At 41.1% G+C, this 71,930-nt stretch overlaps 2 protein-coding genes across 6 annotated transcripts in view; one reads left to right on the top strand and one right to left on the bottom strand.

Annotated features, from left to right (window-relative positions):
- Window positions 1–25,861: 25,861 nt before the first annotated feature.
- On the top strand, window positions 25,862–60,963 carry C9orf72 (C9orf72-SMCR8 complex subunit). 5 transcript variants are annotated; one of them, XM_080637000.1, is made up of 14 exons: window positions 25,862–25,917; window positions 27,151–27,636; window positions 30,644–30,703; window positions 31,584–31,679; window positions 32,630–32,694; window positions 34,840–34,912; window positions 38,199–38,315; window positions 39,032–39,267; window positions 39,767–39,824; window positions 40,331–40,440; window positions 44,107–44,282; window positions 54,167–54,294; window positions 59,468–59,518; window positions 60,865–60,963. In XM_080637000.1, exons 2-12 carry the CDS (start codon window positions 27,193–27,195, stop codon window positions 54,214–54,216), a joined length of 1,485 nt encoding a protein of 494 aa, XP_080493126.1. In that variant the 5' UTR covers window positions 25,862–25,917; window positions 27,151–27,192; the 3' UTR covers window positions 54,217–54,294; window positions 59,468–59,518; window positions 60,865–60,963. The 5 variants fall into 5 exon arrangements, with proteins under 5 accessions (XP_080493126.1, XP_080493127.1, XP_080493128.1 ...); XM_080637001.1 differs by lacking the exons at window positions 59,468–59,518; window positions 60,865–60,963 and adding an exon at window positions 55,611–55,639; XM_080637002.1 differs by lacking the exons at window positions 44,107–44,282; window positions 54,167–54,294; window positions 59,468–59,518; window positions 60,865–60,963 and adding an exon at window positions 40,523–42,980.
- Window positions 60,964–71,912: 10,949 nt separating this feature from the next.
- LOC308232253 (interferon tau-2-like) overlaps window positions 71,913–71,930 on the bottom strand; it is a gene marked incomplete at both ends in the record, with an annotated part of 567 nt that continues 549 nt past the window's right edge. The window contains 1 exon segment of the mRNA XM_080638329.1: window positions 71,913–71,930. This exon segment is cut by the window's right edge and continues 210 nt beyond it. Within this exon segment, the coding sequence (XP_080494455.1) occupies window positions 71,913–71,930 (18 nt within the window).

Raw genomic sequence — 71,930 nt, 5'->3', positions numbered from 1 at the left:
TAGGAAAAAAAATCTGTTCCTTTCAAAAAGTCTGACAGACTGTTATCAAATCCAGCACTTTAGAAGCCATTCCTTTCTTCCACTATTTGGTGATGTATTTTCATCTTCAAACCTCTCCCTTGCACTTCTGTAATTTGTATTAACCCCTCCTGAGCTTGGTGATGGAGAACTAACTTTATGCAACAGGACTGAAGAAGTTCAGCTTGTTTCAACCAGCAGAAAAGGGCTTCAAGCAAGGATGTGATTCTGTCTGAATACAGCAGAGTAAACACTGGGGAAGGATAAGGACTATTTACACTAATGGATAATGTTAAGAGCTACTACAGCAGTCTGTTTGCAGACTTCTGGAAAAACATCCATATAGTTCTTCATACTCCCTTCACTTTTAGAAAGATCTCTTTGTCAGCATGGGTTTAGAAATCATCCTTTCTCCTTTTATTTCTCTCCTCTATATTTCAGTCCTCTATACAGCTTTGCAGCAGGTGGGCAATGCAGAAAATGGAACAACTGTGGAATTAAGAGAATGATTACACCAAGTATTCTGTAAATTAGATGTGAAGATCTTTTTAACCCATGAAATTTTGCTACACACTTTCATGGCCAGTGCGTAGGATCCTACCGCTGTCATGCCTCAGGGAAGCCATACTGACCTTGTGCTTCATATCAAAATCTTTGTATGACATTGTGCTACAGGCTGTGTGCTGTAGCTTCCAGAAGGAAGTGAACTCCAGAATAACTCACGGGCAGGAGGCAACGGCTGTTTGTGATGGCTCTCATCACTCCACTGTGATACATCACTGAGTGGAGCACACATTGACTCTGAAGTGAGCAGGGTCTGACTGCACCGGTGGCCCAATTCGTCCACCTTTCCCTGGTGGTCATGGGTGAAGGTTGCTCAGCTGCCCTGCTGCCAGCAGAGTTCCCCTTTCATATGTGATGTTACAGGAAGGGCACCACATCCCTCCCTAGAAATTTAGAGTGTTTAGAAAAGGCTGTGTTATTAATATAACTTCCTACTACCAGTATCATACAAGCCTATCATAGATCTTTCCAATGTACTCATGCACAGTAGGATTGCAAGATGAATAGTGCTTCATTTATAGCTGAACTGAGCAGCAGCCCTCACAGCAATGTTGCCATACACAGTAACTCTGGTTCTGGCTGACTGCTGGTGCTACCAAGTGGTCCCTCATTCTACAGGGTGGTTTGTCCAGCACTATATCAAAGCAGAGCCATGAGCAGAGCAGTTCCTAGCTCCCTGAAGGGTTGGTAGCATCATGCCACATTCACTGCTTTCTGTGGTGATGGTAAGGGTGGCTCCTGTGTAACGGTACTATGCACAACAGACAACATTAAGAACACAACTACAGATTCACACAATAGTGCACAATATGTGCCTCAAAGGAAAAAAATGGCACTCTCCTGCTAAGTACTGAAAAATAAACCACTTAACTGCTAACAATCTCATAGGAACAGTCCTTAAAGCAAATCGAATCTACCACCTCCATCAACATCTAATTTTTGGACAAGAACATGTCTTCTTTTTGTACTGTTTCTCTGCAAATGTCCCTTGTCCTTACCTCCTTGCTGATTCTTGCTACAGATAATACACTACTACCTAATTTACATATAGATTAAAAATTACCTTGAAGCTGATTCAGAGAAATCTCCAGGAACTTATTTATCCCTTGATGAGGAAAGGCATCAAGGAGTGGAACACCAGATATACAGGCTCCATTAAACCCATGTTGGATTAAATATTAGAACTAAATTTTTGGGGTTCAGTTTCACTGGATCAATATAAAAAAAATGGACTTTGGAAAACTGCTGGGTTTATAGTAGTTCAGGTAGAAAGTATTATTCTGCATACACTAATAGCCACTGCTGAACTGTTGCTATTTACTTCAGAATTTAAAAATCATTATGCTCGTCCTGGCTACCAAAAAGTACTCGGTTTGTTCTTGTGCCTCGTTTCATCAGCCTCAACGCATATTATGAAATTTTCATATATTCATATGAAAATTGCCCTCCCTCTCCCTGTTTCTCTCTCAGCTTTGTCTCCCAACACCAGTTTCTGTATCAGGACACTTCAGGTTGATCCCCAGGGGACATTAGTCACTGAGGAAAGCTGCAAAAGCCTGCCACAGCCAGTCTCTCAGTGTAATTCAGTAACAACAGCAAATGCTTTTTTCCAAAGACATGCATCTGGCTGAACACACAGCTATCACCATGTCTTCAGTAATCCTCTGCATAATAAACAAGAACTCGAGGTGGAAAAATAACATGCAACAGTGTAAATTAATAAAATCTTCTGAAATTATTAAACTTTTCTGTATTAATTTACTGAGATCTTCATTTCTTCTACCATGCATTAAGCTTCTGTATTACAAAACATTATGGATCTTTTATCATCTCTGACTGCTTGTTTTCAGTTTAGCAAGAATAATAAAGGGAGGAATCGCTGAGAATAAGACAGGCATTCCTAAGCTTAGTAATTTTCTTTATGTTCTACGTATTATTGCAACTTCACAGTAAGCTAAAATATGTCTTCATTAATATTTTTCCATCCTTCCTCAGAAAAAAGATGGTGCATATGTTCCCTTCCTGAAGAACCTTGCAAGTGGAGCATGTGCTTAGTCTTTGTAAATACATTTCAGGTTTTGAAAAGACTACCAACATACTGCTGCACAGTGGCTCTGCCAGAAAGGGAGCTCAAGGCCCCAACTGAGGCATGTGCCAGCAACCTTCTCCTGAAAAGAGCCAGCCTTGCTGTCCCTAGGCACAGGCATCTGCACCATTTTATGGCTGATATTTAGTGACACTAAGAATATGGGTTATGCTCAGTTTTAGTACACAGGCGAGGTGCATGCCTGTGAACTTTAGTCATTTTCACTCCCTGTAACTTTAGGTCTAGGCTGTGATGACTAGTGAAAGAAGGATATTCATAATCTTCACAAAACCAAAAACTCAGGTTGGAGACTTGTATATCATTGCACAGAACTATAACTATGGTTGAGCACCCACAGCTCAACACATAATCCAGTATTCACTCTTTTAATGAAATGATACCTCCTTCACTGCTAGATTAGGTGCAGGACATTGGGTTAAAAAGAAAAAAAAAAAAAAAAAAAAAAGAATTTTATGAGAAAAGATGCAGTGCTAACCTAAGTGCTCATTATTTTGTTAAAAAGGAGACCTAACCTAAAGCTTCAGGACAAATCAGTTTTAACAATTGGTACATGTGTCTTGACAAGAATGCCTTTTAGGAGGGTAATATAATAGGTACTCTAGCATGTTTCAAAAGGGAAGTTTCGAGCATCTTTAAACCCCAAGGCATTGACTGAGTCTGTAAGCTTGAAGCCCTTGTGCTGGTGCTCACTTGAAGGAGTTCACCTCCAATGGCGTCATTTGAAACCACTGGAATAAATCAAATAAGAAGAAAGAGGATGTGAAAAGGCACATCATCATCATGAAATGACTGTGTAGAGGACTCTCCAATCGCCCAGAGTGGCTGCACTCAGAGCTCATGCAGTACCACTGGGGTGCCTGAAGTAGGGTGAATTTTCTGGGAAGCAGGAGCAATGGCAGCATAGTGCCATCCCTTCCCAGCCCTGAAGACACATGCGTGTGGAGCAGCTCTTGTTCATGCTCTCTTCCCTGCTTCTCAGTCAGCAATAACCTTCTTTCCTGGTTTGTTTTCACCCTACCACAGCCCATCCAGGCCTCTGAAATACGGCATCATGTTTGCTGCCACAGAACTAGAGGCACCACAGTGGAGAGAAGGAGAGAGTTATCAAACAGCTTTCATTTAATAAAAAAATTGCTGCTCCCTGTTGTTATGCTTCACAAACTTTGCTGAAAAAAAGGGCAAATATCTAACACAGAGGACAGGTGCCCAGAAGGGCTGGGTTGGCTGCACCACATAATTTTTTCTTCCTTCTCCATAAAATGGAAGGTATAATAAAAAAAATTGCACCTTGCCCCTCCAACACAGTGTTGAAACCTGAAGTTGTGTCAAAAAGATAAGTGCAAAGCTGTCATGGATGGAGTGGCACACTTCACTTGTAACAGAGAAGCAGCAATGTTTCATGATGCAAAATAGTGAATTAACAAGGTCAGTGATAAATGAAACAGTGGTTTAACAAGATTCAGTGACAAGGTACACTTGATTATTTACTACACAGGCATGTTCAGACCAAATTGTCAGGAAGACCCTCCTGTTGACTTACGAGATTCAGAAAGGACCCCCTTGCACTTTAAACTCCTTCTCAGAGAGGAGTCTAGGTGCAGCTGGATACACTCATAGTCCCAGACTTGGTCAGTGGTTTATGTCTAAATGTTTAGATGTGCACAATCAATCCTTTATACTTCTTGGCTAAAATGTCAAAGTTGCAGCATGCTTATTCCCAATTCACTTGCCAAGCATCTGATGTGATAAGAAATCTCCCAATCTTGAGGAGCAACCTTGAGAGCTGTACCTGCTAAAGGAGCAATCCTGGCATGCAGCCAACTGCCATGCAGGAGAGCTCAGCGGGCCCTGGGCTGTTCACTGTTTCTGGAGTAAGATAGTTGACTTATAGTCATATGTGCATACTGACTACAGAAGTTAGTTTTCTCCAAATATGGCTTCAGTTGGACCTTGACCACCAGCACTATGCTTAGGGAGGCACGTGTTGCTCAAATCAGCCCTCGGTTACTGGGTTTTTACCTGCCTCCCCTGAAGCCACTGTGAGTCGGATGCAGCCATCACAATCAAATGCAGCCATTTCAACCATCACTAGTGGCTATCACTTCAGCAGAGTAATGTGTCTGGTTGGCCATGGGGTGAAGCATGCCATCCTAAAGGGAAAATTACTAGTTTCATTAAAATCCTTCCACAGGATAGCCTTTTAAAAAAAATTAATACAGCCCCCTCACCATTATCTCTTAAGTCCTGTGTTCATTTTGACATACATGATTTAATTTTTTAAGACTGTTCACCATGGATTCGCTGTGAGAGAGATAAAGCACAGATTCCTTGTAAAATCACCATTTTCTGCTGCAGTATTTTTTCTCAGTTCTCTGATCTCTTCGAAAGAAAGGCCACTGACTTTAATTTTTGCTAAGTTTCTCTTTACAGTGATTGCAGTTTCATTACAGCCTCTTCCTGTGTCTTGCACAATTTGATGGATGTTGTAAGTACAGGAAGGCTATATTGAGTAAAGAAACCAAAACCAAAATGCACAAAAATTAATAAAGTAGATCTTGAGTTAGATTTTTTCATAAAGAAACCTCCAAATGCTTATGTTGCAAAATGATTCCTTGTTGTTATTTCACAACCCTTGCTTTCCTGAGCTAAATTCCTCTCAAGAATTCATGATGACCTTACCTATCCATTCATCCATGATAGCTGGCCGGTGTTTTTCCCATCCTGATAGTCTTGATATAATTCTGAATATTGGTTCAATCCTCTTGTAATCTTTTCCCAGACAAAACCCCTCCTTTCAGCTGGGCTGACATTCTACTTTTCTTTTTTTTTTTTTTTTTTTTATTGTAAGTATCAGCTTTCTTCCCAAATTATATGACCATTCCCATATTTACCCTATAACCACACAGGAAAAAACTGTAATTGGAGGTTAAGTGTGCATCCTATGAAAAAATATGTGTTTTACTCTGTGCATGTATTTGTATACGCCTGTATCTTGGTACATTCCCACTGCACTCATAACACTGTGTCATCCTGATATCCTTTAAGTATTACATGCAGTGCTTTGTTAGGACTCTGACAAGTGTACTTGGAGTTACCCTTACCCTCTGATGGGCCTGTCTTACATAGGGTGATTTGATGCACATTTTTTCTAAACTGTAGATAATTAATACAAATGCTGGTCTTAACCAGAACAAAGTCAGATATTTAAAAGGCCTGTAGAAAAGAACCCCAAACATCTGTGGGCTATATGTAGAAGTAGAATGGATATTGTGTGCCTGGTGGGATGAAAAATATAGAAATGAATCCAGGGATATTGTTTTGCCTTTGTATTTCACGACTGGGTTGCTGCTGTTTACAGCTAGGCACATACCAAATTTAAGAAAAAGGTCAGAGGGGTCAGCAAGCTGAAGGAGCTCCTAACTCATAACCTTTATGTGCAAGCAGTTACGGGATAAGGACTATAAACAAGGAATAACAAGCTTTGAATTCACCTGAACAGCTGCTAGATGGGAATAAAAGAAGCACTCCAATGCTGATCACTTAGAGACAGACTTATTGGCTGACCTGGGTGTCTATTGACTGAGTGGGATAATCCCCTGTGTATTGAACATGCAGCTCTCCAAGCACAACCTTTTTTCCCCAAACCCCTCTGCTTCCCACATGGGTTATTATTGCCTGCTCCATCCTGAAGCCTCTAACTGACAGTGTCATGAAGACAGCACATGTTTCACTACTGATGGTGCATATTTTGTAGATCAGACAATACTGTGATTTTCTTATGCTAGTGTCCCTGTAGCTTTTCCTCTAAATGGGTAACATGATTTTTCCCTCCTCAGAGTAAATTAGGTATTAATTGACAATACAAGACCTCATCTTTTCAAAAGCTGTCTTAGAATTGTTCTGTTTATCTGTACAGCTACTAAGGGATTTGTCCTACAGGAGGGGATGAAGAGAGTTAATACAACAGCTGCAAGAGCCTTTGAAAGGGAGACTTTTGGTGTAACTTGGGCTCTGAACTACTGTTGTCTTGGAAAATGTTTCTTTTAATGACATGATTTGGCATCTGTTTTAATTTTGGTTGAGCTGACACAGCAGAGCGGATTTTGTTTCCCTTCATTATTGTTTTCTCTAAGGAGTTTCCACAGAGTATATATAACAGTCATATCTTTCTCTTACAATACCTGCGAGATGGATAATACTAGCAGCTCCTGCATTCTTTCTACACCTCTAGTCAGAGCTATTAAGAACACCTTTGTTTAGTCTTTGAGAAAAGAAAATATATTTTTTTTACTGCTATCCTGAGGAACTGGTTATTTCTCTGCATCGTGCTGCGATATCGCCTTCAGTCACATCATTCTGGAAAGTGCTCATATGTTTTTTCTCTATTATATTAAGACATAAAAAGATTAAAGTTATCTATTTCATTTAAGGTGATGTTTAATTTTAAATGTTCCTAATCCAGCGCGTTTATTTCCAATTAGATACTCAGGAGGGCTTATTGTTTAAAGTACTTTCAGAAGAGTAATGTTCATTTTTCAGAACTAGCTAAAATAAAAGCCTAAGTCATTGCAAGGCATTTGAACTTTGAATCACAGTCTCCATGACTGGAAGATTCCAGATGTACAAGAACTGACTTATCCTTCAGGGCTTTCTGAAAGGAAGGGATGTGCATTTTGTACCTATATATGTCTGCATCAAAACCAGTCTGAAGTATAGAGGTGGTACCAGATGGCACTAGCATTCAGTGCCATGCCTTTGGTCTAAATATATCCAAATAAATAAGCCATGCATCCAGATCCTGCCTAAATTAAGCACACAACTGGTGCAATTGCATAATAACAGTGTGGTCTCAGCTGGACTTTTCTCCATGTAAGGCAGGATCTTAAAACAATATCTAAGGATGACTGAGTTGCAACGAATCCTAATACCTTTTAAAAAATACAAAATTTCACCCACACTTCCTTTTTTTTTTTCTCCTTTCATTCTCTTCACTGTTCTGGGGACTATTGATCTGAACTTAGATGCATGTGTGTATAGCTTTTGTGTCCTCTTTCAGATGTCTGTCTTCCTCACGTATTTCAGTCATATCAAGGGCTGAACATATGAGAACAATGCTATACTTTTAGTCCCCATTGCCTTGCTTCAACAAGACTCTCTCTCATCATGAACAAAACCAGGATCTGGTCTCAAGGCAGGCACTAAAACCCCCTGGATTCCAAAATACCATTTCAAGAGCATTGCCTTTTATCCCTGCTTCCTCCTGTAGCATAAGCATGAGGTAAAGTTATCTTCCCTTACACCCAAATGGATGGGCGTGTTGATTACCCCTGTCTCAGAGAACGATTAAGCTCATTGTTGTCAAAGCAGAGATTTGTGACACCTAGAAACTGAGAGTGCACTACTTAGGGTCTAACTAACATTAGCTTGCCTTGAACCCAATATAAGCGTATTAAAAACTGTAAGCAATAGCAGCATGTAAGTATTTTGTGCTATTGTAATAGCATAGCCATAAACAATGCATAAGCGTTTTACATACATGTCTGAGTAATGTGACCACCAACAGGGTAAACAAGTGTTCATATACCTTCACACAGGAAGCATCCAACCAAGAAGTTGCCAAAGGACATGATAAACACAAAAGACTGCAGTAGGCAGGACATCTTGCTGCATACAAATGAAGGATGACTGACAAAACCAGACCAGAGGTATGACGTAAGAGAAACAGATAAGATCCCTCTTTCAGAGGTGGGCAAGTTGCATATACATCAGGCAGGGAGGGGAAAGACAGAGAAGGAAGAGTACAGGCCCATTTATTATCAGACTCACTTGTCAAAGAGCTCTCAAGCCTGATCACTTCCAGCTCCATGACCAAGGCCACCAAGGACTCAGCCATCAGCCCTGACTTCATGGCATAAGATTTGTGGTGCCACATACACAGAGGTGATTTAGGATATCGGTGTTAAGAAAGAATGTTTTACATATCTAGTGGAGATGATTAATATTGTGCAAGTACTAACCATTAGCACAAAATGAGTTGTTAATGAATGAATTTAATAAAGGCTTTTGAGTTTAAAATTGGTCTACTTTATCAGTCTGCTAAAAAATCCAATCCCAATGATCTCTAATTCCCTATATGTAAACATACAATCTTGGATAGTTGCAAGATTACCCTCTTTTTAGCATTAATGATCACAAATTAAAAATGTGAACAATTATCTTTTACAGGTGCCAAGGTCCTTCATTATAAAGTTTAACTCATCCTTGCTGTGAGGGTAGTGTCTGAATCCTGCCAGGACATGTGCTTCTTCCTCAGTGAAAAGAGTTAAACAGAAGCAATTCATATAGCAGTGGGAGCAGAAAGTGCCAAACTGACTGAAGTTTGTGCTAAAAGCTTCTACTACAGATAAGTAAACATATTACTTTTCACTGTAATCTGACTGCAGAAATGTTGTTTGCAGGACATCCTTCTTTGGTGTAAATTGGCCAAGCTCCATGACAGTCCATCAAACCCAGCTGAAATACTGGTGCTTACTATCCACAAAAGCTAATGCTTTGCAATTCAGTCATCTCTCAAATACCTGCTAGTAAAACATACTTGCTGAAAACTTTAGCAACTAATCTTCTGCCTGTCTGCGTAACTTTTAAGGTGTCACTGATTATGCATCTAGTATGGAATCTCCTGCTGCTGTCAACACATGCTCTGTGTGATTTTTAATCACCTCGAAGTTTGCAAAAGCACATTCTTCAACTACTGTATAGTTTCACCGGAAATGTGTGCATCTTGCTGTCCTTCACTTCACAAAGATATAACTAAAAAATCACCTCTTCTTCCCACTCCACTGTCATTTTTCTGAAGACTATTTTATCCTCTGTTCATAAACTTCAAACAGAAATAGTAGTGACCAATCACAGCAGCTTTGTGTTTTAATCAGCAGTGCTGCCCATTTGCCCAAAGCATTTGGTTTGCATATTCTCTAGCTATATGCCGCATCTTCTTCAGCTTGGTATCAGGATATAAACTTGCTAGATATTGTTACTACATCTCTGCAGCTAATGCTGTAACTGAAAGCTCCTTTTTTCTGAATGCTGTGCTTACAATTTTTATCTAAAACATTGCTCAAGCATGCCTTTAACACTGCATACAACTGATGGGTTTTGTCATTTTCATTTTAAAACATATACAAAATAAAATTATACTCCACTAGGTATTAGGAAGCTGATAATATCTTAAAATATTTAATAACGCACTCAAAGTTCAATGAAAAGTACCCCTGTAACTTTGCAGGCTAAAATACAACAGTCCTACAAAGGATCCCAAAATTAGGCTTCTGTGTACTTCACAGAGAGATTAGAACCAGTTACGCAACACTAGGAAAGAGAGTTCATTTGAGTTTTTAAGCTGATTACACTGCTCCCTTGCTCTGACTAAAGTGCTTTGGTTGTCCCATTTCAGGCTCCACTGATATGGCAGACAATTTTCAGTTCCTAAAATACATATTAGTATATATAATGTCATTAGGAACACACTTCTCTGAGCATGAATTAATCATAATTTCTGCAAGCTTTGGCAGGTGCTTGTGGATCTTACAAACTTGTGAGACCCATGACATTTTGTCTTGTCTTTGGTACCACTGGGAGTTAGGGGCAGGATAGGATTCCTCCCTACTGCCTTGGTAAAGCTTCTTCTGCTCTTTCCTACAATTCTGACCTCACTTGGAGTATTGTGTACAGTTCTGGTGTCCTCAACATAAAAAGGACATGGAACTGTTGGAACAAGTCCAGAGGAGGGCCACGAGGATGATCAGGGGACTGGAGCACCTCCTGTATGAAGACAGGCTGAGGAAGTTGGGGCTGTTCAGCCTGGAGAAGAGAAGGCTGTGTGGAGACCTCATAGCAGCCTTCCAGTATCTGAAGGGGGCCTACAAGGATGCTGGGGAGGGACTCTTCGTCAGGGACTGTAGTGATAGGACGAGGGGTAATGGGTTAAAACTTAAACAGGGGAAGTTTAGATTGGCTATAAGGAAGAAGTTCTTTACTGAGAGGGTGGTGAGGCACTGGAATGGGTTGCCCAGGGAGGTTGTGAATGCTCCATCCTTGGCGGTGTTCAAGGCCAGGTTGGATGAGGCCTTGGGTGGCATGGTTTAGTTTGAGGTGTCCCTGCCTATGGCAGGGGTTTGGAACTAGATGATCTTAAGGTCCTTTCCAACCCTATTCTATGATTCTATGATTCTATACTGTACAAGAGAAAGCCTAGGCAATAACAGTAATTCATTTAAATCCCTGAGGATTCACATATGCTCTTTCATATCTCATCATATGTCAGAGCAGCCAACTGAGTCCCTACAAGGTACCTCCTTTCCTGATCCCAGGGACAGCAGATCTCACACCAGCCTGTTTCGTTACCAACTACGTTTTCTGAGGCTTATACATACTGACAAGATGGCTCCATTTTTTCAGTTTACAGATTTACCACACCACTCTCCCATATATTGTTAAGCAGCTAATTTAAAATCACCCTTAAAACAAGCCAGCTTGAAGTGAAAGCCAATGTGACGTCATAACTGTTAACACAGCATCATTACAAATGTTCTTAATAAAGTAACAAGTGAAGCTGGGGCAGGTGGCTGTTGGAGAAGATACTATGTTTGCATAATGATCATACTTAGATTTCTTATGTTTCAGTCTGCATGTGTTAGAGAAAGCTTCCTGAGGGAAGATCTTTCTGCTTACAGCCAGTTCTATTAGTTTCTTTGGGAAGTGTTCTGTGATTGGACCACAACACCTCCACTCTGTCTGTTTACGCAACTTTTTGTCTCCTTGACGTCATGTAAAACTTCTTCCTCCTACCTGGGTGACTAAGAGTGCTGCTTTTGCAGAGTGAGGTGTCTTCATCTGTTGAGCATAATGTTTAACATCACTTGCACACTGACAGAATGCTCAACAGAAATGTCTGAATGGGAAAAGGCAAGTGGCTCATTACCAGCTCTTGACTGAGATTAGACATGACCGTAATTAATCACTGCAGGATGACATTAAGCTTCATGTGGCTGACCTCCTCCATAATCTTTGAGAAAGCATAACAATTACAAAATGTAGGTAACAACACAGTGGGCTTCCTGTCTCACTCATTCGTGTTCTGCACTTTTAGCGTTGTTTACGATTTCATATTGTTTCTTCTATCAACAAAATAGCTGGCTTTTATGCATCCTGTTTGTACAAGGCATTTTTTCCTCAGATATGTATCTCAAGACTGGATCCATGCTTTTCATGAAAATACCTGGAAAACATCTAATTAATATGGCTGTAGAACTTACGGAGCAAGGGTTGTCAGAGTCAGGATGGTCAAGGATAAAATCAGAGGATATGCCACCTCTCACCAGGAGAGATCAAATACAGCAATCTTCGGATCTATAGCGCACAAAACTCAATTACATCTGAAGCTGTAAGTGGCAATCAAAGAATTGGTGAGTTTGCACCATCCACAAAGACATTGTTAACAGACTGCAGCTGTAACACTCCAGAAACAGGCCAAGAGGGACCTATCTCACTTTATTCAATAACTATCTAAAGGTTATTACATTGCAGGAATTCTTGGATTTCTGAAGGAACTGAAATAACTCTGTCTATTCCCTTCAGGTATGTGGAAATCCAGTAATCTGGGGGGCTGGGGGTGGAGGGAAGGGATTGTTGAAAGATGCTCTGGAAACTGAACTTTTACTTTCAGAAGAGGTTTAGCAATAAGCGTGTCTCAAAGTTGTTTGAAATGTCATCTCAGAGTGAAAGCACATAGCTTGGCCAGAGTAACGCATCTTCAGGTTGTCGGCAGTGTCCTCCAGTGGCCATGGATGCTGGTGGTTGACAACTAGCCATTGGAAAACCATGCTAGGCCACAAGCTAGGTCACCAAACCTGCTTCACTGACACCACCAAAGAAGCAGATGAGAGCAAATGAAACACTCCTGATCTTTTTGATGAGAGCCCTTAAGGTTGGTGGCACTCCTCCTACTCCACTGGAGACTGGAAATCTTCTCTACACATCAAATTAGTGATCCTTGTACTGAGAACCTGGCACTGGCATCCTGAACTGTAAAGAGGATATCAAATGAAACCACTGTGTTTCTTCTAAATGACCTTCTTGCCATAGACAGTTCAAACATATGAGAGCTGCTAAAGTACAAGTGCACTTCATTTAATGACATCAGCGTGTCCAAAGCATTTGGCTCACAGATGAACTTCCGTGACAGAGATGCTAGTTCTCTCCTGTCTCGTTCTGCTGTTTATAAGCTTCCATGGCATCTGCACAGTAATTACAGACACAAACAACTGATAGTGCCAATGTTACTGAACATATCTTTGACCAGATAAGCATCTAAATATCTGTGTATTCAAAAAGGGCAACATAATTAAAAACTGCCTGCTTATTGTAAGGGACTTCAAGCAGCTAGGCAAGATGTGAGACCTGGAAGCTCTAAGGGGCTTGCTAGCAAAACAAGAATCAAAAAGAACGGGGTTTCTTCTTCCCTAGGTGAATAGAATGCTGCAGTCAACAGGTCAAAACATACTGTTATCTGCTTTTTTGTCTGCACTGCAGCAAGAGTACAAATTTCCCAAGGCTTGAAACAAGACCTTAGGTCTCAGGTACTGTGTGGTGGGTTGACCCTGGCTGGACACCAAAGCTGCCCTACCACTGCTGTCCTGGGTTGGACAGGGATGAGAAAACATAAAGAAAGCCTCATGGGTTGAGGTAAGAACAGGAAGAGACCACTCACCATCAATTACCATCTTGGCCAACAGTCTTGACCTAGGGAAATTAGTTTAATTTATAACTAATCAGATCAGAGTAGGCTAAATAAAACCAAATCTTAAAGAACCTTTCTCCCACCCATCCCTTCTTCCAGGGCTCAACTTCACTCACAATTTTCTCTACTTTCCCTCCCTCCCTCAGCAGCACAGAAGGACAGGAAACAGGGGTTGTGGTCAGTTCATCACGTGTTGTCTCTGCTGCTCCTTCCTCCTCAGGGCAGGACTCCTCACACTCTTTCCTTGCTCTAGTGTGGGGTCCCTCCCACAGGAGACAGTCCTCCATGAACTTCTCCAATGTGAGTCCTTCCCATAGGCTGCAATTCTTCACAAACTGCTCCAGTGTTGGTCCCTTCCACGGGGCACATACTTCAGGAACAGGTTGCTCCAGTGTGCGTCCCTTCCACGGGGTGCATCCTTCAGGAACAGACTGCTCCAGTGTGGGTCCCTGCAGGGTCACAAGTCCTGCAGCAAACCTGCTCCAGTGAGGGCTCCCCTCTCCATGCGGCCACAGCTCCTGCCAGGACCCTGCCCCAGCCTCTGCTGCCCATTGAGGCCACAACCTTCTTCAGGCATCCCCCTGCTCTGGTGTGGTGTCCTCCATGGTCTGCAGGTGGCATCTACTCCACCACGGACCCCCATGGGCTGCAGGGACACAGCTGTCTCACCATGGTCCACATCACGAGCTGCAAGGGAAATTCTGTTCTGGCACCTGCAGCACCTCCTCCCCTCCTTCTGCACTGACCTTGGTGTCTGTAAGGCTGTTCTCTCAGATTCTCACTCCTCTTTCGGCTGCAATTGCTCCAGCACAGTAACTTTTCCCCTTCTTAACATTATCCCAGAGGCACTACCACTATCACTGACGGGCTCAGCCTTGGCCAGCTGCTGGTCCATCTCAGATCTGTTTGGCATTGTCTTTATTGGACATGGGGGAAGGTTTTTGCACCTTCTTACAAAAGCCACCTCTGTAGCCCCTCCGATACGAAATCCTCATTACACAAACCTAATGCAAACTGCCATAAAGAGCTGTCACTTACACATCTCCCTTATGCATCTCAGCAGCACAGCTGCTTTGAACTCGTTAGTGAGAGGCATGTTATTTGCAAAGACTGTTAACTCCTACTATAGATTCTGATCTCAAATATTTATTTTGGTAACAGATGAGCTTGTTCCTTGCCATTTTTGTTACATTTCCTGATAGAACACAGTGAATATAAGAAGAGGTGTCTGTCATAAGTATTTGACTAGCATGAAGAGTGCAGATTTAGACTTGCAGTGTGTTAAGCTTCTTGTAAAGTGCATTATTTGAACAGGACAAAACCCACAATTTTTTCCTGTTCTTGCTTCAGTAGCCATGGCAATTCTCCTGTCCTGCTTCACTAGCCATGATGGCTGATGGATTACTTACATCTGCCTGTGAAGAGGAAAGTAACTTTCAAGGTATCTTTTTTTTTTTTTTTTCTTTTAGCAGAATTTCTGATCTTACATGCTGACTGATTTTGAGTAACAAGTAGAAATGATGGCCTTTTAATCCTTGCTTCCAGCATCAGTTTACTGCCTCTCTCATTAACAACTCCTCAAAAAAACGAATCAGTGGTAGGGGAAAAAATTGTGTTGCCTTTTCCTCATTAAATTCAACATTTCTTTTAGAATTTTTTGGTGTTATGACAATAAAAATGACTCCATATTCACTTACTATTTCTCTGGAAAGAGTTTATTCATCAGCCTGACGATGAAGCCCAGTTTATTCACCTGAACTTTAACTTCTCATGCTCTAATATATCACATTATTACTATTACTCATTTCTGCCCCGGATACCAGCTACTTTGCTCCACATTTTGGAAACAAAAGAATTCTTAATCTCATCAGTGAGGGTCTACAGGTCTTACACTTTGCTTGAAAATTTTAGAGACATCCTGGACAACTTCCTGTGAATATAAGTGTTGCAGAAATTATAAATTCTTGACCCAAAGTGGCAAAGAAGACTGCTCTTAGATCCATACTGCTAAGCCACCAATGTCATTGCTCCCTGGCTGTATTACTATTTTTAGATATTAATCCATGCTACTTAGTCAGGCAAAACTCCCTTTTGAAGTTCCACCCTTCTACCAAAGCAGAAAGTATGAAGACAGACCTTGGTTTTGAGTCATGTTTGTCTTTGCTTGTGAAGAGGAAACAGACTACCATGGGTTTTTTTGTTGTTTACCTGAATATTTTCTTCCGTTTCTACATATAAGGAGGTCTGCTATTGCTAGCTACAACCTGCATGGGCTTTTTGGAAAATGTAGCAACAGAGAGACTAAACAGAACTGACATACACCAAATCCACCAATGAATAAAAAGACACATGCCATAACGTGAGGCAAACCCCTCAATTAAGAGACAGATCACATGTGTTTCTACATACACAATATTTAGATAGAGAAAAGCAGGTCTGTAAAATTGGAAAAGTCCCTGGAAATGGGGGCAGTTTCTTGGAAATGCACCTAAAATAGCCCAGGGATGCTTGGCGACTTGGCCACTGACACCCAAGATCAGCAACTGCAAGCATCAGAAAAGCACAAAATCAACATTTTTTCCCCAGGTCTCTGGACCACCTGAAATTTCCCCAGTCAAGAAGTCAAGACTGAGTGAATGTGACTTTGGAAATGACAGTCTGTGTGTGCAATTATCAAGCAGGATAACAGTGCGAACACCACCAGTTCTTAAAACCCCAGTATCAAAACACAGTACGCGATGTGAAAATAATGCAGAAATAAAACATCTAATAAAAATGTATTACCTGGGTATGTAGGCAGAAGCTTTTGTAAGACATAAACCTACCATAACCTGCTGCAAGCTTAGCTAGTCAATCAACCACTAAAACAAATACTTCTATGAACCATAACCCATTTTTTTCAGTATCACTTAGAAAGATTCTCTAATATTTTAACATACCAAACAAAATAATCAAGCCTGAAAGATAAGGACAGAGAAAATGACTATTGAAGTCACCAAGCTTTGTATGCAATACTTCGGAGCAGGATCAAATGAAGGAGATGCAGAGCTACTGAATCTTTTCTCCAGTAAAAATAATCATACATGTTACAAGGTAATGTTGAATTGCACCCACATTTTTGTTCTAAGATAAAGCTGTCATTGACTGTTGCAGTAAATAACATCCTGTACTGCCGCAGGCTATGTTCTCCTCTTCTGTAAATCTAAAGGAATACTTTGCCACTGATCCCAGTGGAAGTAAAATCAAATGCAGAGACAAGAAAAAGATACAGCAAAGTAAGAACATCTTCAACCCAGATTAGTTCCTGCAGACCTCACTCATACTCCTGGTTTGCCTGTGTAACATGCCAGCTTTTGGCTTAACTAAAAGAGATAAATGACTATCTGTAACCATTTTAAGTACCACAAAATCCTATTTGCATTTCTAAACTGACATCACGTGCTGATCAGAATTCTTTACATATAAGTTAGAGGACTTGTGAAATACATTTGACATGACTGCTAGCCAGCTGTGTAGTTGCTTGAAGAAACCTAGTCACCTTCAGCAGTCTTCCAATCTATGCAGCCAGCACCCACTTCATCATGTGGGTACATACTTGGCTTGCACCTAACTGTACTGAAAGATAAACTCACATGTGGCTCCCTTCAGCTGATGATAAAGTGCTGAGCTGTATCCAGATTTTAAGTACTTTCCCATATGGAAAGGATATGGGACTTGGCAACTCCTTTGATCCTAAGAAACAATAATATTTCTTTGCTGCCCAGTCCAATTGTCTGTAGAACTGACTGCTGAGTCACATACAGCTCTAGAAGTTTAAAAGTGCAGTATTTGTGCTGGAATTACAGCCAGTGATGGCAGCAAGGTGACAGGAGGACAGGCCAGCTGTATAATGAAGTGTCTATGAGAGCATGCAAACTAGCAGGGAATGCCAAAGGTGCCAGTTACTCACTGTCTTCCTGTCTAGCTGAATATCCAGCTATCCCTCAATACAGAACTACTGACATTTTCTGCTTGGAAATTACTCCAGGGCCTCTGCTTGGAGGTAGGTGCTATATGTCCTGAGGCTCTGCAAAGATTTGGATATGTATTTTTAGTCTGGCTAAGTGGGGTGAAATATATTTCTTTGGCCCTGGATCTGTAGGAAAACAGTTGTAATAATTCTGTTTAGTTCAAGAGAAAGAACAAAGTTTATGCACCTAAGAGTTCACGAGAGTGCTCTGGACAAATTACAGCTGAGGTATCTTCTTCCACACTGGGATGGAAAAGGAGCGGAGAGATAAGCATGCTGCTCCAACAACACATGATTTTTGGGTACCACAGTATTTTCATTGGAAGAAAAAAATCAGATTCTTCAACATCTGTAAATGCCTTAATAATGGCAAAACAGTTGCAATGTGGGGATTAAAATGTCTTGCAGTGAGACAGTGAAACCCACTAAACAGCTTGGTAGACTAGCTCAACATTCATTAACTCCATGAATGTCCAATAACCCTTCAGCTAGTGCCATTTCAGGCACAGAATGCACCAGTATCACTAAGACTTTTTTTGAGTACTTTAGCCAAAGGACTACATGTTCAAAACACTACCACAGCCCCAAAAATACATTATCTAGCTTGTGGGAACTGACACCTAACCCTTTTGAACACAAAGTTCTGACTACAGTTTGTTTTCCTCAAGAATTAGGAGCACTTAAATCAGTGACAGAAACAGACAACCAGGCCCGGCCATCCAGTACGGATAACAGCAAAGCTATCGCAAATTAGTTGTTGGATGTTTAACGTAGAATGCTATGCCACACACCCAGAAGGGAGGAATGATCAGCACTCTTAAGTATGTGTTTGTGTTTATGTGTTTGTGTTTTCTCAAAATCACAGCATGTTTTATCCAAAGTGCATGCCTATCCTAGTTCTAGAGTTCCGCACACTTAAGATTTAAATGCATGGCAAGTTACAAATATGAAAGTAGGCAGGGCAGAATTTGGCTCTTCCAACTTTCCTTTCAGCCACAAAACCATTCTTCTATGGTTAATTCCCTGCTCAGATTTCTGATAGCTGAAATATGAGAGTGATTGTTAAGATGGCTGTCAGGCCTTTCTTCTTGTTAAACAGGTAACAAGGGCAGATCAGATAGGGACATCAGTGTAACAGTGAATAGGATATGCAAAGCTATCTCATTTGTCCAACACTGATAATGCTAAAGATGAAGACTACTATCAGATGGATTAAACAGTAATCAGGCAATTAAGAGAGTCTTTGGGAACAAAGGAGTCAGCCTGAAGCAGTATAAAAGCAGCAGAAACATTTGCAGCAGTGGGGAAGACAGCAGAGTGGAGGGCGACCCCAGGACAACCCCCGAGAGCTGCTGCTGCTGGGCAGGACAGAGCAGCCTTGCAGCAGGGCACCACTGGGCAGCTGCACATCATCCCTGTGAAGGACACAGAGTGGGGAGCCCCCGCTGGCATCTGCCACTGTGACCTTGCAGGAGGCTTCCTCAGTGGCACATGGGCTAGGGTTGCAGGACTGGCAAAGCTGCAGGCACAGCTGGAGCACCCTGTCACACACTGCAGTGCTCAGGAGAGGGGCCATGAGACTATGACCAATATACCAAATCATTCATCTAACTGGGGAGGGAATGGAGCAAACATGGATGTCATAATAACTTTTGGGGATTACAGACAGGTACATAAGAACTTGTAAGTGGCATGGTTTAGTGGGAGGTGTCCCTGCCCATGGCAAGGGGGTTGGAACTAGATGATCTTAAGGTCCTTTCCAATCCTAACTATTCTATGATTCTATGATTAGTGTTTTGCAAGCATTTAGTATCAGTTTATCTATTATATTGCTGACACTGATCCTGAATGCATAGTTCATTGACTGGCTCTTAATTTAATTTCACTAAATACGACAGAACACTTAGATCATGATTTGACAATGGGGATTTGAACATTTCTACAGTTCTGGAGCAGCAGATAATTACAAGTCCAGCAACCTATGCTCAAAAGAGCATTTGGAAATACCTGAACATCAAAATTACTCTTCTAGTGAGGTAAGTCCCACTTGTATTAGTAGGTTTTTCCAACTCTTACGTAAACATCTGCCTTCTGCCACATTCCTACACGCTCCAAACCCCCTGTGGCTCCTCATTTTAATCCTGCTTCATAATGATGAACAAGGAACCTGTCTTGCATTCTCATGGCTGATCAGGTTGGTAAAAAATCTGCCAGGAGCAGCTGTGATATAGGTAATCCTGCCTCTTACCTGCAGCCTTGTTTGATATGTTTCAACTGAAGCTGCACCCCAGGACTCATTATTCCATGAGTGCAGCCATCTTACGTGAAGCACACATCACACTACCAAAAGTTATCACATCACCAAGTTACTACACCAGCTTTGTACCTTGCTTTAGCGTGTTTTGGTACTAAGGAAATATAGATGCAGCCAAGTAACAAGTGAAAAGCAAATGGTTTCTTTTTGTGAAAACATTAAAAAGCAGACGCCTAACACACAGCAATTCAATCAGACTGACTGACTACAGAAAATTGCATACACAGTCAATTTAGCAGGGAGACTTACAATTTGCTTTTAGTGGCAATTGCAACCTTGGCTGACCTCTGAGCAAATTTTAGTACTGGGTCTCAAATTGGACAACACTAAAGAGGAACCTACAGGTTTTCAGTTTGGGTCTGACCTTGGATGACTGCTGAGGAAACCTGCTTGTCCCCAGTGACCTTTAGTTTACATGAAGTCTCACAGAAACTGCTTCTGCTTATGAAGCATTGTCCTTTGGTGACACTGTTACACCAGGTAAAGCTGGGCCAAAACAGTACTAGTATCAGAATAACCCAGCTGCTTTCCCTCAACAGACCTTGACTTCAGAAAGCACCTACCTTTTATCCTGGAGAATCTTGCACCAAACCTATGAGCAGTGACATCAGATGATATTACAGGAGAAAACCTTTCTTACCCATCTTGGGCTTGCTACCCACACCCCAACCAGTTTATGCTGAGTTTTCCATCTCATTCCTACACTGAAATGCTACTTAGCTGCAGGAGTGAAATGCACTGAAATGTTACTGAAATGCACTGAAATGTTACTTAACATGCTACTTGAGGGTTTACCTTAATGCAATGTAAGAGAACATGATGGTAATTTTATAACTTACATCAGAAACAATAAGCACTCCCTACATCTAGCTTGGTATAGCAACACTTCTGAGAGCAGTGACCCCTTTTCAAGAGGAAATTACACTGGAAATAATGAAGTAGAAAATCAGTGGTTTTAAGAATTGTATACTTTAATATGCTGCTAAAAGTGGTAGAAGAAAGATCTTAAAGTACAGAAACACTGTGTCTCAGAAGTTTTTAAGTAAGGGCTCATGAAAATGCTCTGTATCCATGAAAGCAGCTGGGCAAAGTACTGCAAAATGTGTTGATGGTTCAGATTCAAAACTTGAACAAATTGAAGTCTCTATTTGCAGTTTTAGTATGAAAATCATTGGACTGAAAAAAAGAAAAGTCAAAAGGGTCATAAATTGTCTGCAGTCTTTTTCCAATGAACATCTCTTCTCCAATGAATAAAAGTCCTAGTACGTGAACAAACAGGAAGGTACAGAAGTCCTTCAGACCGATGTCCCTCAAGCATCACACTTTGTGACAATCCTGTTCAGCCCTACCTGACTGTGAAGGAAATGCAACTCCTTAGCACCGACTGCTTGGTCATGGCAAGTACCTGGTCTGTTTTGCTATCCAAACTTCACAAGTGGCTTTCATGGCAGCTGGAAGGTCCATGAGAGGACTTTACATTCTTTTGCCCATTAGCAGATAAAGACTAATGGGCAGAAGATTTCATCGAAGATTCACATGGAAGATTTTAAAACAATTCCCAAGCCTCCTTGTCTTATTTACAGTAGTACTGGGCCATTTCCATAAGTCTTGGAGGAAAGGACAAGACTTTCTCTATTTGAAACTCCTTTAAGATGTCTTGATTATTGATAGCAAGCATGACCATGGCAAACTGCAGTAGCTGTCTACAGCTTTTAAAACCAGCATACTGACACAAGTTTTAATCAATACATCTCAAAGTCTTCCCCAGTAAGAGAAATAAAACTTGACCGAAAAGACACTGAGGAAGAAGCTGTTTATGTAATAGTCCTACCAAGAGGTGCTGCTATAGTTTCTCCTGCCTTTCTCATATGTAATATGTGTTGAAGAAAGCTTTCTGTTGCAGTTTCTCTAGCATCTTTCAGACTTGAAAATTTTCCAACATACACAGCTCCTATTTTAATATATGGTCTTACGTTATGACTCGTTTTGTTCTATAAAGCTTAACATGACTCGATACATACTTGCAATATCACTTCCAAAGACAGGTTTGCCTGTCTACCTACCATAAAAATAAAAAAAGACTGTTTTTCAGACAGATGAGCCTGATCTGTTCTACAGCCACGTTGTACCATCACACAAACATTATCTACACACAAGCAGAAAAAGGGAAGTGGGAACACTCATCTGCAGTTGGGAAGAGAGGAGAGACCAGAGCAGACCAGCTGTTTAACAGCTGCATGATTTCAGATTTTACCTGAGTCAGCTGCGTAACTGCACCTGAACACTGCCAGAGTCTCAGAAAGACACTAGACAAATGCAGCCAGCATAGTAACTTGGATCATAGATGGAAACTAGCCTTAGCTAAGCTCAGACATATGAGAAACTTGGTTTTAGAAAGCATATCAGAGACATACACAGATCATAGGACATTATCTGTTATATATTCGAAGTGACATGTCTACCTCCACACTTCAGCTAAACTCTATGTGGATTATTGTATGCTTGCTTTAATATCATTTATTATCTTACTGAGACAGTATCCTTCAGTGGCATTAGAATTAAATGACAGAGCTGGTTATACCTCAGTGGTGAATTCTCCTTGAGTTTTCTAAGTTACTTATTTCTAATTGATCCTACAGCAATATGGTGTGGACTTCACATTCCTACGTTTTTGCCAAAACAAAACTACTCGGGTGCTTATTATAGTAGATCCTGCCATTTTGAGTTTGGAAAAACCACTGGAATCAACAAATAACCCCCACTGGAATCAACAAAAATATCACAGCGCACATGAGCACTGCACCATCATAAATCAAAGAGTATCACCTTTGGATTTTTTTATTCTAAGTATTTCTAATCAACCAATGCTTGCCATTGTATATCCTGCCTCCCACTATTAATTTACATAGAACTTTTGTTGCAATTTTGCATTGTCATGTGGGCTTGAAGAGATAGAATACTTTTCTTTAAAAGATCAAATCACCCTTTCCACGTGTAAAAAGATCATGAAAAAAAAAAAGTCATGAAGGTCCTCTTAGGATAAAATTCCTCAGAGCTCCAAAACTCTGGATCCTTAACTTCCATTTGAAAATTGCTAACTTCCGCAGAATGGCTCTAGAATTGCAGGCTACTTTCTGTCACAGTAATTAATGGGTTTCTACTGACATGTCTGTGCATTTAGGGATCTGTAAAGTATTAACTTGATAATGACAGCAGCGTGGGACAGCACCACTCAGATACAACTGGTGGGATGCAGCTGAATCAATACTAGAAGTTGCGAGAAATCAATTCATATTCACAGGTCAAGCTCAGATTTGCATGGGCTCTAACACCTACTAAAGCCAGTATTTATAAGCAGATAAAACTAGTAACAAGAGACTCCATAAACACGACAGTGACAGTGCAAGCATTACTTCACTGCTTTTGATGGCTTGGCTTCACGAACGAATTTTTGGGAAGGGCATTACCCACACTCACTACAAGCACGATGACTAAGGGCAAGTGGAATAGACAAAACTGATTGGAGAAAAGCTGCATAGGCAATCAGGAAGATTCCGCACGAGACTGTCATCTCCTGGATCAAGCTTGAGCGACCAAAGGCTTGAACCACCCGCAGGCAAGGTTGGACCTGCAGCTTCCAGTGCACTTTGTCACCTGCCGTTTTGACCATTTCACTGCTTAACATGGAGACGACACGTCATGGATGTGACCTTAAAACCATTGACCACATGCACTGTGCAAAGTCCCATCTTTCCACTGTTATAGGAATTAATAGCTGGGAACAGGGGAGAGTGAGCTTTGTTTTTATTAGAGCTGTATCTGCCTTCATGTTGCTTCCATGTGTGTAAAGCATAATCTCAGCACTGATTTCTGCACCACCATCAAGCATTCCTGCTTCTTGCAACCTCAACCAACCCTTCCCATTAGCTCTGTTTTACTCTGCACACTGATTGTGCTGTAATCTAATCTGGCTGGAAAACAGCAATGTTATTACTGTGAGATTAACTTTCTTCAAGATCATCTTTTTGCAGTGATGCAAACTTGTACTGGTCTGAGTGCATGCATGACTTCAGTGCAGTAGTGTAGCTCGGTATTGCCTTTCTCCACCAGGCTGAGCAGTTGAATTTTGTTTCATCCCTTTCCCTTTTTGCCTACGTACTTCCTCATTTTATAGCATGACATCAGTCACAATGATGATTCAGGATGCCACACTAGAAACATAAATAAACCAAACTGAAATGTGGTTTTGCTTGAGCTCAGAGCAAGAGCTCATTTTCATCTTCTCTGCGTTTCACATTCTCCAATTAATTCTTTTGCAGTACTAGGCTTCATAGCCAGATATATTCTCTGTCACAGGAAAAAATCTGCTTACACTGCAGCCTGCCACTAATTCTTTTAATGTGTCCACAAAAGGCACCTGCAGGTATATTGCTGTCTCTTCAAATCATATGCAATGGGATTGTGAAGTGTGAAAAACTGAAGGAAAAAAGAATAGACAACAATCAATATTGCTACAACAGACAGAAGTTTCCCTGTGCCAATAATACCACTATGACACCTACAGACTCACCTATTACTTCAAGAAAAAATAAAGGATTTGTAGTTTGTGCTAGTATTTCCTTGCATATAAAATGGTGATTTGTTTTTAAATGTAGAATTCTCAAAGCAGTTTCTAATAGGAAAATTGATGAAGCAATACCAAGTGACTTATGCAAGGCTACATGACAACTCAGTGACAAAATAAAGATAAAACCTACTTCCCCACGTCTGAAGCCCACCGTTCCTACTCCACCATTACTTATCTAATACCGAAGCACTTTTCTCACCGTAGAGCTTAGTGTCTGTAGCCATATATGAAGCAGTTTATATTCATTTATCTTCACTGTTCAAATGTAAACTAAATGTGCAAAACCTGGTGGGTTTTTTATAAACTGCATAGATTTACATTTAAACAATAAGTAAGTAGTGAAATTCCACTGAGTTTGAAGCCTAACCTTTGAATGCAGCAAATTAAATACCAGCAACTTTTAAAACTAGAGTTTAATTCCACTATTACTCCAAGCTCTTGTATAATTATTACACAGTGGTCATTTACTTTTACTGGAGCTTTGCTTCTGAGAAGCTATAACTACAATCCAATACACAGATACAAGACATTCTATGCTCATTGTTTGCTTTAAAGATCATTAACAAAAACAATCTAAATAGCATATTTGAGCTGGCTGAAGAGTACATTTTTTTTTTTCATGTGAAGCTATTCAACTCCTAACATTAAACGCAGGAGGACAGTGACTTTTGCGGCTAAATTGGGAGAGTCTGACACATAAAAAAGATCACATTTAAGGCATGCTGTGCTGTTAAGCCTTTGTGTATGGGTCAGCTGCTGAGGGTATAGCAGAACTGAGACACTGAAGGACTACAGCAGCCTCCCCACATCCGAAGGGTCTTTTACCTTTAAAGGCTTTAAGTAGAATACCTCTTACATGCAAGTGACTATGGTAATTTTCATCCAGACAGGACTGCAGAAGCAACAGCATGTGAAGGTACTCAGACGGGTGAAACTAAACTAAACTCAAATAACAGCATGTCGCCTGTTCCCCATACAGTATATTTGGATACTAAACTATTTGTTTCAGCACTTCCTTCTTTAAGCCTCAAAGCCCCTCCATAAGATGATGCACCTGGCACAACGCAGTTTTCCCAGCTACCTGCATATAGGGCTTCTCCTGGCTTCCTCCACAAGCTGCTCTTGGCTCCCGTGCCAGCCAGGGGCTGGAGTGGGGTTGCTCCTTACAGCCTACCCTGACGTGCGCTCCCCTCCCAGAGCACACCAGCACCGCCTTCCCTGCGGCGGCGGCACAGGCAGCTCCCGCAGCTCCCCACCGCTGCCAGCCACCATTCTCCCCCCGCCGCCCCTGTGATAACCCCTCAGCCACCACTGCCGTAAGTACGCCTCCTCCCTGCAGGCTCCCGGACAGCACCGGCACCGCCCACTCCCGCCTCCCTGCGCCGCGGGGCGGTACCGCGTCTGCGCGGCAGCGCTGCTGAGGCCCGGTGCTGTGCTGGCAGGGGTCGTGCGCAGGCGCGGGGCGGTGTCTGGTGCGCAGGTGAGGTGGGTGCGGGCCGCGGCGGCGGGGGTCGTGCTGTGCGCCTCGGGGGCTGTCATCGTCCCTTCCTGTGGCGGGAGGGAAAAGCCGCGGCCTCTTGTAGCGCGGCTCCCAGCCCCGTCCCCGGAAGGTGTGTCCTTCCCGAAGTTCAGACCAGACCTGAGGGGTGGGAACGGGCCTGATGGAGGCTGACAGCGGCGGTGGTCGTGTGCAGCTGTCGCGGTTGGCGGCGGGTCGTCAGCCCATGGGCGAGAGGAGGCAGGGTTGGCTGACGCTCGTCGTCGTCCTCCCTGGAAACCGTGGAGTCACACTTACAGGCTCGGACGGCCTCAGCTTCCTGCTCCCGTCCGGGCTGGCACCGGCTCGCGGAGGCAGTCTGGTGTGTTCACCCAGACCCGAGAAGCAGCCGGAGGGAAAGGTGCTTTACCCCGTGCTGTGAGGAAATGCGCCTGGCCCGTGTCACTAGGGACACTCACTAGGGAACAAACAGGTGAAACACAACAGTGCCAGGGTATAGCGAGCTACACCCCTTCAGTAAGGTGGGTGTTAGTGCTCCCTTGGTGCTGGAAAGGGAATGAAGAGGTTCCCCTTTAGTGTGCAGCGCTGCAGGTGGAGAGGAAAGCTCTGGTTGTATGAGGTTTTATCAAGATAAATGCATTTTACGTATTACAGTTTTTCATCCTGTGTTGAATTTGTTCATAAAACTTCATTTAATGTGTTCCTGTGACTCTAGCATAGCTTTTAGGGGAGGTGACACTTCCTGTTATCTTCTGCAGCCCTGTCAAAATGGGAAAGCCGTAGAATTGTTGTAAACTGTCACGGAAAATGTTTTAAGTATTTACAGCTATGCAATTTGAAGAGTTTTCCATCAGTACGTTCAGAAAAGTATTGAGCATTTGTCTTACATTGCAACACCCTGCACATCACCATGCTGTGAAGGATGTATTTATCATATGTCAGTTTTCTTACACAAGTTGAATGTTGTGCAGGCTTGTAGTACTTGTATAGTGAGTAAAGGGTATTTAAGGTCTGACTGACTAGTGTTTGTAAAGCATACCACTTCATTATGTGGAAGGTATGCGTATACATTTCCTTCTTGAATGAAGTGTACAGTGAGATCTCAGCTGCAGAAGTCAGGGTTGTCTCCTGAAGCCTGATTTGGAAACAAAAGATGAGTCAATAATGAGTGCTGCCCTAATATTTTTTTTTTTTTCCATGAAATTCTCTTTGTAGGTAATGTAAGGATTTCAGCTATAAGCAAGAGAGAAAGCAGGCATGTCAGCTCTTTGTCCACCACCATCTCCTGCAGTTGCTAAAACAGAGATCTCTTTGAATGGCGAGTCACCTTTACTAGCTGCCACTTTTGCTTACTGGGACAATATTCTTGGCCCCCGAGTGCGGCATATCTGGGCCCCAAAGACAGAACAGGTACTTCTCAGTGATGGTGAAATAACTTTCCTTGCAAACCACACCCTGAATGGAGAAATACTTCGGAATGCAGAAAGCGGTGCAATAGATGTGAAATTCTTCGTCTTGGCAGAAAAAAGGGTAATCATTGTGTCATTAATCTTTGATGGAAACTGGAATGGAGACAGAAGCACATACGGACTATCAATTATACTTCCACAAAGTGAACTCGGCTTCTACCTGCCACTTCACAGAGTGTGCGTGGATAGGTTAACACATATTATAAGGAAAGGAAGAATATGGATGCATAAGGTAGGTGTATTGTTCATTACTAAAAGCAGTTGTCCAGGTTGTCTTGAGCAAAAACAAAACCTAAGAGGTTGTGCCACCTACTGTATAGCAGTCCAGACACAAAAACTCAAGAGGAGGCTGACCTCTCTACAAGTGTACAATTTTGAAGGCTGAAAGTTACTAACAGGTCAGCAAATTCAAGGCTGGGATTTTTAGCCACCAGTACTTGTCTAGTAAATTATATAACCTGCACCAGGCTGTCGAAGTGAAATAGGCATCCTGTACAGTTTTTCATCTCACTAATTTGTTATAAATTGTTGCTTTTAAGTACGTTAGCATATTTAAACCAGGTTGAATTGTAAATTTACTGTGTTAAAGTGATTGTTTCCAGTGTTGAGGTCCAGAAAAGGGAACTGATGCAGTTAATGTTGTCATTGCTATAGTTCTATTTTTCAAAAAAAAAAAAAAAAAAGAGGGTATCAGCAATCAGTTTGGCAAGATTGTTAAATTGGGTAAAACTAATGGGAGAACCACAAAAATACATCTATTTTAGCCCAAATATTTATACTTTTGAAATTCAGAAAACATGCTAAGTTTTTCTGAAGAATTACAAGTCTTACCTTTAGATACATTATGGATATTTTCTTAAGCGAAAATTATTATGTATTTTTGTTTAAATAATGTTTAGACAATAAAAATTATAATAATAAAATCTGTCATCTTCATGGAGTACAAGTCGTCTTACAGCAGTGCATTGTATGCCAGCTGTAACGTGTATTGTGATACGTGTTTGTCTGGTAAAGTTTTTGTTCCTCTTCTAAGACTTCTAGTCAACATATTTTAAACTTCCTTTCTGAGTACTCTTATCTGAGCTAATTAAGTTTCCAGAAACACTAAACTGGTGTTAATTTTAGTGGTGGTGGTTCCTTTTTGCTACACTAACTCCAGTGATATTTGCTGTCTTCCCTGATGATGGCTGGCAGTGTTTTCCACTACATTGGGTCTTGATACATCTGGGCTTTATTTTTCAGACGAAGGATAAAGTTCATTTTCACTATGGCAGAAACACAAATATGTCATTCTTAATCTAGTCTTCTAAAAGCGTGCTGGATGTTAGTGCTTTTGACTTAAGTAAATTCTATCATGTGTCCTTGATTACGTTGCTTCTCTCTCATTTAGTGTCCTCTGCACTTACTTTTAATGTGAGTAGCAAATAGGAATTGTCCATCATTCTTAATTACAGTAATCTTAGCTCTTTTTGGACATTGACCCATATCAGTATGTTTCTACAGTAGAAGTAGCCTTCAATTAGTGTTGAGAATGACAAATCTTTTCTACTAGTTTCCTCAGAAATCAGTCATTAAGTTCTTCATTCTTTTTCAGATGTTCTTGAGGCAGATAGGTCAACTGGCTTAGCTGAGACAGTGACGCATTCTGAGGTAGATGGTTATTGTCTGTCAGGGGTTTTTTGGGGTTTTTTTTCTGAGGAAGATCAAAGATCCCTGCATACCTCTGCCGTACTGCAGCCTTACATAGGAAAAAGGAAACTGCTTTGAAAATGTAGATTAAAATTTAGGCATGAGTTGTAAGATGATACTGAATTAAATGAGGCTCATTTTGTAGTTTGAGTTTTGGGACAGTTTAGCAACTGTGACTAAACAGAACAAGAAATACTAAAGTTGTATCTGAAAGGAACTATGTATCTCTTCTGGAATTTGTAATGGTTGTGGTTATTGGCTGTCAGGAGTTCTGTGTAGAGCCAGACAAGAGTTCCAGAAGAAACTCTTCTGAACTCAAGAACTAGGAGAAACATGGAACAGTTCAGACTGGCAAAGAAAGACAAGCAACTCCAAGCAGGTCATCTATATGGGAATTAGAAAAGCCTTTTATCTACTTCAGTTTTATTACCAGATGTCTGTCTAATAATTTTGAGCAGTTATATTTCTAAAAAGTAGTGGCTTACACCATTTGTTCAGCCTTACCTTCATAAAGACTGACTTCTTTTAAAACAAAGGATCTTCACTGTCAAGGATGTCTTACTTCACTGATACTGAACTCAAGGATGGAGGTGCCCTGAAGGAATCTGCCTTGTTCCAATATTGTTTTTCGCAGGTGCCTCTTTTAGATGGTTTGACAAGTTGTATTCCTGGTTTAGAGCAAGTTAGTGTAGCTTGTTCCGTGTTCATCCATTCAAAAAAGTTTCCCACTTGAAGCTGTTGAACTCTGAGTAGTTGATCCTTGGGAAACTGAGGAGCGACCAATAAAAATGCAATAACCTGTCAGCATCTAGCAGTAGATATCATTAGTTTTCCCAGCATCTTCCATTTTTTTTTTGCATGTTGTATTGATCTTCTCAGTGATTAATGCCAATTCTTTTTGTGAAGAGCTTTATCCTGTTGTAAGTTGCATTTTGAATGCAGTTTGCTACTCGGCTGCTGCTGAGTCTGTTTTGAGAACTTTGGCCATCTGTTGTACATTGTGTTTTGTGTATTTTGAAATTTCATGCCTCCTGTACTTGGTTATAAAACAATGTTTCGAATACTTTTGTCTCAAGATGTGGAAAAAAAAAGTCCTGTTTTTCCTACCCTTTCCAGACAATTTTATTTTTTTTTATTTTGGAGATCTCATTTTTCTCTTGCTGCATCAGAAACCATCAGTCTGTACCTTATCCATTTAAACATAAAAATCCATACAGAAAGTGGAATTCTGTACGATAATCTGATCATTTGGCATTTGTTGATTGTAATGAAGAATGTTTTGTCATTATCGTCACACCCTCCCTTTCCTGCTGCTTCTGCCCAAGCATCTGAGAGGTTTGGTGGGGGCCAGAGTAGGGAGCATTGATCTGTTTAAAATGACACTGCTTCCCACTAATGTCAACTCTGTAAAAGAAAAAAGGCTTGAACATCAAAATTCGAATCTAAGAAGCATGACTCCACAGGGAAGAAACTGTACCATTTGACTGTTGTGTGCATACGTATATAAACAAATACCAGAGCGTTTATATTTAACTGCTTCTCTTGCTCAGGAGAGGCAAGAACATTTCCAGAAGATTGTCTTGGAAGGCACAGAGAGAATGGAGGATCAGGTAAGGGACCTGGTTGATGGGTATGGTACACCATCACAAAACTATTTGCCTGGATCTGGTGACTGTTGAAATTGGTGCTGCTTCTTATTTTTGGGATCCAAGAAGATACTTTGGAGTGGCTGATGACCTGCCATGCACAGGAGGCAAAGTTTCTGAAGATAGGATGATGGAAGCTGTGAACAAGTTGAAAGAAAATGTATTTCATCATTTTATGGGTAAAGTGGAAATCTATGAAGAATAATTACCTTTCAGAAAAGGAAAATCATTTACTTGAAGCTCTGTAAAGGTAGTAGCTTCCATAGATTCATGCTCACCTCCTATCAAGGATGGTTTTTCACTAGGTCGTTACCTTTTCAAGTTACAGAGATGTGCGGAGTCTGTCACGTTGGAATGTGGTTGAAGACCTCATGGATAAGGCTGTGAAAAGAATTCCATTTCTGAAACTGTGAATATAAAATTGTGGCTTCTCCTTTTTGTGATAGATAAATCAGATAAGAAGTTTTGTATGTTAATAATAAATATGCCTGGGTTTAGTTTCATGTCATTGTTAAAACATCAGACTTGGATCTAAAATGCTTATATTGCATGCAATACAGTATGATGAAATTATCTCACTTTGAATAATTCTTGTCTAGACCAATCAAACTGATTGTGAAAATTACATAGGACCCTGGAAATACATTTTAGAGATATACTGAGTCGCAAAATCTGTTTGCATTTCATAATTATTGATGAGCAAAGCCCAAGAAGTCTATGCATCCATTTTCCAAACAATTGGAAGTTAAAAATGTTTTGCATGTAATATTGCAAGCTCATGTTAGTAGTGACTTCTAATGCTGCACAATGTGCTTTTACTTGAAGCATTTTATTTATTGCACAGGGCCAGAGCATCATTCCAATGCTGACAGGAGAAGTCATTCCTGTAATGGAACTCCTTTCATCTATGAAATCACACAGTGTTCCAGAAGAAATAGATGTAAGTCTTTATGTTCTTTGCATTCTGAATAAAAAAGTGGCTTTGGCACTAAGGTTTAGTACATTCTTTAGCAGACAAAAGCCCACAGCTGTCGTAAGTTCTTATAAACTTTGGTTGGTTTACATCAGGTTCACCTAAGTGGTATGGTTTAACATAACTCTTTCAGTTTGGTAACTGTAATAGTGCTAGCAGTGGCTTTTATGATCAGCAGTTAGCAAAATTGACTGCTTAGAGTGATCAAAGATTATTTGATGCAAAACAAAATGAATTGGATAAATGGTTTTAATGTTGATACCTTATCACCGTGTTCCAGTATTTAAAGGGTGGCTAAAAGAAGATGGAGACTCCCTTTCTTCAAGGAGTCACATGGAAAAGACAAGGTGTAATGGGCACAAGTTACCCCCAGGGAGATTCTGACCAGACAGTGGTTGAAAATATTTCTCAATGAGAGCAATCAGCCATTGGAATAATCTCCCCTGGGAAGTGGTGGCCCCCCCAGTGCTGAAAACACTTAAGATTCAGCTGAGCAGGGTGCTGGAACATCTAGTCTAGGTTATGCTTTGTCTAGAAAGGTTGGACCATATGATCCTTGAGGTAATTTTCAACCTGGTATTCTGTGATTCTATGATTGATTCTATGATACTTGTTTCAGTGTGGTTTAGTGATCTCACAGAAGAAGTAAAAGTGATTTTGCTAAGATTATAGGAAAAAAAAAATCACAAAAAACACTGGGAAGAATCTGACTTGTGATTGGTAAAGAACATTTAATAATTGAGTGACTTTCTCATTTTCAAAATACTTTGGCTGAAATCAGGTCTTTTTAATGTTGTCCTTTTTGGGGCAGTCTTACAACTTAGTTTAAGTAGTTCTCACCTATCATTAAATATCAGTTAACTGGAAGGTGGTGTAGATCCTTATCTAACCTTTGTTTGTATTTACTTGCATTTCAGATAAGTGACACAGTGCTAAATGATGATGACATCGGGGATAGTTGCCATGAAGGCTTTCTTCTCAAGTACGAATTTTAGTTTTGATTTATGCTGTAATAAAATGGTTTAAGCTTGTGTGTGAATACATATGCGTGTACATGTACATATACAATTATCTATATGTGCATGTGAACATGCAGTAGATTAGTTTCCCTTATAGGAGGAGGAGAATGACATGTATTTGGCTTTCTGAATTTTTGTCTATAAAATGCTGCAGAAGTTCCTGTCACTTTAGAAGAATGTCACTGGGCTAATAGCTACATCTCTGTAGACTGTGTTGTCACAGTAATTTGCTTGATAATAGAATTCCTATAAAATACAGTTTTTCTTTGATACGTTCGATTTTATGAGGATATAAGTCAAAGTTTTGCATTTTTATGAAATGCCAAAAAACTTGCATAAACTATGAATAGGAGCCATTAATGGTATGGCATATAGAATGCTTGTTAAATTGTATTATTATTGTATTTCTCTTTTTTTTTCTCCTGTCTTTAATGTATAAGTGAAAGTATTTGCACTTGAGAGCAGTTTGGTTTCGTCCTGTGGGAAAACTTATTTCATATATTTTAGTTTGTTCTGTTACCCTTCAGAACACCTCCGATGTAACTGCATTCATTTATGTAGTGCTTAGTGCCTATTTATAGTGTCTCATACACTTTTCAGTGCTACAGAAAATTAGCTAATTCTTCATAATAAGGTTATGCTTAGTTCTATAGAAAATCTGAAAAATATAGAAGTGAATATCATGGAATGGGTTATTGTAAACAACTAGAGCCCTTGATCCTACAGCAATGAGCTATTCTTATTCCAAATGTAGATTATTGGGCAGGTAGACTATAGGATATGAGTTTTCTCTTTTTGCTGCTGCTTCTCCCTGGAAGTTTTGTTCTGAAATTAAATAATAACTTGGCCATTTGTGTGAAGGGTCCAAATGTCTGCTTTTTACCTTATCTGCAAAGCTGATCAGATCCTTTAGGTTCAGATGTAAAGTCTTAAATATAGTGTTGTACGGATTTATACATGTCATTGAATTAAAATTGGATTAAACCTAAATAAACTGGCATATCAACAACACCAGCCTCTAAAATAAGCTGTCATTTTTTTTTAGTAACTTCTAAATGAAACTGAGTGTCCATTTCTGCCCCAAAGGAAGAATTTTTAAGTATTCAGGTAGCCTTAAATTTTAACTCGTAGAATACACTTGATAAGGTAAATAGTAGCAGGTCCACTAGAGTGCACCTGCAGGATTTTAGAGTCTGAGCATAACTACTATAGTCCTTGTCTTTTAGACGTGTTTAACAGAACTGGTTAATCACACAATGCAGTAAGATAGCATAAATGTTCTTTTGTATAATCACAGGTACTGGAGAGGATTTTTTAATAGTACCTAGATGTTCCAGGATATCTAGACTTTTTGAAGCTGTGGGCCAGGTGTTGTTTTCAGAAAGTGCAGGGGGAAAGGGAGCATGAGGATAAGAAACCTCAACAGAAGTTTGCTAAGGACAAGTTAATAATTGTGGAGGTTAGTCCAGGTATGTTTACTTTAGCCTCCAGACTTAGGATAAACTAAATCAGATCTGTGCTGCTGGCAACTCATAAAACAAGATCATTCAACCGCCAACGTGCCTATGTGTATTCTAAAGGACTCAAGCTTGTGTCATGGTCTTGTCCATTGTGTCATGGTCTTGTCCATGTACTTACCAAGAGTTAGAACAGTTTACCTGCCAAAGCTCCTCAGACTGGTTTCTGATCCACAGTTATTAGAAAATGAGGACAAGCATGAAATACATCTTCTGTCAAGAAGCTTTCAAATCCATCATTATTAATATATTTTTTGGTACTCTAAAGTAATTCTTTTAGATAGATTTTGTAATTGAACTAGATAGTAGCAGTAGATAGTTTTTGTTTGCTGTATAACTGGTGGTGGGAGATTGAGTGACATTCTTCTTATTTATCAAAATGAAAATGCAGGTACTGCCAAACTACTGGATTTCATCAGTGGCCTAGGTGTGTGAGGTCCTATGGGTATGGGACTATAAGTATGAGCCTATATTTATACTAGCAACTTCATTCTTCACATCTTTGCACTTCATTCTTCTTGTGAAGATGGTAATTGTTTTATTTCAAAAGTTTGATTAAATGTATTAACCTATGTTTGGTTTTATTTGCAGTGCAATTAGTTCACACCTGCAGACCTGTGGTTGTTCTGTAGTTGTAGGAAGCAGCGCAGAAAAAGTTAATAAGGTAATGCATTTTCTAATCAACCAAACTGAAATTCTGATCATTAGGAGTGTTAGTGGGTTATTTGGAACAAGGTTTATAAACACACTTGAGGTGAAGGAGGAAAGAATACTGTTGTGTGGTTATCTTACTTCAGCTGATTTGTCTAGCAGTTGGTAATTCTGCCTGAAAATTGCCTTAGCAGTTGTATTCTGGCAACTATAAGAAAAGCAATGTATTTACTTGTTACTGATATAAACAAGTAGCAAAGGAGTCTGAGCTTTTAAAATCAGATTTTTTAGCTAAAATACACAAACTGAAGAGGTCTGAACTGGCTTGCCCAGTTCAGCTATGTCAGTGGCTATTGTCTGTGTACTCTCAAGAAGTGTCTGCATGATTTTTCTTACATGGGTGAATAAATCTGCATCATGAACTGCTTGCGTTTCATGGGACCACAGAGCTGTTGAGTCTGTAGTCACACACATGATGAAACAGGCAAGCTTACTGGGACTTGAAGCCATTCTAGTAATTCCAGAATTTTTTTCTTCATAGCTATACTGGGCTGACTTCATCTTCTGTCTGTTTAAAACTTAATTGGTAAATAAGCATACAGTTTAACTGGAAGATCTTAAATCAGAATTGACTTAGCTTTCCACATGAACCAAAAAGAGGCAAAGTACAGATACTAGTCCCTAAAACTGAGTCCTGTAACAACAAAACACTTAGTGTGTCACACTTGCTGGAGTGCGTCAGTAGGGATGATGTTTGATGTTTAGAAGCTTTCAGTTCTAGAAACAATAAGCAGCATTAGCTGTACCTTTTAATAGAGGAAATTTAAATTTAATAGAGGAAAGAGTGTATACATAATTATGGTCTATTTGGGAGGAAAAAAGATCACTCTTGGAAGCTGCATTTCAGAACAAGAAAATAATTGCATTTTTGTGGTAGACATTTTTTCCCATGCTGTTATTATTCTGAACTCTCTTGTAAGCTTTCCATGAGATATTTAATTTGAACCAATATGAAACTATCACCTGTTTTTCCCCTAACATTTGAGTGTAAATGGAGAGTTTATTGACGCTTATTTTAAGCTTACTCAGTATGTGAAGGAAAAATCAAATGGAGATGTTTTTCTTATTCAGAATTCTCCAACTACTTTTTTGTATACACCTTTCTGATTATATCAAAATGCTAGTTTCAGATAAATTGAAAGATATTCCTGAGATACAGTGTTTACAGCCAATTGAAGTACTTCTTACAGTGTATTTCTGTTTAGTGTAGTGCAATGTATCAGCATTTTGTTGAGAGAATCTTTGACTTCCATTTAATTTGGGTATTACTTTATCCTTTCTAATAAAAACACTGAAGTTAATTTTCTGTATTCTAATTCTAAAATTCAGAGACAAATGATGAAGAAAATGTTGTTTCCTTTGTGAGAAAGTGTATTTCACTAAATCACTTGCCTCTCTTATATTCATGGCTGAGTCCTTTAATAAGCTTCTTTGATTCAGAATATCCTGCAACTGGGAAGGAAAAGAATTATTTCATAAAAATGTGTAGTCCTAGAGCCTTTAAGTATTAGGTGCCACTGCACATGATGAGTGTACCAGTACTGCTGTGAGGGTAAGGTTCATATGTAGTTATGTAGCACTGTGTGTTTTCAGTTGTCCTGAGGCCATGACAAATATCCTGCAGAAGTACATGTGGAGAAGCAGTATAATCGGATAACTTTGTTTTCTGATAGCACATGTTCTGTCTGATTATGTTTGTAAGACTGAAAACTTCCTTTGAGGAAAAACTCATTTTAATTGTGGAAGTTGATGCGCTTTTTGATACATGTATCTGTGTGTATTGCTTCGGTATTAAAGAAAAATTAAGAACAGTGGTCCTGCTGTGAATATATGTTAATTGTAGACTCTTCATCGTATGTATTTTATACATATTATATACATATTATGTATTTTATAGTATGTAGGGCTGCTTGCTGCAGTGAAATATAGTAGTCTTCTTTTTAAAAAAGTCAAGGCAACTTTAGTAAACCAGGTTTGAAATAAGCAGTTTGTGATGCTTTATAAAAATGGGGGGAGGATGACACATTGTTTTGTGTGTATTGGCAGTGATGGTAAAGCACCTATGGTCAAATGAACAGCAAATGCTGGTACTCAAAACTAAAAATAATGATGAGCAAAAGGGGAACCAGAGAAAAGGAAATTCTCAGTTCTTAGTTTAAATCATCTAACTACAGTTAATACGTACTGTTTCAGAGATGTAAGATTTGTGCATGATTAAGTTATCATAATAGAGGAAAAGGCTTAAATGGTTATAAAAAGCTTACAGTTCATAAAATAATTAATTAAAAGTCTTTAATGTCTAATGGTTATGAGTACGTAAGGGAATGTCTTGATAAGCTAGACACTATAGGAAAGAAAAGAGCAGTCTAGAAGAATATGAGTCTCGAGATATATCCAGGGTGCATTTCATAAATTCTGTACCAGTTCTTATCAGCAGTGTGCTCCTTGTGTCACGATGGAACTGTTCTGAAGTAATTGCCTTCTTTATTGTGTATTTTAGCTTTCCTTAAGGTAAAAAAAAAGCACCTATTGCATCTTCCTGAAGAGGCAAAAAGCATTAGTCAGAAACTAAGTTGTCGCTACTTTAGTTACTGCATGAACGCATTGTACAAATACAAAGCCTTCCCAAACAACTTACAGACACAGGTAGGACACTGCAGGTTGAGACTGAAAGATTAGCAGAATGGAATTATCGTTGTGTTTGGAGATGATTACTTGTAGCTCTTGCAGGACAGGAGTTTGAAAATGGCTAATGAAGTACCTTTGTTGTTTTTAATGGAGAATTTGAAATTACTGAGGAAGTAAGCATGGATACTTATTTAGGAAATTGACTGTGTCTGATTGGAGACAAAAGCTGTTAATTCAAGGTGGAATAAATAAAATAAAAGGCTTAAAAGGGAGGAAAAGTAATCAAAGTAACTCATGTTTATATAATAGGAAAAGGTAGCAGAAAGCAAAAGTGAGTTCTTCTACATAATTGGCTAAAACCCAAACTTTGCCAAAAAAGCGTTGGATTTTTTTCTTCATTTGACAAAAAGTTGGAGTAATATGGCTTACAGCTCAATAATGTAAGCATGTCACTATCCTGTGACCTTGGTAAAGTCTTGGCTTTCCTAATAAACATGAGGAACTTTTTTGTTTCTTTGACATGACTAATACATTTTAGTTGGAAATTGCATTTGAAGATCAGTTCATTCCTTACATTCCCACTTTTTTCAAAACTGTTCTTTTTAATGCAGATTGTGAGGACATTATGTCTGTTTCTTACACCGTCAGAGAGGAAGTGCTCCAGACTCTGTAGAAATGAGTCTTCTTTCAAGTATGAGTCAGGACTTTTTGTTCAAGGCTTGCTCAAAGTAAGTATGCTTAGGAAAGTTCTATTCTTCTGTAGTCTAAGAACTTTCTTCAGTGGATGGGTGTGCATATGATTTGTGTGCAAATGATATCTTCAGAGAAATACGTCATCTTCATTTGATTCCTTTCTGGCACCGTAGCTTTCCTTGTAACTATTTGCATGTTAAAATTCCAAGCCAGTCTTTTTTCTGACACATCTGTTTCTTGAGTATTGTCCAGAATTGTTCCTATACTTCGAGGTACAATAATAATACTTTTTTTGCCTACTTGGGGCTGGAATCCCAAAAGGCCCTGAGTTTTTGTGCTTTACCATAAGAAAAAAAAAGAACAGGTCATCAGTCGTACAGTTTCCAAGTATTTTAAATGGGTGCAATCAGTGAAGATTAGTAGAGAAATAATGCTGTTTGCCCTAGCAAGCTGTCTAAACTTACCAGCTAAAAATAATACTGTAATGTAAATGGGGTCACAAACCGGGTGATGCAATACTGTAATATGCAGGTTACCTCAGTACCTGTTTTCACTGTTAATATAAGGGAGTCATCCAATATGAAGGATGTTTTTTACTGGGCTACAACCACCAGTTCTCTCAAACAAAACATCTCTAAATAAATAGGATTTAAAACTTAGGCATGATGCTTTAATATTGTTTTGTTCCAATATGGTTGTTTTGGGGTTTTTTTTAAAGTAACTAGAAGAATAATTTTTTTCACTAAAACAGGATGCAACAGGAAGCTTTGTGTTGCCCTTCCGTCAAGTAATGTATGCCCCATATCCTACTACACATATAGATGTAGATGTCAATACAGTGAAGCAGATGCCCCCTTGTCATGAACACATCTATAACCAACGACGATATATGAGATCCGAGCTGACAGCATTTTGGAGAGCTAATTCAGATGAAGAAATGTCTCAAGATTATATTATCCACACAGATGAGAGTTTCACACCTGATTTGTATGTACTCCTCTCTTGCATCTCTCAGTGTTACTTGATTAGGGACGAGAAATTAAAGTGTACTTTCTAAAGAAGTACATGAGGGTTCTTTGCTTTTAGGAAGCTCCTTGAGCTCTGGTAGTTGCGTTTATTTTGGAGGGATTTACCAGTTCGTCAGTAGTTTTGTTGCAGTAAATATGACTGAAATTCATTTTCAGTGATATTTCTGACCATGTTGTGTTTATTTTGCTGCCTGTTTTAATTAGGGATGTAACAGAGCTAAGTGTATTTGACCAGGTCCAATGGCTTTCCTGGGTTTACTTTATTTCACTCAAAAGTTTTACTGTACAATTCTTTATTAGCTTTAAAATTAGCAGGATAATATTTCACTTAAATTTTGAATTCACTTTCCATTTCTGCCAGATTTTAAACAGTAATGCTACTGCTGTGCACAACTGCTGGGCAGATAGTGTCCCTTCATGGCATTAGCTCACATGTTTCTTTGCTTTCTTTTCAATAGAAATGTCTTTCAAGATATCCTGCATCGAGACACGTTAGTAAAAGCCTTCCTGGATCAGGTAATTGTTGCTTTTTCAGAAAGAACAAGAGCAAAAGTTCAGTACTTTGAGCCCTAGAAACATGAAATTTAACAGGACCAGATAATTGGCTGGCTTGGTAGCTCTTTTTCTTACTAGTGCTGTGATTCTTCTGTGCATAACTAGAGAGAAAAGTACTTCTACTACTTACATATGAAAAACAACACACATTTTCTCTTGCTGTGCAACAGTGTCTAAGTTACAGTATTGAGAAAGCTACCTGACTGGGATTAATTTCAGATAATTTTATGAAGAAAAATAATGCTTTATCCAAACAGAATTGTAAAACAGCTTAATTTATTGTATTAGAGCATCTAGAAAACTACAAAACAATGTTGAGTATATCTACAAATCTGCTGTTCATGTGCCTGATCTGCTGTAATTAAGGATATGTTATATGTGTATGCAATGTTTGTTTATATTCTACATTCTTAAAATTATTCTTGAATTTCCATGTGTACTTAATTTTCTGGTATAATTTTTAACAGATCTTCCATCTGAAGCCTGGCTTGTCTCTAAGGAGTACTTTCCTTGCACAATTTCTGCTAGTCCTTCACAGAAAAGCCTTGACTTTAATAAAATATATAGAGGATGACACGTAAGTGAACAGATAATAGAAAGTAGGCTTTGAGAAAATTGCTCTGTTCTTTTTTACAACACCCTTCTTTATTTTCTTGCAGACAAAGAGGAAAGAAGCCTTTTAGGTCTCTTCGTAGCTTAAAGGTAGATCTTGACTTAACAGCAGAGGGCGATCTTAACATAATAATGGCTCTGGCTGAGAAGATTAAACCAGGTCTACATTCCTTTATCTTTGGGAGGCCGTTCTACACTAGTGTACAAGAACGTGATATGCTCATGACGTTTTAAAGTTCTCCACTGCTAACGTGCAGGATTGCAATCCTGCATGGTGCGAGAAGACATCTGTTAGTGTGACCACCACACATGTGACAATCATTGACTGGATTGGGGATAAAGCATTAGGCAGATACACTACAGACTGTCTGGAGCAGGAGAGGGACATCTTAGAGAGAATATTAGCTTAGCTAGACAAGCATGATTTTAATAAATCCATCTCTTCATGTGTTTTTTTTAACAGTAAATGTTACCAGAGGTTCCTTTGCCATATGGGTTTAGTAGGTAAATTCTAACATATGTACAATAAAGGGAAGCATTTTAATTTTCTTTCCACAGAGACTTTCTTCAAGTGTGTGTCAGTTTTTCTCTGTTCTGCTGTGTCAGTAATTTTAGTGTTTTTGCAGAACACAATGCATACATCCTCTCTGATCATGGAGGCTGTGGAATAGGGGCCTTCTAGGAGTTTCAGAGAGCTTTTTAAAGTGTTTGTTCTTACGTATGTGATACAATCTGAAATAGGACTTCCCTCATCTCCCTTTTTAACATTACTGGCTCCTTCATTCAGAGCATTTAAAGGTGTTTGAGATCTTTAATATACTACAAAGTGCTGTTCTGTGTGCAAACTGTTGACTGTTAGCATCTTAAACAGCAGCACTCTGCACGTGGGAACTGGGTCATTATTTAAGCGGCTTTGTGCATGTAAGTGCCAACCAGGACACTGTGACACCTCCTGCAGTGGAATGTCAGTAATCCAGCATAATTGAGCTCTTCTAAAACGCAAAACAGAAAAACATGTCATTCGGCAGCAGTTGTCAGTCTTTCTCTCTGTAAACTGCTGCTGTTCTTTCTGTTGTCAGTTAGAATAAAGTCCAGATTAAAGTATTAGACCTTCCCAAAGAACACCAAGGTGACAGCCAAATTAAAAGAGAAAACAGTGATTTTTTTTATTTTTTTTTTCCAGTGCCATTAATATATTTAGTAACCCTTAATTTGGAGATGAGCACAGCTACGGACTAATGTTATTAGCATTTTACTACGTGAATGCTAGTCAATAATCTTGCCAGGCTTCTTAGATCATCTTAACACATCTCCAGCTTTGCTTTGCTTGAAAATAAGTCCCCGTTTTCTGTTTGCATGCCTCAACCTCTCTTTCTCAGTAGCAGTTAGAGGGGTATGGTGTAAGGCTAATCCAGACCTATTGTATTGGGTTTTGACACATGGTTGGTGTACGACATTGAAATCAGCGGTACACCCTGTACTGCGTGTTGCTGTATTTCTGCTCTGTTTGGACAAATGCAGGAATATATTTGTGTCATGTTTTAGCATAACCTCATAACTCAGTATTCATTGTGAAAGAGCTTCATGTGTGTTTGAGAAGCCACAGCTGCTTTACTGCTTACATTGTTTGTAACTCTCCTTGGTGATCAAGCTGCTGTTTTTAGTGTCCCTTTCATGCAGAGAGGCAAAGAAGGTAACAAAAGCTAGATTCCCTACTTTTCTTGAAATGCGCAATACTTGGTTTTTAAAAGGAATATTGTCCTTCATTTGGGTGTCCAAAATTCCCTTATGTTTTCTGAAAGATAAAGATTCACAATTAAATATTTAGAGCTTATGAAAGACATGGAATTAAGCACCAGCTGCACACCATTTTTGTGAATGAACATCATCAGTGTTACCTGGTTGAATTAGTAACGTTTTATGGAGCTGTTTTCTTGCTGTGTATGTATGTAGGACTCTCAATAAGCTCAGTGCTTCATCAGGCTTGTCAGAATTGCACTGATGTATGTTACTTGTGCCAAGATTGTGTTTGTGTTCCTACCATGTTATTTCCTTGTGTGTTTTTTATCAATTGATCCATTAGAGAAGAGCCTGATTGTGCTGTTTTTACTCTCATGTCTAAGATTGTGAAAAAAAAAAAGGATGTAATAAACACTGCTGAAACTGCCAGTGTAAAAGTTGTGTTGAAGTCTAAAGAGCTTTAAATGTGCTGCTGAAATTAATCACTTCAGCTTGATAACACTGACTCTGCTAACAGCAAAGCTCTGTTTGTTTACAGAAGATGTCACTTTTTGAAAGTACTAAAAGCTGGGAACTTTATCAGTTGCTATTTTTGTTGCACAACTGTTACAAGTGCAGAATGTATAGTGAAGTAAGTTATTAAATGCATCCGCGTGTTGTCTTGTAAATCTTGATCAGAAAACAAGGTATTTTAATAAAATTCATGCACAATTTTTGACTTCAGTCGCTGCTGATTTTTTTCATAGAATTCCTGTTCTATATCTGATAGAATCATTATCTTCTATCCTTTGAAATGAAGAAGAAACCTTTTTCCTTTTTGTTAAATTAAAAATTATGGCGAGATGGTTAATCACAGACTCGTGGATAGAAAGACATTTGTAACTCCATTTCTGTTATGGACCTGTGCATTTCAAGCTGAGACCAGTGTGACTTGCTATGTCTCTGATGTACTCAGGTAAGAATTTAGTCTCTTTACAAAGTTTTAATTCCATAAGGTAGAGTTCAGAAATGTTTTAAGGAGTTCACTTGTGTCTAGCAGTCAGTAAATACTTTTCCTCAGGATTTTAGTTCCTAACCAGGCATATATAAAGCCAGGATGGAAAGGCATCCACTGGAGTGTTGTATTTGATGGGACTGCAGAGGATACTCCTAGTCTATATATCAGTATGCCGTAATGTCAGTTTTATTTCAGAGCAAAATGGGTGTTTTGGTAGTGTTTTTCTCTCTGAACCACCAATATGATACACTAATACTGAGGGCCCAGGCCTCCCACACTCCACTCTACTGGAAAAATGCATTAGAAAGATTTCTCTTTGTGTTCTTAGATCAGTGAAGACAAAGGGAAGTGGTCCAAAAATTGAGGGGTATCATACCGGCATGTGGGTCCACTCTAGTGTCTAAATGGGAGCCCGAAGATTGTCTTTCCTTCAGTGGTAAAGAGGTGTAAAAACATAAGCATTAGTGTGCAGAATAGAACATGGTTGTGTTTACCTCTGAGCTGACATAGAACTCTGTTAGAGCTCCCACTTGGTCAAACCACCAAGGAAACTCCATGACAGTGTGTCCTTATTTACAAGGTTGTTCATATGAGACTTGGATTAAAGGAAGTAATTATCTTGCTTCTCAAAGCCATGCTGTTCATGCACAAGTCCAGAGGTTTGAAACACAGAGACTTCAATTAAAGTTCAAATGTATGGAAAAAGGATAGTCCTGACAATGACCGTCAAGTAAGTCTGACTTCAGTCTGTCCTGCAAGAACTTTCAACATACCGTAAGGCAGCTTTTCAAAGTAGGAGTTCAGTGGAAAAAGAACTTGCTGCTTAAACAGCATGGAATGGCAACTGGTAATCATTCCCTTCTCTTAAATGTTCCTATCTTTATTGTCATACAGGTGGGGGATGTCCCTGACACCTGGAAAAGAGCCAAAAGCCGATCTGGAGAGCTGCAGATTGACCGGTTTCACTCGGGTACGAGGCAAAATCATGGCATGTGTCCTCCTGGAACCCATGTCTTGCCACATGAGGGAGAGGGTGACAGTGGGAAGCTATCAGCATGGCTTGACCCAGAGTGAGTAATTCTTCACCCACATTGCTTTCTGTGATAAAAGTAGATTTGTGAACAAGTGGAGAACAGGGGTTATCATTCAGGTTGACTACAACAATGCTTGGAGCACTCTTCCACAGTGTCCTTGTAGCCACACTGGATGTTAGGGTCTGGGTGGATGCCTCACCAAGGGAAAAAATGCCTGGCTGGGCACTTGGACACAGAGGTGGTGGCCACTGGGTCATATATCCCTGAAGGCTTGTGCCCTGTAGGGTTCTGCAGGGTCTGCCCTGGGGCTTGTCCTTTTCAGCATCTCTCTCTGTGACCTGAGGAGGTGACCAAGTGCACTGTCATGTTTGCAGGTGCCACCAAAGCAGGGTGGAGCAGCTGATATGCACAGGGGCAAGGGCTGCTGATCAGAGAGACCTAGAGCAGTGAGAGGAAAGGACAGGGCCCCTGTGCGTTTGGGGCAGGAGCAAATGGCAGCCCTGCCCTGGCCAGGCAGAACCATATCAGCCATACTAGTGAGACCAGGAGCAGCTCTCGGGAAAAGGTGCTGTCAGGCAGTGAGCTGGCAGGGCCAAAGAGGCTGGAGATAAGAGAAGGCTTTTTCCCTGTTGAAACAGGGATAGGGAGGTGGTGCCATCTCCCTCCTTGGAGGTTTTCCAGCTCCCACAGGATAACACCATGAGCACTGGTCTGACCCCATGGCTCAGCCTGCTCTGAACAGGCTGGAGACCTACCAAAGTCCAACCTCCTGCTTGGACCCTTTCAACTTCCCATGAATGTTCCCAACATTCTGCATGGCATTTTCTGGTCAGTTCTGAGTATCTCCAGCGGCACATGTTAAGATCAATAGCAGCATATCCTTTATGTGAAACACAAGGGCTAACCAGGACCTCTTGTAGAAATATCTATCTTTAGCAAGGAAGGGAAGACTGCTAGAAGGGAGGAGTGTAGACATTTAAGCAAGGATAATTGGGTAAAATCACTTAAGACACTTTTGGCTGAGTGTCAAAATAAAGGCTTGATGCTGTGAAGCAATGATATCCCCAAGGCAAACATCTGAAGCTTCATCCCTAACCTGTATCTAACAATAAGCCAAAATGTCTGAAAATGTGCAACAGCCAAAAGCTAATTGGTGGAAGCTCAATGGCAGCCAGCTCCTCTTCCATTTAGAAAATTGCCTCATTGCAGTACGACAGAGTGTCTTTTCCAGCTCCAGTTAAACATGACTAACAGCTGCCGGACTTCTGGGCTTCAGTAAATGCAGCAACGTAAGAAATTACAGGTCAGGGAATACTGAAATCCAGTTCTGCAGCCTATATATACAGTAATTCACTATTCCTGCCAAAGAGTTCGGTCGTGTATCTTGACTGATGGAACTACAGCCTTCTGCATTCATCCATAGGGATGCAAAGCAGTTTGTCCTGGGTGAGATTTCCATCTGTCTCAGGCTGCCTCTTCACTGAAGATTAATCCTGCATCACTTTGTCTCCTGCTGGTGTCTTCTGCTCTGCCTCTGTGACTGGAAATGGTTTCTGACAACCCAGATTCTGAAGGAAGGCACTTCTGGCATTTGGGGGCTTTTTCAGCAGCCAAGGGCAGTCACACAGACAAACCACACAGAGCACAAAGGACCTGGAAAATAAGTAATGACAAATTAACTTCATGCCAGCCTTTGGCAGAGAACTGGGCACTGGCAGGCTAAGGAACATTTTGGGCTCAGTCTGCTTTTAGCGTTGTTACTGCCAAAGCCTGCAGGTTGGAGACTCAAGAGGTAGCTGATGCAAGCTGATTAACATGTCTGTTGGTTAATGATCACACTAGAAGGAAATGGGCCGGACAGCAAAATTCTCAGTGACCTAGGTAATCAGATATACCAGCCTGTAATTAAATAACAATGCAGAGTGTTTGGCTTGACAATGAAACTATTAATTATAGGTTTGAAGTCCAGTGAAATGCATAAACATGTAATTACAATCAAAGTACAGCTCAGTGCGGAGGTGAAAAATCAATTTCCTCCCACAACAAATCTACAGACACAGACCTGATGGTGGGTTGTCCAAGGAGGATCCCCCCAGCATTCCAATGGGCTGGGGCACACAGGTCCGCATCACAGTTGTCTGCAGGCATTCGTGCTGCTGCTGCTGGAGGATCCACGTTCCCTTTTTCTGTGACTGATTTAATACCTTTCTGCCTATTTTTCCTTATTTTAAGCTGAATTTCTTAGCTACCTTTGCATCTTCCTTCCCCAACCAAGCTCCTCTCAACACCCCACACTCAATTGTTCTACGCCATTGGTCCTAGTTTTCCTACATCTGCACACAAATTTAGTATCTCTGATACTGCCATTTAGCCAATGTTGGGCATATGTGGCTTTACCAACAGTAAAGTTCAGACAGTTCCCCTACCGTTATTCACTTCAACTTGGTTGGACTTATTAAATTCCCAGGCATAATCACTTTAGCTTCCATTCCCCTGCCCAGCTCCTGTTACAGACAAGCAGGTTCTCACCACACGCACTGACTGTTTATGTAGCCGGGCAGCAGAGTAACTTGGTTTTCACACTTCTGATGTGGGCTGTCACTGACACCATAGGACCTTGGCTGCTGTGGAGCCACATGCCCCATGGGACCTTTGGTAGGCCAAGGCCAACGGGCTTGTGAGCTCTGGAATGTGCAGGAAGCAGACTGAATGAAGTCGTGAGGACCTCTTGGTGCCAGGACCTCCAGGATGGGGAGGCACTAACAAGGCTCTTTATAGGGTATAGGAGCATGGGGTATCAGCACAGCACTTCACAAAACAAGCTTGTGGTTACAGTTTGGGGATGCACAGAGTTAGCAGTGCACTCATGGACTTCTTGTGACTCCATCAAATAAAGTTGCTCTTTGATGCCAGCTGGTAGTTGCAGTGGTGGCTCTGTAAAAGGCAAATTGTGCTTTAGACCCTTTCACCAAATCTCATGTTCTCCACAAAAAAAGCAGCTATATTTCTGAATGTTTTTCAGGATAGCTGCAGCCTGAATGACTGTATTATCTGGCTGAGCTGTAAGGATACCTGTATTTCAGGCAAAATCTTCACATAGATATAAACCATATACAAATAAAATGTAAACTGTGAAGATGTGACAAAAATATAATAAAGCAATTCCAGTCACCTTTCTGATAATGCATCTAAGGAAAAATAAAGAATATCAAAAAAATCCTTAGCTAATAGACTCTGTTAACTTTCAGAATGTCATTTTTCAAACTGATCACCCAGTTTTCATTCCCATCTCTGCATATTTCAATAGATTTCTTTGTTCATTTGTGAACAAACCTACCACTCTGTCACATGTGAAATGAAATGTCTGTTTGTTTGGCTGGTCTTATGGAGACAACGTGATATCTTTAAAATCGTTCCAGAGAAGTGCCAGCTTATAAATGTGCTCATTACAAAAAAGTAGCCAGATCTACGGCTTTACACTTTAGTACGAGAGTATGTATCTAGTTTTTTTAATTATAGAGTTTTGTACATAAAAGTTTGTGCAGTGATTGAGAGGATGGTTGTGTTGATGGAGGCTGCATTAAACATTCCATCATTTTATGTGGCTTTGGTATGCTTTCTCTGCTGGTAATTTTATTGAAAAGTGCACTAGAGGTGACTTCCGTTTTGCTAAAAACTTTCAATTTTTAATCCCCTTGGTTTTGTTGGTTTCTGATGCTTGGTAATGGCACATATGACAGAACCAATGCATAGGGATAAATACCAAATAGTACATGCGCTAGATTAAGCGTGGCCCTTCTACAGAGGTTAATATTTGGAAGTTGCAGGAATGTTGAGGCAAGCCTTCAACAGCCGAGAGCTACCAGAGTGATGCTGAAGCTGCAATCAGAGAGAACCCTGATAGCAACAGTTTTGAAACAGGGCATCAGCCTCACTGCAGAGGCCAGTCACTGTCTGAGTGAGGAGGCTGATGCTGCTGGTGCCCTTAGCTGCTTGCTCCTCGGTCCAGGCAAGGCTATGACAGGAGCTTAAAAAAGTTAAGAAATAAAAGATGCTGGAGAGAAAGAGAGGTTAAGCTACCTTGCAGGAGACTGAGGAAAGAACCCAAGAGGAGGCAGTCTAGTGCTTTGAGCCCCAGCCCAAATGTGGTTTACCTGAGGAAGAGAAGCAGGATGGGAACATAGATCACGTCCCACTAGCCCCTGTTACTTGAACTCTGCTCTTTGGCTCTACAGCTCAGTGAAGGACAGAGAGGTTTTCATTTGGAGGGAAGAAACTCCCTCTGGCCTTGCAGCAGTTTAAATGGAGAAGAACTCAGTATTCTTCACTTTTCACTCCAAAGGGCCTGACTGTGCAGAGTCTGAAAACATTTTTGCTTTTAAACACAAGCAGGGCTACTTCTTTCCCCAAACACAAGCCAGTGTTATTCTGCTGTGCAATGAAAGATCAATTCTTCGGGCTGTGAAAAGGAGCCTTTTAGATTGCTGGGGTGCCAGAGGTCACAAAGCCATCCTCTGCCCCGTGCAGCACACAGAGACCTCCTGTCTATCTGCAGGCAGCCTCTGGGAACAGCTTTGCTGCAGTTGGTGGAGCCTGCAATGAACCAATGGGACAGCAGATGGTGGGATTTCAAATGCTCTCTGTTTGCAAAGACAATTCACAGAGTATTTTGAGTCAGAAGCCGGGAAGAACAGCACAATGATACAGCAAAAGCAAACTGCGTGGTTATGTCTGTGCTGAAAGAGCAGCATTTACTCCAGTGCAAACAAAGGGTTTGGGTGGAAGGAGGAGGACTTGGAGGGGTTAGGCATCAAATTCTTCCCAAGTGGGAAGGTAAAAAATACCCCATCCATGGAGGTCAGGGAAACTCAGCCAAAGCCTCCTTGAAAGCAATGAAAAGATGCTGGGGAAAGCAGAGCAGTGAGAGACCATCAGTGGTCCAGAAGTGCAAAGAGAGGCTAAGAATGTCAAGGCTGTGTGTGACAATCACAGCACTGAGATGAAACCCAACAGATGTACTCACAGGGCACAGAATAGCCTTCGCGGGTGTGTGGTTACTCAAATACACATGTATATTGTTTTGTCACATCGTGTTAGCACTTGGTGAAATGCTGGGCATGGGTTTCATAAGGCCAAGAAATTAGTGCTGAGGACCTGAAGTCCACAGTGTATGTGTGTCAGCAGTTTCATTTCAGACAACCTTTAGTTCCATCCCATGCCCTGACTGCTCACTAGCTGCTGGAGTGCCTCTTCCCTTTCAATCTAACAGGATACAACCCATTTTATGCAGTCCATTAGGTAAGCCAAACCACAGGGAGGAAAGGTGATCAGGTGAATGACCTTAGGAGAGCATTCCTGGTGTGAACTGAAACAGTGCTGCAGCTGTACCCTCTGACCAGGCAGCTGATCACGCATAATGAGTATGAGCGTGTGAGTGAAACTAGGAGGAAAGAAGGATAACAGAAGGGAGAAAATGGGAAAAGAAAAAGGGAAAGAGAAAGGGCGTAATTACCCAGGAAGCTCAAAAAGAAGAGGAGAAAGGAATACCATCAGGCCTTTATGTTCCAAGGTGGCATGGCACGGGCAAAAATTAATCTGTTTTGAGATCTGTGCCTCTCGTTAGAAAAATTGCATGTTTTGTCATGAATGCGTTTGAATTTTCAGCATTAAAAAAAAATTGAAGATCGAAACCAAATAGATATGAGAATGATTGTATTTATGGGCCTCTTTTCCCCCGTATCTGGTTTGGATTAGTATACTTTTCTTTCTACTGTCTGAATATTGTTGAAATGCACTTATCTGATTCCTTCCTCCCATTTCCTCCCACCTAGCTAATCAGTGAATGCAGTCAGCATTTTCATTTCAAGCAGAAAATTCATGCATCATGCATCAGAAAAAGCAGGCAGAAACATGCCTCAGCAAATAGTCCTGTAATGCGCTTTATTATGAGAAAAATTTTTAAAGCCATCATTGCTTATTGAGATGCTTGTACAGATGTATGGCTTGATCAGAGGCTACTGAAGTGGACTGAAAAACGTTTACTGATATCAGCCATGGAATGAGGTCAAGGAAGGACTTAGGATGTTTCAGTTTTTCACAATTTGTCTGGAGCAGTCTACAGGAAGGAGCTGACTACTATGTTCACTGCTGTAGGTTCCTGCAGTTCCACTGTAGCCTGATTCCACTTAGTTTTACAGGGTTCCTCTCCAAGGGCCTTTTGTGCTGCAGCATCTCCAGTTTTCAGAAGTTTGGCTTCTCTTTAGAAAACTCATGCAGAACACAGAAGCAAGGCATCTTGGAGACATGTCACACTTGCTTGTGGGCAGAAATTGTGGAATGCTGACTATTCTGCATGTCAAATCTTGCCAATGGCTGGAGAAAAATAATGCCATTATTGAAAACAGCATTGGTTGTTTTGTTTTGTTTTGTTTTTCCAACAAAGGCAAGACCCATCTGGTTCTTATACTAATGGAGACTGCGTCTACCGGGTTAAGCAGTGCAGACTTTGCCAACTTAAGGACAGACTTCAGAACCAGGATATTTTTAGTGTTGCATGTTTGAAATCTGCTTAGCTCAGGGCAAGCAGGGAGGCTGAAGGTGAGAGGAAGAATGAAAGAGCACCAAGTGCAAGATCTATGTGTTTCTATGAGTCCTGGGGCAGCAGAAAGCTAAATGCCATCCACCACAAGCTGAAGGGATGTTGTTAACATTGTGGCAGCATCTCAAGAGTTTTTAGCTTGGAGCATATGTGAAAGAAACCAGGTCTGGTGACTGTAGTCATCTGGATACTGTAGGTTTTAGACAGCTTTTTGATGTTCTGGGTTGTTAGCCTTACTTTTCTTGTTAAGAGATTGCTCTGATGAGTACAAATGATCCTACAGGCAGGCTGCTGCAGAGATAAAAGGTGATGAGGTTTATACCTCATTAATCAGTGTTAACTGATTGTGGTGAGCCACTTGAAGCCAGCTAAAGATGGTCAGAACAGGAATGATTCAAGGTCTGCTATGTTTTAATACTGTTTTAATGAGCAATTTCTCTGAAGGAGACATTTTGTTTGCTGTTACGGTTTTTTTGGGAGTGTATGATAAATGCTCGTAATAGTGTTCTGGGCTAAAGGGTAGCAGAAAAAGCTCTTGAAAGCAGAAAAATTTTAGTTAACAAAACAGCTGGGTTTTGTCCCAAGTGCAGACATGTCTCAGAATCAGTTTGAGCCAAGTCACGGATTGTAAGTAAGAAAGCTAGGCTTTTCTCTAGAAGGCATATCTACAGCAAGGATTTCATAGCCTTGATGATGCAAACATGTCATTAATGATCAGCTAATGACAGGATTGCTCATTTGGACACCCAAACCCAGCAATTGTTCACAAACCCTGTGGTGCAGTGAGGCCCAGCTACTAAACACAAAGCCTTGCTGGCTGTGCAGCAAAGTGCTCACACAGTTACTCTTCAATCTGTCTGATGTGAGGTGACATGTATACTTCTGATGTCCAGCTTCTCTGCTCTCTTTTCTGGCCATAGTGGTTTTCAGGAGTAAGGGAACAGGAAGCAGAAGCAGCAGTGGAAACAGAAGGTAAAGGAGAAAGTAAACAAGGCTCTTACTAATTACCTTCCTGGAAGTCTGCCATACAACTATGTTTCATTAAGGCACTTAGGCAGAGTGAGATGAGAAGTGTAAACCACTATAAAGAGGTTTTGGAAAACAATTACAGCCTCCCCAGAAACATAAATTAGCATGTGAACAAAAGAATAAACATGACAGAATTCTGATATTTTGAGTGTTCCAGTTGTCTGTATATGCAACTAAACAAAACCAGAACAATAATTCTTTGTAAAAGCTGTTTCAGTTGAGATTACTTTGTTTGCCCTTCATTGTCTAAACAGTAAGTGCTGAACTGTGAAAGTTGTAATGGAAGTAACTTCTCTTAGGCTTTTTATTCTTTTCATTTCAAAGCTTGCAAGGACATTTTTGGCACTCTGTGTTATTTGGCTTTTACAAGGACTATTGTGGGCTGTAGAAGTGACAGTCTCACTTGCTGAAGAGCCACACTGACAAACTGAAATCTCTCTGTTCTTTAACCTCAGGTGTTTTGAATCTGCGTGTTTCTGCATGCAGTTTATCCTTGGACCCCATTCAGATACAATGATCACAGACCTAATTGCAGTGGAGCAGTCCTGATGGAACTATCTCCCACTTCACATTATTAATGAAAGTTATTTAGTGAATATAAAATCAGAAACGACCCAGAATGACATACACTTGGAAAAAATATGCTGAAAAACCTTTGTCTCCAGTGTAATACAATAAGAGTGAATTCCAGTATTATCAGACTAGGATTCCTTTGGCTCTGCCTTCTGTGTAGGAGGTGGAGTTGGCTTTCACAGACTGGATCCTAGTTTGTGAATGGACATCACTTTCAGGGTGTTTCAGGTACCTCTTCTGCCTCTTTCCTTTGGAGGTATCCATAAAGAATGTTTTGTCATGAGCTAGCTCACCTCGAGATCTTCATTAAACAATTAAGACCTCACTGAATTCATGGTTTGATTTGATTTAAAAGACACATCACCTGAACCCAGCAGATTCAAAGATGCTCAGGGGACCATGCATAAATCTGAAAATCATGATGGAACTTTGTAAGCAAAACCAGTGGTCCCATACTGACTTTCTAGAAACTAAAACTGCGAGATTGTAATCCATGATGACAGGAACAGGAACATCTTGCACCACTTTAGTAAAACATGGCAATATAAGAATATGTGATTAAAATGCATGTGGAGTTTACACATAACAAGACTTTGGGGCCAACACTGATGTTTTTTCTCTTCAGTTTCAAATCCTTTTTCTAAAGCATAAAGCCTCTGACTTAAGGCCACCAGGAATTCCAGTATCAGGAAGGACTGTCTTTTTTGTGTCATGTGCCTGTGGATGTAAAGAATTAAAACATTACCACATTCTCTACCTGACTGTGCATGTACCGCAAGGACAGAGCAGTGTGGATGGAACTTTCTCAGTTAAGGTGCAAAAAGGCACTGAGAACTGCAACTTGAGTTTTGCTCTTCACTTCCTTTCTATATTCAGTTCTTCCCACTGGACTGATTTAGCAGGTTGCTTGGCCATCTGGATATAAATAAATAACCAGTGATTAGTTTATGTAGTCTGGGAATGCATTTACATAAACATTGGTAATTTAGTCACCCTGAAACCAAGTTAAAGTGTCTGCACAAGGCTTCATGCTCAGGTCTGTAGACTCCCACTGGAGTTACACCAAGATTTCTGCATGTAGCCAGAGCCCACTTACATGCATTTTATTTTATTTATTCAAACCTCGGTGCCTTTCCTTAGAGAATTATATTTCCTAGGCAAATAGTACCAGTACAGATAATCCACTAGCTCTGTATTCTGAAATGCATTCCCCACTCTTTCTATTAGTCCTTTTCACTACCTGGAATGCACAGTTTTATCTTGTGATGGATTAGCCCACATTTCTATATCTCAGGGAGATGAAGAGGTGTGCTGCTACCTGCTCTTTAATGAATAAGTACACCATATTCTACCTGTGGTCACAAAATTGGTGTTCTGAGAGATGGCACTATTATTAAAGCTAGTAACTTAATTAAAAAAGGAAGTCATGTTCTGAGATGAGATTTTAGAGTATGAATACTTTCTCTCTATCAAGTGAGTCCTTGATGTTATTTGAAGGAGACAGTCACCTTGGAAAATGTAAGCCTTCTGGTTTAACTGTGATTTGGAACTGTATTTTCTAGATTCCTTTAGTTTACAAAGGAGTACCTTGTATGCCTTTGAAGACAGTACTGAGCCTTTGTCTTGCCTTTAACTGCTGTGGTAGGGAAAACTTTGCAAAACTTGTCAGACCCAGATGATACTACTGTATGTGCAATGAAAAGTTATTGTGTTCTTCTAGGTGTTCCTATAGATGACCTTAGTGAAACAGCACAGAGGGAAAAAAAATGACTGCCAACACATCCCTGTGGAAAGCTGAAATGCACCAAGTCTGCAGCCTTCAGCGTGAATGGGAGAACCCGATGACAGGTAAAGAATGAATTTTAATACTTGCTGCTCCCACTGCAGCATGCATGGGTCTGAGCCCTTCCTGGGGGCATGAGCTCACTCATCTTGGTGCATGCTGTTCAAGCAAGTGCACTTCTTTCACTGAACTGGCACTTTGTCCATGGTTTTGCCTGTAACGCAGCCTTCCTTGTACAGAAGACAGTAGTGTTACCTTTAGATCAGACAGAGAATTAAAGGGAAACACATGACAGTGTGCTCCATAGTCTGTCTTGTCATAATAGTCTGAATTAAAATTTTAGCTATTTAGTGTTCTGGATTTTCTGAGTCCTCAGAGAATAACTTTAAAAAATGTGTTTTATTTAGGTATGTTTTACAAGACATAAACACCAAAAATGTCTTTCTAAGGACTGAAGTCTTCCTGACTTACAATAATGTTCATAATAACAGAATTTTGTCATCTATATATTCAACCAGCTGATGCTACTCCATTCAGCACCTAAACTAATTATATGCTGCAAAAAAGCTCTTCCTAACCTTTCATCTCCCAGTTGTCAGACTGGAAAATAAGCTCTAATAACACATCTGGGAGTTCAATCTGGGAAGAAACAGACCTGAACATCCAAGTGCTCTTGCCACCCACTTCTCTTTTATATGAGGGCTTCTCCAAGTTGAGTGCCTCTTCTGCTGATAAAATAACCCAGATCCAAAACAATTAGAGCCTTGAAAGCTTTGAATTTTCCCTAGGGACTTCCAGGCAGCCAGTGCAGCTGTGTGAGCAGCAGTATAATGCTCTCCTGTCGTCAAGTCTCACTTATTAAGTGGGCTGCCAGGTTCCAAATGAGCTTCGGTGTCCAAATGGTTCCATTAAATAGGAGAGACTAGGGCTAGTCAGGGAATAGACCAGGCTGAATATAAACCAACAATAATCTACAGCTTTTCCAGTTGTATATTCTGAAAAGTGCTGAAGTGTTACATTAACACTCAACAGGTAAGATCAAGTGCCAAGTAAAAATATGTATAATTTTGTGTATGAGGGTCTTTCGAAGTGTGTGTTCATACCCAAACTGTTCTATGTGTCATATATAAAACATGGTATCCCTTGCATCACATACCAAGATGGTACCTCTTGGATCACGTATCCAAGAGATACCATCATACCATCAGCTTTTCTGTGCCCCATCTATGTTATCAAGTGTTTAGTGACAAAGCACAGCAGACATCGGCTCATGGTGCATGTCCCTTCAAGATGTGGTTGAAGTATTTAAAAAGTAGTGAAGTTCTGCACAATTTTTTTCTTTTTTTCTTTTTTTTTTTCTTTCTTTTCTTTCTTTCCTGAGGTATTTGCCCCATAATGGCAGACCGACACAGCATGGACTTACTGCATTTTGTATGAAACATTCAGAGTGGTTTCAAAAAGGGATATAACTCCTCTACTAAACACTAGGATCACTGAGAACTTGGGCAAAGAAGGCAGACAGCAGGACTTTGCATATGGTGCTTTGATGATCTGCTCTAAGCACAGATGGAGGAGGGATCATTGTAACTTTAAGCAGGAGCTAAGAAGTTCTATGGGGGACCTCTAAGAGTAAAGGGAAATAGGTAAGAGAAAACCTGGAGATAGATTTAGTAGCAGCCATGCTTGGGGGAGTATTTTAAGTAGCTCTTGTACACTAGGAGAGAGTAATGCTGGATTATGAGCATGAATGATGTTCCTTTCGGCTCTTTCCATAGAATTGTAGTTTTCTCTTTCTTTATCTGTGTGTGTCCTATGGTAAACAGAACATTTCTTTTGTTTTCTATTGTGGCAAATGCTGTTGGTTAGGTTGAGTCTGGGTGGGAATATAAGCTTGTCTGGTGGTTGATGTTATCTGGAGATCTCCTTGCTTCTTCCCCTGAAGAGATTGTTGTGCATTATGTCATCTCACTGCCAGCAAGGGCTGAAAGAGGGGGCTCCACTTCACAAGGCTTGGGTCATTAGCTCAGCTGATGTCCCCAGATCAACCACCATAAAGCCTGTGCTGTCTGGTGCTCCAAAGGTCATAATGGTTTCCACCCGTTGGGGTGATCACAGTTCTATCCTTCAGCTATATGGGATCATTAGGGAAAGCTGTTTTCGGCTGTGTCTTTTCTGTAATGTGACTTGGGTTGAAACCAAAATCCTCAGTCAAATAGCTCTTAACAGAGACAGAAACTGAACCAATGCATGCTTTGTAGACCTGACAGAATGCCTTCATGGTACATTAACATTGCAACAATCCCAGGAGGAGATAGAATTTTGCCACTAGGTCCAGGAAAGCATTCTTTCTGCTGTTTATAAGGAATAGGAAGCAAAGATTCAAACAAAACAAAAAAAAAAAAAAAAAGTACTTTTGTCAAAATGCAGTAAGATTATAGCTCTTTCTGATCCACACATTTCTGGTGAATAAATCCTATAAATCCTAAAGAGATGTTGCAATTGTAAGAGCAGAATTAAGTTCCAAGAGCAGCTTGAATACAACCATTGTCCTGAGAGAAGCCTTGAGCAGTGTTTGAGACAGAGAAAAAAGTAATTGGATTTTTCTGTTTACTTTTTGCTGGGTACAAATGGCAAACAATACTTTAATCTGAAGGGGACAAAGGGCGCTGAGTTCCACTCTTGGACACTTTCATATAAATGTATAATCTCTTCATTGCTAGGAGTTGAAGATTTTCTCGGTTTATGTTGCAAAGATTATGCAAAACTTGTTTACGTGTACTTTACGATAAAATCTAGAAGGTATTGCCTAATGCCAGCAGAAGGGTTATATCTTGCACTGGAAAGTTCTAGAAAAGTTTTCCTAATGCAGAAGCAAGGCTAGTAACTCTGTTACATGCTGTCTTTTCCCTCTAGGTACTGTATTCCCTCCTTGATTTTAGCATCATTCACACTGCTTAGGGAACACCAAAGAGATTGCATTACCACAGAGGTGCACAAGTCCCTGCCTCTCCCCTTCAGCTGCCAGCCCCAGAAACCTGTGGGAATATCCCACAAGTGAGCAGAAACAGACAGGCAGCAGAGGTAAACAACATGATTCATGCAGGTCTCCTGACCTCAGCAGTGTTTCTTACTCACTCCTGAAGCCACTAGCAAATTTAGTCCATTGGTGTTCAGCTGCTCTACAAATGAAACAGGACTCCTGCAGGACAGTGCTGTGGGTTTTGACATCAATAACTGTATCTAAGTACCAATTCCCCCCCAGGTTATTGCCATCATCAGAGCTCAGTTAAACATGTGTTGTTTCCCCCCTCATCACCACATTTTGAGCCCAGACATCATGCTCTTGAGGCAGAGCTGGAGTAAAGGCAGGCAAGAAGTGGCAGCATGCCCCAAAAGTGCTCTGCCCTCTGGCACCACAAGAAGGCCATCAAATGTTCTTGCTGATGCCATTCAACTGCTGGAAATGAATTGTTGTATGGCAACTATAATTACAAGGACAATCAGCAGAGGGAATAGTTGTCTTTCTGAATCACTGAGCCAGAAAATAAGCTTTTGACAGGATCATCATAATCTTTGGCCAACATCAACAAAAAAGGATTCCAGCCCTAATGGAGCTGTCATGGAACCATCAAATGGTTTATTCAGAGTTCTTGTACCTTCCCTTCTGGTGTCCTGCCTCCCAACAGGTCTGAGAATGGTAAGCTCTGGTTGCAAGTGGTAGCCATTATACAGAAGCTGGTTGTGGATGCTCTGTGAGCCACCCATAAAAATGGCAAAGCTAGTCTTACAGTGCTTTTTGTATCACTATATTCACTGCCATCATTTACCACCATACTGCAAATGGTGGAGCACCTCCAAACTGCTGAAAGCCATACCAAGCTAAAAAAAAAAAAAAGAAAAAGAAAAAGAAAAATTGAAAATAAGTCAATATAAGCAAAAGTTGATTCTGTGTCTACTCAGAAATACGAACACTATGAAATCCCCCCCTGCCAAACCATGTTCTTTTACCACATATATCAGTGGAGATAGTGGAGATTTGCAGTCTGTGATGCTTTGGAATAAGTTAAACTGGTGGCACAGTTCCTAAATAGAGCAGAGATATGATTTACTGCTGTAATATTTCTTAATGCCAACAACTTCAATGTATGCTCAGCATATTAAAAAAAAACAAAAATGAAAACAAAACAAAACCAAAACACAACAAACCACAACATAGTAACATATGAGTCTAGGGACTTTGGAGTAGAGTATTTAGACCTTCTATTATGAGTTTACAGCATCTGGAAGCATATTAGAAGTATTGTCATGCTAAAAATGCTAATTCTAGTTCTTGGTTTTTATAGGAAAGTAAAAGTCTCCTTCTCTTTGTAATCACAGGTGCACATGGGTATGTTGGGAAGCGTAAATTGTCTATTTGTCTCACGCAGGGGGAGGTTGGAGACCACACTTTTGGGTCTGAGTTGTTCTGGCTATGTGAAGCAGGTGGCTAGGGAGTAGAAATAAAGCTAGGAATGAATGCATGGAAGAGCTGCATTTGTCTGCAAGCCATACAGTGGTGGTACCTGCTCCAGAGTGAGCAGTTTTGGCTTCACTGCACTTCAGACTATGTCAGCAACATCAGCATCATCTCACCTTCAAACACAGGTGCAGACATCTCAGCACTGCAGCCATAGATGTTTTCAGTTCAAGCTGCTGCAGGCTGGCCTACTGCCTGCTGTGGCCTTGCCTAGGTTAGGGAATACTTGGTATGTTGCCAGAACTATCTGAGGAGCAACTATGCTAGATCTGTGTCATACACAGGAATTTCAAGGGGGATGAAAGAGGATTACTGTATTGATTTTGTGGTTATGGCAGCAGGCCTTTACTGTGCAGTAATTTGGGGTTAAGTCAGAACTTAATGGTTGGTACTGTGTAGAGCACAGTTATGCTCTGAAGTACCCTACAGGCTATCACCTGAAAGGAGTACAGGGAGATAAAATCCAATGAGAAAGTGTATTTAATTTTACATGCATTGCGGCTTTAAACTATTCAGAATTTTATTGATTCTCTGTAAGTGTTGATCTTTTTTTATCATTATTTGTCTGTTTTCAATTTTTTTCCTACATAATTTTTCTGTAAATGATACAGTAGCCAAATTATGCTGGTGATTAAAAAAGAGGGAAACCATAGAGGTGACCATAGAGGAAGATCTCCTCTATTGATATGAAGGGTACATAGTGTTCTTTTTCTTCTTTCAAGATACTCTGCTGCATAAACACATCCAAGACTCTGAGCCAAAAATAGTAAAAGGTGAGCATATTCTATTATGGTACTTTTGTAATGTTTCCTCTTTCTTTCCTTACCTCACAAGGCACTCTCTGTACCTTGGGGTACAAAGCTAGAAATAAATACCAAAAAAAAAAAAAAAAAGTTATTTTTATTTAACTCATTAAAACTTTCAAAAACAGTACCTCTGATAGCAGCTCAGTTACATGTCACTGGCTATGTGCTCAGAGGGTGTAGCACAGCATAAGTCTTTGGTTTCAGCAAAGCTGTGTGACTTACAGTCAGTAGTAAGGCCAGTCCCAATCCACACGGAATTGGCTGCTGGTAAACTCAAAGACATACTTACTTCAAAACCAGACTGAATTGTTTAAATTACATGTCCAAGGTTTTCTTAGTCACACTATTTGGAAGCTTCATGTGCCTACAGCCCCTGAGACAAAAGCCTGCTATAACCTACTTCAATGCAAAATCAGCTGATCTGAGCTGCCACTGGCAGTGGTTGAGCTAAATGAAGATGCTTTATTTTTCAGTAAAGCATACTCAGCTTTGGGGGTGTTAACCATCACCAAAAGGGAGGCAATAAAAGATGCTGTGGACAACAACTTCTTAAATGCCCCAGCTGATTTCACCAGGCAGTATTCAGCAATGGCCTCCTTTGGTTTGGTTTAAACTGATTAAGGGCCTTGACATAAAGCTAAATTGGGAAGTTCAATGCAGAATGGAGTAAAAATTATTTCCAAGTTTAAATTTGGTTTAGCAAAGCCACAACAATTTCTTGCAGACTCCAATAAAAACCATAAGCTTACCACTTGAAAAAAGAAAGAGGATGAGGCAGGCTTTAATTTTGTCCTGCTTTCCCAAGGAAACAGAGTTTATGATAGCATCCTGGTTACAAACATGTTTCTATTCTTCCCACTGTCTCAAGATCAATTTTGATTTTCCTAGCCAGTTTTGTAACTGACTGAGGGATACCAATCTCAAAGTTGGTATGTTTCAGCAATTCCTACACAAACTTTTGTCGGCATACACAAATAGATGTACACAAACTTTGTGATCTATCAAGGAGGCAATGTGAAGTTAGTTATATCAGACACAAAACCTTAAAACAAAACAAAACAAACAGATTGAAAAGAGACATAAGAAAATAATGCTTGTAAGCTCCACTTGCAAGTTCTTGGGTCCTTCAGAGTATCCAAGCACATCTAGAACCAGAAAGAGCAACATCACCACTGCTTGTTCCTGCCAGTTTAAATTGTACCACTGTGATCTGCCCCATCTGTGTCATGTCCCATTCTGGAGTCTTTGTTTTGGTTTGGTTTGGTTTGGTTTGGTTTGATTTTGTTCGTTGAGCTGTGTATTTTGTGTGGTAGGAAAAAGGAAGACCCTTGACTCTCCTGGAAGGCATGCTGAGGCACATGAAAAACAACAAGGTGCTTGGTGACAGCCAGCATGACTCACTAAGAGGAAATCCTGCCTGACCAATTTGGTGGCCTTCTATGATGGGGCTACGGAACTGATGGACAGGGGTAGAGCCGTTGACGTCATCTACCTGGACTTGTGCAAAGCCTTCGACACTGTCCCACATGACGTCCTTGTCTCTAAATTGGAGAGACATCAATTTGATAGGTGGACCACCTGGTAGATAAAGAACTGGCTGGATGGCCGCACGCAAAGAGCTGTGGTCAACGGCTCAATGTCCAGCTGGAGACCAGTAATGAGTGGTGTCCCTCAGGGATCGGTGTTGGGACCGGTCTTGTTCAACATCTTTGTCAGTGACACAGACAGTGGGATTGAGTGCGCCCTCAGTAAGTTTGCCGATGACACCAAGCTGTATGGTTCAGTTGAGGGTGGTATGCTGTGTGGTATGCTGGAGGGAAGGAATGCCATCCAGAGGGACCTTGACATGCTTGTGAGGTGGGCTGATGCCAGCCTTATGAAGTTTAACCATGCCAAGTGCAAGATCCTACACCTGGGTCAGAGCAATCCCAGGCACAGCTACAGGTTGGGCAGAGAAGAGATTCAGAGCAGCCCTGCAGAGAAGGACTTGGGGGTGTTGGTCGATGAGAAAATGAACATGAGCTGGCTTCAGTGTGCGCTCGCAGCCCAGAAAGCCAACCGTATCCTGGGCTGCATCAAAAGGAGCGTGACCAGCAGGTCGAGGGAGGTGATCCTGCCCCTCTACTCTGCTCTTGTGAGACCTCACTTGTAGTATTGTGTACACTGGTCATGTCCTCAACATAAAAAGGACATGGAGCTGTTGAAACAAGTCCAGAGGAGGGTCACGAGGATGGTCAGGGGACTGGAGCACTTCCCGTATGAAGAGAGGCTGAGAAAGTTGGGGCTGTTCAGCCTGGAGAAGAGAAGGTTGCGTGGAGACCTCATAGCAGCCTTGCAGTATCTGAAGGGGGCCTACAAGGATGCTGGGGATGGACTCTTCATCAGGGACTGTAGTGACAGGACAAGGGGTAATGGGTTAAAACTTAAACAGCGGAAGTTTAGATTAGATATAAGGAAGAAGTTCTTTACTGTTAGGGTGGTGAGGCACAGGAATGGGTTGTCCAGGGAAGCTGTGAATGCTCCATCCCTGGTGGTGTTCAATGCCAGGCTGGACAGAGCCTTGGGTGATATGGTTTAGTGTGAGGTGTCCCTGCCCATGGCAGGGGGGTTGGAATTAGATGATCTTAAGGTCCTTTCCAACCCCAACTATTCTATGTTTCTATGATTGTATGACTTCAGCATCTTTCCTGTATGTGCTTAGAATAATAGGGCATACATGACTGAATCAATTCCTGGTTAAATTCTGCTGAAGTATGATGATTGGGTTTACAGTTCTGGTGTCTGGCTTCTCTCCATCGGCAAAGGAGCCCTTCCATTGATGGTGCTGGTGAATGTGGCCACAGTAGTGCTCCAGTGTACTACATGACTAAAGAGAAGGGCGATGCAGACATCTTCCTGTTCAGAAAGTCAGCTGTCCTTGAGGTGCTTTTAAACACTCTAGCAATTTGTGATGGTTACAAAAGAAGAAAGAGGACATGACTGAAGTTCAGGAAACAAATCATGTCTGTAGCTTGTCCTTTCTGGGCTTTAGTTTGTCACCAAAAATAAATCCTTCCTAGCCAAAGCTGGCAGGTTCTTGGTATGCTTTAATGATTATGAATCACACAAAAGAGAATGCTGACCTCAAAGACACTGTCTATCCTTGTTTGAGTCTATACAACAAAATGGATCTTGTCAACCACACCTACTGCAGTTTTAAAACAACTTTCCACACAGTGTTTACAGGGATGCAGACTTTAAACTTTTGAGGATATTGGGACAACGGGAAGATTATAGCTTGTGTAGGTTGTTCACTTGTTTTTAATAGGGAACTTGTCTGAAAATCATTTTACTATATTGCTGGTTTCTGACCTGTCACCATCCCAATGTTATGTTGAAACCTATGCAAAGCCTTTAGGAAATTTTGAGCTTGGCACTTTCTCTTTTTTACTTACTTCTTCTTAGGGGTCTGATCCCACAAACTGTCTGTATACATATTTTACTGTCCTTAATTTCCTATACAGGGATACAGGACACAGTAATGAGAACATCAAACCAGGTACAGCTCAGGAAAAAGAAAGGACTGATTCACTGCCTGAAAACAGGGAATTGCTAATGAGATAAAAAGCAGTTCTACCAGTGACTTAAACCTGCTCATTCTGCTATCAGAAAGAAGATTATTTCTACTGCTATTTGCTCAGATATCTCTGTGAGTAACACCTAATGACTGCCACACTAACACTAAAAAGTTGTTTGAAAAAGGGTCACTTCTCAGGCTGTTCTTGCTGTGTTTCTGGAGGTACAAGGATCACTTCCATTATCTTTATTTGCACATGTTTGGGAGGAACAGTTAATCAGTCACAATATGGTATTTCCTCTGAGCAACTCAGTCTCCCCTCCCCAGTCACAAACTGCTAGATGCTTCTTAGATACATTCACCTTCTCAGGTTTGGCAGCCAGAAGTTCCTAAGCCAAGCTCTCACCTGAGAGGCCACAGATTCAACCTTTTCCTCAGGCCAGCTGAGGTTCTGCTTTGCTGCTGCCACATGGGAGCTGCTCCCCCACTTCACCTCCCATTTGAAGAGAGGTACAAGCTGAGTCCTTCTGCAACGGCTAGAGAGAAGAGGCCACCTTCCTTTGTGTTTCACGGTAGAAAGGAGGCAATGCCAGTCTTCAAGAAACCTTGGTGATTTATTGCAATCTTCTCCAAGCCTGTGAAGCAGGCAGACCTCTCCCACATACCTTCCTCCAGACAAGATACTGACCAGTTCCTAGGGACTTTTGTCAATGCTTGCCATGAAATCCTTGTTCTCAGAAGAACGCCTTAAGTTTTGCATGGTCCTTTGTCTTGCATCTTTGTGCAGCTATGCGGGTTCCTCCTGGGTTTCTGTTGCTTGAAAAGGTGTCTGAGGTTTTGTTCACTAAGTCTTAGTGAAAACAGGATTTCCCAAACTCAGTCAGCATTCCTGCTGGGTTTGAAATTCCTCCACTTAAGAATAAAGAGTTTGGCACACAGCCATTTAATTTTGAGTTGGGTGGCACCGAAACAGGTCCCTCTGTGGAAAAATGGTCAGCTGGGTATGTGTAAATCCCTGAAGTCTTTGTTGGCATGAAAAAACAAGAGCTTTTTGCCCAAGCTGCATATATAAACCCATCTGTGAGGGTGGGTTTGGTTTTCTGTTTGTTTGTTTGTTTTGTTTGGTGAGGTTTTTTTCCGAACCAAGACAGTCAAATCAATGTAACTGCAAAGGTGAATTTAACTGTATGAATGGTTGTGTATCAGCCTATTCCCATAAATGACACAGATTAGATAAACCAGAAGACCCTTTAGCTGATAAAACAGCAACATGAATGCCATTACTTATCTAATCCTCCAACTCTGAGGGAAGGGATCATGCTCTTTAGCCTCTGCTGGTGTGGTAAAGCACCGTGGTTGCAGAGGGCAAACCCCTCCGTAACACTGTCTACGAGGAGTCCTGTGAAAGAAGGTCGTGGGGTCTGACATGTTCCTGGTGATTGTTACAGGCTCCGTGCCAGATCACAGCTCCGCATTTGTTGCCTGAACTAAGGTAAGTTTTCCACCAAACCCCGCTAAAGTTCGGTGTAGGATCTGGCCTCTTCCCAGTAGCTGTGAGGAAGGGGGGCTGCCTCTCAGACGGGGCCGCACGGGTGGGGGGTGCAGTGGTGGGGTGGCCTTAGGGACGCCAGGCAGCTGAGGGGAGCGGCTGCGGGGCCCGAGCCGCCTCCCCGAGACCCGCGGGGTGCTCCCTGAGGGCGGGTAGCGATGCAACCCCGGCAGGAGGGCAGCGCCGCCATTTCGCTTTCTACTGCTGCTCCGCGCCCGCCAGGGGGCGGCCTCCGCCGAGGGCCGCACCGCGCGCGGGGGGCCGCGCGGTGGGAGCCCGGTCCGGGGCGGGTGGCAGCGCCGCTGGGGATCGTCCTTCGCGGACAGCTGCGCCGTGCTGTCGTGTCCGTTCCCTGCCCGTCCTGCGGGGAAGACACCTGGGCGGGCTGCGGCTCCCGGAGGGGTGGAGGTAAGGCTGGGGCGGCTGCGGGGGTTCGGGCCGGGTAGAGGTAGGTCTGTGTGAGGGGAGGGCTCTGTCCCTGTGAGGGGAGAGGTCAGTCCCGCCGCCCCACGAACTTCTCGCTGTGAGCGGGTCGCCGACTGGGACGCGCACCCAGCGCTGCGGCCGCCCGCCCGTTCCCCGTCCCGCTCAGCTCCAGTGGAGGTGTCGTCCCCCGCCTCCCCAGCTCCTCCCAAGCCAAACGCGGGGCTTGGCCACTGCCCGCCCCTGCCGGGAGGTTCTCCAGCTCCCCGCGCTCGTTGTGCCCCGCCGGCCAGGGCCTTCGCCTTCGGATGTAGGTGGGGGGAACCCCTGTCCCCCCGAAACGGCAGGTGTGCGCTTGCGTCCCTGTGGCTGCGCGTGGCTCCCTGGTAGCCGACGGTGTGGGTACAGCAGTTGACCGGCCAGCAGCCCTTGTAAAGGTCCTGCGGGCTTACCTCCTCCCGGGGCTCCCCACTTCGCCTTGTCTCCAAAAGGTGGGTCCCTGTGTGCTTTCCTGCAGAGCTTTGCTCGCGGAGCTGTTGGTCTCTAGAACAGTTACTGTACGGCGGGTACCTGGAAACTGTCGGATCCAGGCGCACCCGGCAGGACGCGGGGGCTCCTGCTGCCCGCAGTGTCAGGCGCTGAGCGGCGAGAGTGCACCGGGTTCAAGAGAGAAAGGAGGAGGCGAGTACTCGTCAGACTGAGGTTTGGGTTGTATTTTCCCCTTTATTTAAACCCAGCATGGTGTTCCCATGCCAGCCCATCGTCTCGCTGCCTTTCTGCACTGTGCTCTGGCGGTGGTGAGATCCAGAGCCCTGCCAACCGGTCGTGTTGTACCCGTGTTGAGCAAAGGGATGGGAGTTCGTCTTCTGGCATGGAAAACGCTGAGGCACAGCACGTTAAAACCAGCAATTTTGCTGCAGTTCTTTGATGTTAAGGCTGAATTTGGTGTTTCAAGAAACTTGGCATGCAGCTAATCTGCCAGGTCTTTCAGATGTGGAGAGACAGGCTCAGGCTGCTGGATTTTGCTTTTAGTTTGCAAGGTTGCTCAGTGAAAAATGGTTTGTGTTAAACTCCTTGTTCATTAGTAGAATACAGGATTTGAAATCTCTGCAAGCATCACAAAGTTGACAGCCTGAGAGGTGGTCTTTGAGAGGCTGGCCCAAGGCTGGTTGTGGAGAAATGAGTAATTGCTGGTGCAGGGACCAGCAAACCCTAGAGGTACCTGCTGTTGACTTAAAAGAGAATGGCTGCAGTGCAAGTGCAGAGTGGTCCTCACTGGCAGAGGCTCCTGGAGAGTTCTGCCTGATGCTGATTGTCTTCTAGCAAGACTGCTGCCAGCTGACATTTAAAGGTGTAGAGGCCTTCCTGCTTCTACTTGATGGTCAGATCAACCTGTTCTGGGGCTGATTGTGGGCAGTTCTCATAAACAAAATGTTCTAATTGATGCAGAGGTGAGTCCTAAACCAAGTTAGCGCAAGAACAGGTTACCTTTATGATTATCAGATGGATAGAGGGTGATTGAGGATCCTTCCCACCCTTGCTTAGATTGCAGTGATTTCTTATACAGACAATAGGATTGTTTCTGTTCTCCAAAACATTTAGTTGTCTTTTTACACACAAATATAATTTGTACATAATGAGAGAGACTCATGAGAAAATATTCTGGGCATTCTCAGTCTGGAGAGTCTGTGGGCCACGTGCATTGCAGTAGCTAGATGGACAGCCTGTTTCCTCCTCTTCCACCATGGCAAAGCATGTTATTCAACATGTGCAGATTCTTCTGACTGGACCAACATTTGTGACAGTTTTGCTTCTTTGCTCTGTGGGGTAGAGAAAAGAGCATTCCTGGCACCAAAAAAGAAGGGAGGAAACTGTTCTTTTGTAACAGAGAGTGCGCACATCTCAAAGAACAAGACAGGGGAGAAAGAAGAGCAACACAAGGTAGACAGGGTATAGTTAAGTAATACTTTCTGCATTCCAGAAAGTGCTAAAGAGCAGGAGATGAATGCAGAACAGTGTGATGTTGTTTGGCATAAAGCAGTTTGGCATGATGATTCAATGCTGTTTGCCACTGTATTGATATAATAGCTGGTGCTGCTTAAAGTGCATTAGTGAGTGATGTGAAACTTGGGACTGGACCAAACCACTTAAGCTCCTTTGCTGATATTTCTCTCACGATAAATGTTTCTTTATCAGCTGTCAGCTAAGTACTCGTCATCGTTTGAGATCCCTGAGGAAGGTACTGTGTTCTGGAACAGAAACTGAAAGAAGCAGAGAGGGCCAAGCACCCTGGAAAGATGTATCACAGTTATTTGGAATAACAGTTGTTTAAAAATTCATCGGGAAAAATGCGGTGCTGTTCTTTGTTTAATATTCAGTCTTTATCATGAGTCAGGTAAACTGAGGTCTGAAATAGTTTATAGATGGAGCACAATGTTTTTATTTTTCTGGTTTAGGATATTATCTCAGGATCAGAGGCTTCAGTAGTACCTATGACAGTCATGAGTCTTGTGAGCCTCTTGTGAGACAGGGACTTAGGCTTGTGCAGGTAAAATGGAGACAGAAAGCTGAAATAAGTAAAATATAACTAGAGTTTTAACTACTGTCCAATTAAATTTACTTCTAGACAGATTAGTATCTTACTACTGCAATAAGCTTCTTTGGTGATGGGTAATTAGTACATTAGTATATTAAAGAAAAAAGGCTTCTGGATGAACTGCAGGTATGGCTAAAGATCAGTTGTACACAAAGTAACTGAGAGACTCTTTAAAAAGAGTTTGTACCAGATAACAATAAGAGAGGAGGTTTTGCTCACTGTTCTCCTGTAGTTTTATGCAGTCTTGCTGCCACACTCTCTCTTTTGTGGTGGTTGTCATATGCAGTGGGTATGCTTTAGTTTAAATCTTTACAAAAATATGAATTTTGTTATTGGTTTTGTTTGGATAATTTCCTTTTGGTCTGGTAAGCTAAGGAAAAGGTTCAACAAGGTCCTGGATCGGAGCAGTCTCAAGCAGGACTACAGCCTGTGTGAAGAATAGATTGAGAGCAGCCCAGAGGAGAAAGACTTGAGGGTGCTGGTTGATGAGAAGATCAACATGAGCTGGCAGTGTGTGCTTGCAACCCAGAAAGCCAACCATATCCTGGGCTGCATCAAAAGGGGTGTGACCAGCAGGTCAAGGGAGGTGATCCTGTCCCTTTGCTCTGCTGTCGTGACACCCCACCTGCAGTCCTTAGCTCTGGGCCCCAAACACAAGAGGAATGTGGACCTGTTGGAGCAAGTCCAGAGGAAGGCCGTTGAAGATGATCAGAGGTCTGGAGCACTTCTCCTTGATAAGACAGGCAAAGAGAGCTGGGATTGCTCAGCCTGGAGAAGAGGAGGCTCCAGGGAGACCTTAGAGCAGCTTCCAGTGCCTAAAGGGGGCCTACAGGAAATCTGGGGAGGGACTTTTTACAAGGGCATGTAGTGGCAGGGTAAGGGGGAATGGCTTTAACCTGAAAGTATGTATATTAAAATTAGAAATAAGGAAGAAGTTCTTTACTGTGAGGGTGGTAAGGCCTGGCACAGGCCGTTGAGAGAGGTTGTGGCTACCCCATCTCTGGCAGTGTTCAAGGCCAGATTGGACAGGGCTTTGATCAACCTGGTATAGTAATGTGCAGTTTATGCAGTTACCTGGTAACAGAGGACCTCGCCTGTCTTAGAAACAAGTCTTTCCCCATTGTTGTGAGCATTGGTTTTGGATTTTTATTTTTGTGATTTTACACTTATTTCCATTTGGGGGTACAAAAAAAAAATTAAGATATGTCTATCATAATTATGCAGCTCTCAAGTTTTAAAAGAAATGTGTGCAGATAGATGAGTGCAGTCTCTGAATCAGGGACTGGAGGTAAAACAACTTGGGGAGGCTTGACGCCAGCCCTTGACTGGATGGTACAGTTAGTGTGCTGAAACCAGTGAAGTGCAGCTGAGAGCTGTAAGAAATGAAGTTCCATTTTATTTCTCATCCTTTGGTCGTGTACTCTTACTCCAGCTCTAAATTTTGGGAGGACTTTGATTTGTCTTTTCTATCTCACAACTGTCTGTATTTCAAAGCAACCCAAATTTTCACTGACCAGTACAATGTGGTACAAGTGCTAGCAGTAAAGGTTTCAGGTGGTGCTTCCCTAAAAAATAGGGTTTTTCATTTTTTTCTTTCTCTACCCAGGAACATAGGCAAGAAACTGTCCACTTTTGTAGTCACTTACTTTTTCTTAAAAGAATTTTTAAATGACTTTGAATCTCTGTACTACGAGTCTTAGAATGCCATTTTTACTTTCTTATTTTACTTCTCCTCCCCTCCCCCTTTTTTCTTGATGGAAGTACTCACTGACATGGTAAGAGAGTGCTCAATAAGGTAAATGTTGAAATAGTGTATATCCACAGTGGTATCAAAAACAACAATCTAGAAAAAACTTGGACAAATAGACATGGGCTTGTTTCTTTGGATCTCCAGTTACAGTACTCAAAAAAAGTTAAAAAAAAACCCCAAACAACAAATAAAGTTTAATTGTGAAAGCTGTTACATGTGGCAACAGTCATCTAGAATTTTTCATAGAAAAGTGCAGTACTTAATTTCTAGATACTGCTTTAAGGCAAAAGGTCGAGATTTGAAGTTGTTTGACTTCAAATAGTAGAAGACCATATTCAGTCTCAGCCAATGCAACTCTTTCCATAGAAATAGAAAGTTGCATATGTATTCCCATTTTTAACACTGAATTCCAGACAGGGAATGTGAAAATAATATTGTCTATAGTAACTTCTTTTTTCTTCTATGATATATAATTAGCTCGTAAAAGCAAAAATTTTTTGCAGAAAAGTAACATAGGCAATTCTTAAACAACTGTTCCCTATAAATGCGTAGCTGACAGCAGTCAGTTAAGGTCACCTGGATACCCCAGGTTATCACCTAATGAGCATATGGCTTTCCTCCTTTGGGAAAAAAAAAAAAAGCCAAAACCAAACCAAAACAAACAGAAACCCAAACCAATCAAACAAAAAAACCAACAACCAACCAACAAAAAAAACCCAAAACAAACAAAAAAACCCCTCCCATCCTGAGGAAAAAAAAACTAAAACAAAACAAAAAAACCCCTCCACAACAATATTATTTCCCCACAGTAACCATACATTAAAAGCAGCAAATTAAAAAAAAAAAATCAGAATTAAATGTGTAAATGTGCTTGAACATATTTTGCTGCCATGAAATGTCACTATGATGTCAGCATAGTTGCAAAGTGTTTAAGTCAACAAAACAGATATTTCAGAGATTAATTAATGTGGTTGTTGGGAATTTAATGTTACCTATGTGCCAGATGTATCTAAGGCTCCCTATACAACCAGCTAAAGAGCTGAGCTCTTAGTTGGTGACAGAAAGTAGACTTACGAGTCTGAAACCCATTCTGTCCTTCCCCTGTTTCGGTAAAATAGGAGCACATGAAAGTGAACTGGATGGGCCTGATCTGCTCAGCTAAATGTCTAATTTATATGCCTAAAATTAGGCAGTTGTAAGTATCCTGTTTTTTGTTGTTGCACCCCTGGGATCAAGAATAATAATACCATTCCATTAAGATCACTAAATGCAGGATTAATTTTCCCTTTTTTTTTTTTTTTTCTCCCTGAAGTGGGAAGGAATTTTGAGATATATATTCTCTTTAAATAAAGGAAAGACACGGGACTGAAGTTGCTGTCTGGCCCTCAAGCTTCTCAGGCAGTATGCGGAGCTTCCATATTCAGGTAATGAATAACGGCACATTGAAGTTGAGCTTTTTGGAATACTCCCTTTGTCTTCCCTAGTCCCACATAGTCACAGAAATATTTTAACTGTTTTGCCGTTATATGCCAGTTCAACATGTTCCATTTATGATAAACATATTTTGTGAATCAGGTATGCTTAGAAGTCTGAGGTGGAAAAAAAATCTACGTCAGAACCTATCCAGTGGTACTGAAGCCCAGGACATTCAAGGTCTTTTTAGAAGCAGTTAAACTGATGTAGATGATGACTTGAAGCACTGCTTGGCTCTGCCGGTATGAGGGGAAGGAAGGTAGGAGAGGAGTGGAATAAATTTGTTTGCATCTATGTTCATATAGTAAATATTTTCAGACTAATCTTGTCTCCTTATGAACACAAACCAGATAGGACACATACATAATTTATATGGTGTTGTGAGCCAACATATCCTAAAAGTCCATGCTGCAGTTATTGAATATGATATATAGCAAGATGGATTTGATGTGCCCATAGCATATAGAGATAAGTCAACTTGCAAAATAAGGATCAAAGCTTGGAATTTACTTTTCTACCTCTAAAGGTCTACTTGTCATTTTTTTGAGTTTAAAGAGGTTGAAGTCATGTTAAATTCTCATCTGTCTGTAAAGTAAGATCTTTGTAGCATACAAAGGACTTGAGGAAGGTCTCTCTTCCTTACTCATTCTGTACTTTTTTATGCATTAGTGAAGTGATGCAGTAGTAAAATCTATGCAGTACCCAAATGCAGGAATTTCAGGTCATAAAACAATAGGCATATTCTGTGGGAAAGCCACAAAATGTTTTTATAGTGCAAAGAGAGAATACAGAGGAGCAATATCCAACTTGTTCTTCAAAGAGTTTGTCTTCTACAGAAGTGGTGATACCAAGTGCTAGAGTACTGTCCATGTTTACCTTAGACTACTGAATGCTTTTTGAAAACAAGCCGCAATTATCAATTTGAAAATTATTAAAATATGGAAATTAAAAAATATTAAAAAGGGGAAAATGATCAAATTCTTACAAAGAATGAACAAAATAGATGTTACCTCTTCATGGCATATGTTTTTT

This window comes from Psittacula echo (genome assembly GCF_963264785.1).
Source record: "Psittacula echo genome assembly, chromosome: Z".
In the NCBI taxonomy this organism is placed as follows: domain Eukaryota; kingdom Metazoa; phylum Chordata; class Aves; order Psittaciformes; family Psittacidae; genus Psittacula; species Psittacula echo.
The sequence above is the reverse complement of the archived record's forward strand: the minus strand, read 5'-3'. Positions and strand labels throughout refer to the sequence as shown.

What these genes read in the sequence shown, in the direction of transcription:
- C9orf72 (XM_080637000.1), top strand. Translation starts at nt 27,193, where the DNA reads ATGTCAGCTCTTTGTCCACCACCATCTCCTGCAGTTGCTAAAACAGAG. An exon ending in GAAGAATATGGATGCATAAG is followed by an intron (nt 27,637 to 30,643) that starts GTAGGTGTATTG and finishes TCTCTTGCTCAG; the next exon opens with GAGAGGCAAGAACATTTCCA. An exon ending in TCAGCATGGCTTGACCCAGA is followed by an intron (nt 44,283 to 54,166) that starts GTGAGTAATTCT and finishes GTGTTCTTCTAG; the next exon opens with GTGTTCCTATAGATGACCTT.